General features: G+C 44.5%; 1 protein-coding gene across 2 annotated transcripts; it reads right to left on the reverse strand.

Annotated features, from left to right (window-relative positions):
* Positions 1-344: 344 nt before the first annotated feature.
* Positions 345-34,114, reverse strand: LOC135545433 (beta-synuclein-like). 2 transcript variants are annotated; one of them, XM_064973042.1, is made up of 6 exons: positions 34,012-34,114; positions 31,365-31,506; positions 24,793-24,822; positions 24,496-24,581; positions 10,922-11,005; positions 345-1,481 (listed from the first exon to the last, which is right to left on the reverse strand). In XM_064973042.1, exons 2-6 carry the CDS (start codon positions 31,483-31,485, stop codon positions 1,455-1,457), a joined length of 348 nt encoding a protein of 115 aa, XP_064829114.1. In that variant the 5' UTR covers positions 31,486-31,506; positions 34,012-34,114; the 3' UTR covers positions 345-1,454. The 2 variants fall into 2 exon arrangements, with proteins under 2 accessions (XP_064829114.1, XP_064829113.1); XM_064973041.1 differs by having other exon boundaries at positions 345-1,487.
* Between the last annotated feature and the right edge of the window lie 37,975 nt (positions 34,115-72,089).

Raw genomic sequence — 72,089 nt, forward strand, 5'->3', positions numbered from 1 at the left:
AGACAGACAGACAGACAGACAGACAGACAGATAGACAGATAGATAGATAGATAGATAGATAGATAGATAGATAGATAGATAGATAGATAGATAGATAGATAGATAGATAGACAGATAGACAGATAGATAGATAGATAGATAGATAGATAGATAGATAGATAGATAGATAGATAGATAGATAGATAGATAGATAGATAGATAGATAGATAGATAGATAGACAGATAGACAGATAGACAGATAGATAGATAGATAGACAGACAGACAGACAGACAGATAGAGGGTGTGTGTGTAAAGAGGTCTGTAATTCCTGGTTTGAACATTCTAATAAACAACCCAGACTTGATTTCTTTTTTCTCAGGTGTTTATTTACAGGTGTGTTTGTTTGTCTGCGTTGACACATAAACCTTTATATTGATAAGTCCTTCACTTTAAAGCACATATTGATCTGACAACCATTATGATTTCAAGATGTAATATATTGACTTTAACTTGTTAAAATCTTCAGTACACACACACACACACACACACACACACACACACACACACACACACACACACACACACACACACACAACACACACACACACACACACACACACACACACACACACACACACACACACACACACACAAACACACACACACACACACACAAAACACACACACACACACACACACACACACACACACACACACACACACACACACACACATGTAGTTTATCCATTTCTAACAGAATGATTTCACAAGCAACTATAAAGATACAATGTATAAAACTCTTACTTAAAAATACATTAAATAAATAAAAACTTGCTCCAAAAGTAAATTCAAAAGAGAGAACCCACAAACAGGCATTGAACACACTTATAGAATGTTATTTGTGGTAGTCATTTCTGTATCTGAAATCGGATTAATCATTTTCTTACGTTCCCAACGTCGTTGTTGGAAGATGAGAAAAATACACCTATTATTATCTCACATTTATAAATACAGAAACACACAAAGAGTCACACGCATAGAAATAGAGTCCAGTATTGAATGGGGAGGCCTGTTCTATGGATTGTATTTCTATGGTCACTAGCCATAGGCCTGGTCCGGGGGTCTCGTTCCATTGGGAGGGAATCAAGGAAACGAGACCCGAGACAGCGGGCGGCTCTTCTACACCTCAAGGAACAACCATTACAACAACCATTACAAGAACCATTACCGACCCAACACATTACAGCAGTAACAGGACATATACAATATAGCATCGATTATCATAAAAGATTCGTCTTGAAGAAGGAGGAGGAATGTTTTGTCTCAGGTGGAATTCTTGTTTGTGGATTTTGTACTTTTTTTTTTGCAACAGGATTAGATTTGTATTGTTGTCATAGTTTCAGCATTTGTTCTTTTTATTTGAATACATGCCGGTATTGTGCTGCTGGTTGGATGGAGAATTGGATTGATGGTTTTATGCTTCTTGTTCGTAGTCCTGGTCCTGCTCCTTGGAGAGAAGAGAGGGACACAGAGCTCAGAGAGGGAGACAGTATTTAAATAGAGAGGAGAGACAGGGCACAGAGAGAGGGAGACAGTATTTAAATAGAGACGAGAGACAGAGCTCAGAGAGAGTGAGAAAGAATTTAAATGGAGACAGAGCTCAAAGAGAGGGAGACAGTATTTAAATAGAGAGAGAGAGAGATAAGAGATAGGGAGACAGTATTTAAATAGAGACAGACCTCAGAGAGAGGGAGACAGTATTTAAATAGACAGAGCTTATAGAGAGGTAGTGTCTGTGTCCCTATAGAGAGGTAGTGTCTGTGTCCCTATAGAGAGGTAGTGTCTGTGTCCCTATAGAGAGGTAGTGTCTGTGTCCCTATAGAGAGGTAGTGTCTGTGTCCCTATAGAGAAGCAGTGTCTGTGTCCCTTTAGTCTGTGTCCCTATAGAGGTAGTGTCTGTGTCCCTATAGAGAGGTAGTGTCTGTGTCCCTATAGAGAGGTAGTGTCTGTGTCCCTATAGAGAGGTAGTGTCTGTGTCCCTATAGAGAGGTAGTGTCTGTGTCCCTATAGAGAGGTAGTGTCTGTGTCCCTATAGAGAGTTAGTGTCTGTGTCCCTATAGAGAGGTATTGTCTGTGTCCCTATAGAGAGGTATTGTCTGTGTCCCTATAGAGAGGTAGTGTCTGTGTCCCTATAGAGAGTTAGTGTCTGTGTCCCTATAGAGAGGTATTGTCTGTGTCCCTATAGAGAGGTAGTGTCTGTGTCCCTATAGAGAGGTAGTGTCTGTGTCCCTATAGAGAGGTAGTGTCTGTGTCCATATAGAGAGGTAGTGTCTGTGTCCCTATAGAGAGGTAGTGTCTGTGTCCCTATAGAGAGGTAGTGTCTGTGTCCCTATAGAGGGGTAGTGTCTCTGTCCCTATAGAGAGGTAGTGTCTGTGTCCCTATAGAGAAGTAGTGTCTGTGTCCCTATAGGGAGGCAGTGTCTGTGTCCCTATAGAGAGGTAGTGTCCGTGTCTCTATTCCCTTTATAGGGAGCAACCCACAGGAGGCTGGTGACACCTTAATTGTGGAGGACGGGCTCATGGTAATAACCGGAGTGGAGTCTGTGGAGTGGTCAAGAATATATCGAACACGTGGTTTCCATGGTTTCCAGGTGTTCGATGCCATTCCATCTGCTCCGTTCCAGACTCCTGTTTCGCACACAGAGTGATCCAACCAGACCAATCACATCAAGTCCACAATGATGACAATCAGGCACTAAGGACACGATGTTCTCTTTTTAACCTGACAGGGAAAAATGGCCATTCCACTACAGTATAACAAGTACAATGTTAGCGACTTGAACACAACACCAAGCTAAGATCTACAGATCTCTTGACAGTGCTCTGGAGCCCGGTTAGCTCTGGAGCCCGGTTAGCTCTGGAGCCCGGTTAGCTCTGGAGCCCGGTTAGCTCTGGAGCCCGGTTAGCTCTGGAGCCCGGTTAGCTCTGGAGCCCGGTTAGCTCTGGAGCCCGGTTAGCTCTGGTCGAGTTAGTTAGAATATGTTCAGCTTGACTCCTGTGGCAATACTCCACTCCATCCACCAGAGGGCAGCACTAGCTAATGTAAACTATAACAGCTGCTCCAAGGACACAGGAGAGACCGACATACTTTTTATTTATTTAACTAGACAAGTCAGTTAAAGAACAAATTCTTAATTACAATGACGGCCTACTGGGGAACAGTGAGTTAATTGCCTTGTTCAGGGGGCAGAACGACAGATTTTTAAAAACATTTTGTCAGCTCAGGGATTTGATCCTGCAACCTTTCAGGTTACTGTCCCAACACTCTATCACTAGGATACCTACAGCCCCATAGAGCAGCATCCTCTCATTAGCATACCAGCGCTAATATCTCCATGTCAACAGAATGTCATGTCTGGTACTCACATAATGATGCCTTAAGGGCATTTATCTACGGAAAAGAACGTGTGGATATGGATGGGACAGAGAGGGAGAGAGAGAAGGGAGAGGGGGGGGCGAGTGAGAGAGAGAGGGGGGGGAGCGAGAGAGCGAGAGGGAGAGAGAGAGAGGGGGGGGGGAGCGAGTGAGAGAGAGAGAGAGAGAGAGACACAGAGACGTGCAGATGTGGAGACGGAGGTTACGAGAGCGATGGGGGGGATCGTAGGGAGTGAGAAAGAGAGCTGCATGGAGGAGGGAGAGACAAGGATGGGAAAGAAAGAATGAGCTAGAAATGGAGGAGAGAGTGTGTTGCTTCTTCATGACATGAGGTTATACCTTCTAATACCACAGGAGTCACTTGCGTTAAACAGTAGAGAGTTTAAATGTAATCTTCTTTTCTATAATCGATTTCTATGATCAGAAGGACATCACAAGTTAATAAACCACTGAATTGGTTCTGAACCGTTCGTTTAAGATTACTCCACTGAGAGTATTTGATTCGGCATTGGTTCCCTGCTGATTCTCAGGTTTCAGATGATTCGATTCGGTACAGTGTGTTTTGCCCTTGAGAGCTGACTTCCCAAAATAACCACCAGTCTCAGCCTATGACACACACACACACACACACACACACACACACACACACACCATACAAAATATTGGAGGTGTTATGTCCACCTGTCTATCGGGCATTTGAATTGACAGATTCCCCGTTTCTACTGGTTAGATTCCCCAGTTCTACTGGTTAGATTCCCCAGTTCTACTGGTTAGATTCCCCAGTTCTACTGGTTTGATTCCCCAGTTCTACTGGTTTGATTCCCCAGTTCTACTGGTTAGATTCCCCAGTTCTACTGGTTTGATTCCCCAGTTCTACTGGTTCGACTCCCCAGTTCTACTGGTTCGACTCCCCAGTTCTACTGGTTAGATTCCCCAGTTCTACTGGTTCGACTCCCCAGTTCTACTGGTTAGATTCCCCAGTTCTACTGGTTTGATTCCCCAGTTCTACTGGTTCGACTCCCCAGTTCTACTGGTTAGATTCCCCAGTTCTACTGGTTAGGATCCCCATTTCTACTGGTTAGACTCCCCAGTTCTACTGGTTATTCCCCAGTTCTACTGGTTAGATTCCCCAGTTCTACTGGTTAGATTCCCCTCTACTGGTTAGTTTCCGCAGTTCTACTGGTTAGACTCCCCAGTTCTACTGGTTAGATTCCCCAGTTCTACTGGTTAGATTCCCCAGTTCTACTGGTTAGATTCCCCAGTTCTACTGGTTAGATTCCCCAGTTCTACTGGTTAGATTCCCCAGTTCTACTGGTTAGATTCCAGTAGACCTGGAAGTGCGTGTGTGTGCGTGTGTAGTGTTGGGATTCGTTACTTGAAAAAGTAGTTCATTCCATATGATTTGATACATGTAACAAAAGTAGTTTATTCCATATGATTTGATACATGTAACAAAAGTAGTTTATTCCATATGACTCGATATATATAACAAGATGGCCCCGACAGACATGGCAGCTTTGCTTCTTGCTCCAAAGCAAATTTGCAGCATTTATTTATTTTTGTTGTGTTTTTTTCATACAGCGTAAATATCTTTGGGATATCAGAGTGGCGATAACTCACCAGCATTACGACCAGAAATAAGACTTTACCGAATTGGATCCTTTGTTCGCACGCCCCAGGGCAAGTTAACTTATCCCAGAGGCTTCTCCAAGACGCCACCGGCAGAGAAGAGGTGTTCGGAGTGGACTTCTAGTCCGACTCAGGAGGCGGGAACACCATCCATCGTATCCGAGTATATTTCTTGCTAATGTTCAGTCTCTGGACAATAATGTAGACGAGCTCAGGGCGAGGATCTCCTTCTAGAGAGACATCAGGGACTGTAACATACTCTGTTTAACAGAATCATGGCTCTCTCTGGATATACTGTCCCCATCCATACAGCCAGCTGGTTCCTCAGTCAGGGAAATTGCAAGATTATGTTATAATGCTTGTATTGCATTATAATGGTTGTTTTATTCGACAGAATATAGTATTCTGTTAACTATTGTGTGTGTGTTCTACTGAGGATGGGCCTCTATGAGGTAACACTGACAGAGGAGATTTACAATGTCTTTGGGTGATAAAACCTAAAGAGCATTCCAGAGAACATGAGTTAATGTTTCTGCTCGATACCGTGGCAGGAAGAGACGTTTCCAGTTTTTGGTCGGAGGGCCAGACACTGGTCTATACAATGAAAACTGTTGACACAGCATATACTGCCTTCTATGTATTATAGATATCTTTCAAATAGATCTTAACCTTGTGACTATGTATCTGTTGTTCGTCACATCGGTTGGAAGGGGAGTATCTTGGCTATAAAACATCTTTGGACTTTTGTTTTATCACTCTCAACGGTTCATAAAAAAACGGTTAATCGTTGACAATTCATTGCTATTGCAAAGCTCTTATTATTAAAGATGTAGTTTAAGTATAACTCTGACTTGTGTGATACGTTTGTCTCTCCTAATTTGATAATACAGAAATAAATCACCACAGTGTATGTTTCCTGATTTAACTACTCATGGTGTGATTGTGATAACGTACAGAAACTCAAGTCCTTTTCTTCATCCTGACCAGGAATATCTCACAATCAAATGCAGACCGTATTACCTCCCAAGATAATTATCTTTGGTTATAGTCACAACTGGGTCCTGGACTTCCTGATGGGCCGCCCCCCAGGTGGTGAAGGTAGGAAACAACACCTCCACTACACTGATCCTCAACACAGGGGCCCAACAAGGGTTCGTGCTCAGCCCCTCCTGTACTCCCTTTTCAGCCATGACTGCGTGACCTCCATCTCAATCATTAAGTTATCAGATGACACAACAGTAGCAGACCTGATTACCAACAATGACGAGACGGCCTACAGGGAGCCTACAGGGAGGAGGTGAGGGCCCTGGCGCCATAACCACTCACTCAACGTCAACAAAACGAAAGAGCTGATCGTGGACTTCAGGAAACAGCAGAGAGAGCAACCCCCTATCCACATCGACAGTGGAGAAGGCGGAAAGCTTAAATTTCCTCGGCGTACACATCACTAACACCAGATTGTGTGGTGAAGAAGGCGCAACAGCTGCAACCTCAGGAGGATCATTAACTTTTACAGATGCAAAATTGAGAGCATCCTGTCGGGCTGTATCACCGCCTGGTACGGAAATTGTACCACCCGCAACCACAGGGATCTCCAGAGGGTAGTGAGGTCTGCACAATGCATCAGCAGGGGTAAACTACCAGCCCTCCAGGACACATACACCACCTGATGTCACAGGAAGGCCAAAAAGATCATCAAGGACAACAACCACCCGAGCCACTGCCTGTTCACCCCTCTATCATCCAGAAGGCGAGGTCAGTACAGGTGCATCAAAGCAGGGACCGAGAGACTGAAAAACAGCTTCTATCTCAAGGCCATCAGACTGTTAAACAGCCATCACTAACACAGAGAGGCTGCTTCCCTATATACATGGACTTGAAATCACTTGCCACTTTAATAATTGAACACTTTTATAATGTTTACATATTTTGCATTACTCATGTCATATGTATATACTGTATTCTATTCTATACTAATGTAATTTAGTCTATGCTGTTCCGACATTGCTCCTCCAAATATTTATATATTCTTAATTCCACTTCAGATTTGTGTGTATTGTTGTGAAATTGTTAGATATTACTGCATTGTTAAATACTACTGTACTGATGGAGCTAGGAACTGTACACCTGCAGTAACATCTGATAAATATGTATATGTGACCAATAACATTTTATTTTATTTGAATGTTAACCATCGAAATCAACAATTTCCTGTCTGCTCCTTTGGCTTGAAGCACAAACGTGGTCCCAATTGATAATACCGAACACTGCAACCGTTGTACACTAATCATGATTCATGAAATTGAAAGCCTGTCTTTTTAAAATGTGTTCTGATAATGCATATCTACACAAATAGATAACATTATTAAGAGTAGACACGGCTATTTGATGCAGATTGTCTATTGTCCAAAATGTCATTATCACGTTGACCGGTCAGTCCTGCTGGCTATCCCGGCGATGGGAAACTTTTTAAACCACTGGAATAGAGATGGATAGAGAGCACACTTCCCACTACACACTCAATCCCTAACGGTCTTTGCTATCACAGAAGAGATCAGAGGTACATCCTCATTCCATTTATATGAACTTATCTGTCATGACATTCTCTAAACAGCTAATCTCCGTTCGCTCGATAACCGAATGAGGAAACAAGTGGAGACTGGATCACGGAAACACCTCGCTCGGAAAGGAAACGTTTTCTGTAAGTAGCGGGCACGTTACTAGAAAAAGTAGCAGTAATAATATGACAATATTAAAGACAGTAACTTGCTAAATTAAAGACAGTAACTTGTTAAATTAAAGACAGTAACTTGTTATATTAAAGACAGTAACTCGTTATATTAAAGACAGTAACTTGTTATATTAAAGACAGTAACTTGTTATATTAAAGACAGTAAAACGTTATATTAAAGACAGTAACTTGTTATATTAAAGACAGTAACTCGTTATATTAAAGACAGTAACTCGTTATATTAAAGACAGTAACTCGTTATATTAAAGACAGTAACTCGTTATATTAAAGACAGTAACTTGTTATATTAAAGAAAGTAACTTGTTATATTAATAAAGACAGTAACTCGTTATATTAAAGACAGTAACTTGTTATATTAAAGACAGTAACTTGTTATATTAAAGACAGTAAAATGTTATATTAAAGACAGTAACTCGTTATATTAAAGACAGTAACTTGTTATATTAAAGACAGTAAAACGTTATATTAAAGACAGTAACTTGTTATATTAATAAAGACAGTAACTTGTTATATTAAAGACAGTAACTTGTTATATTAAAGACAGTAACTTGTTATATTAAAGACAGTAAAACGTTATATTAAAGACAGTAACTCGTTATATTAAAGACAGTAACTTGTTATATTAAAGACAGTAAAACGTTATATTAAAGACAGTAACTTGTTATATTAAAGACAGTAACTCGTTATATTAAAGACAGTAACTCGTTATATTAAAGACAGTAACTTGTTATATTAAAGACAGTAAAACGTTATATTAAAGACAGTAACTCGTTATATTAAAGACAGTAACTGGTTATAAACCTCTTACATCTATGGGGGCGCTATTTCATTATTGGATAAAAAAACGTGCCCGTTTTAAGCGCAATATTTTGTCACAAAAAGATGCTCGACTATGCATATAATTGACAACTTTGGAAAGAGAACACTCTGACGTTTCCAAAACTGCAAAGATATTGTCTGTGACAGGAAATTAGCAGGATTTTTGAGGCTCTGTTTTTCATTGTCTCCTTATATGGCTGTGAATGCGCAAGGAATGAGCCTGCCCGATCTATCGTTTCCCCAAGGTGTCTGCAGCATTGTGACGTATTTGTAGGCATATCATTGGAAGATTTACCATAAGAGACTACATTTGCCAGGTGTCCGCCCGGTGTCCTGCGTCGAAATTGGTGCGTCATCTTCAACTGCACGTCTTTTTCCAAGCGATTCAGAGGAGAAAGTAGACCTCTACGAACGATATATCAATGAAGAGATATGTGAAAAACACCTTGAGGATTGATTCTAAACAGCGTTTGCCGTGTTTCAGTCGATATTATGGAGTTAATTTTGAAAACTGTTCGCCGTTTTGATGACTGAATTTTCGTTTTTTTTTTGGTACCCAAACGTGATGTACAAAACGGAGCGATTTCTCCTACACAAAGAATCTTTCAGGAAAAACTGAACATTTGCTATGTAACTGAGAGCCTCCTCATTGAAAACATCCGAAGTTCTTAAAGGTAAATGATTTTACTTGAATCCTTTTCTGGTTTTTGTGCAAATGATGCCCGCTAAATGCTACGCTAAATGCTACGCTAGCTATCAATACTCTTACACAAATGCTTGTTTTGCTATGGTTCAAAAGCATATTTTGAAAATCTGAGATGACAGTGTTGTTAAGAAAAGGCTAAGCTTGAGAGCTAGCACATTCATTTCATTTCATTTGCGATTTTCATAAATTGTTAACGTTACGTTATGCTAATGAGCTTGTTTTTTCATAGCCAAACGTGAACAAAACGGAGCGATTTGTCCTACACAAATAATATTTTTTGAAAAACTGAACATTTGCTATCTAACTGAGAGTCTCCTCATTGAAAACATCTGAAGTTCTTCAAAGGTAAATGATTTTATTTGAATGATTTTCTTGTTTTTGTGAAAATGTTGCTGGCTGAATTCTAGGCTTATAGCTATGCTAGCTATCAATACTCTTACACAAATGCTTGTTTAGCTAAGGTTGAAAATCTGAGATGACAGTGTTGTTAACAAAAGTCTAAGCTTGAGAGCAAATATATTTATTTCATTTCATTTGCGATTTTCATGAATAGTTAACGCTGCGTTATGCTAATGAGCTTGAGGCTATAAATAGGATCCCGGATCCGGGATTGCTCGACGCAAGAAGTTAAAGACAGTAACTCGTTATATTAAAGACAGTAACCTGTGTGTCTGTGTGTGTGTCTGCGTGTGTGAGCATTTGAGCTCAACCCAACCCGAACCGACAGGGCCAAGACAGATGGTCATAGGGCTGTGTAGGGCCTGTTTTCTCATCAATAACTAGGGCCGTGTAGGGCCTGTTTTCTCGTCAATAACTAGGGCCGTGTAGGGCCTGTTTTCGCATCAATAACTAGGGCCGTGTAGGGCCTGTTTTCTCGTCAATAACTAGGGCCGCGTAGGGCCTGTTTTCGCATCAATAACTAGGGCCGTGTAGGGCCTGTTTTCTCATCAATAACTTGGGCCGTGTAGGGCCTGTTTTCTCGTCAATAACTAGGGCCGTGTAGGGCCTGTTTTCTCGTCAATAACTAGGGCCGTGTAGGGTCTGTTTTCTCATCAATAACTATGGTACGGGTAGGGCTCGACTATCACTAAATTGATCACTAACATTTAAAAGCTGAGTCATTTCCTCTGCTGCGTAGTACAGTACTATCTGACCAAGATCACAACATGATGTCAGAAGTCCTTTAATTTTAGTCCAAAATAAGTCAGGAGTGATGACTTCGCAGAAAATAACGTTGCTTGAGATTAGAGGGGACGAAAAGTAGTTAACAGCTAAGCGATCTCTTATGTCTGGTCATTGAGCAGAGCAGCCAAAGTGGAGCATAGGCAATCGGGCCTGGGTAGGGTGTGTGTGTGTGTGTGTGTGTGTGTGTGTGTGTGTGTGTGTGTGTGTGTGTGTGTGTGTGTGTGTGTGTGTGTGTGTGTGTGTGTGTGTGTGTGTGTGTGTGTGTGTGTGTGTGCACGAGTGTGTGCGAGTGTGTGTGTGTGTGTGTGTGTGTGTGTGTGTGTGTGTGTGTGTGTGTGTGTGTGTGTGTGTGTGTGTGTGTGTGTGTGTGCGCGTGCTTGTGCGCGTGTGCGTGTGTGTGTGTTATCCCTCTTACCTGCTGGTTCTCGTCATATGTCTCTCCTTCCAGATGATCTCTTTGTGTTTCTCCTTCCATGGCCTCCTGCCCATAGTCCTCAGGCTGTGGACACACATACAATTATAAAACAAAACGAAAAACATGTCCTATTTCACCAGAACACTATTTTTTTTGGACCCCAACCCTGGAACAGATCTAATGGAAACACGTATAGTAGCATAGGGGCTAACCCCCCAGTATCCTACACTAATAGATGTACCCAGAGGACAGGTCACCCCCCAGTATCCTACACTAAGAGATGTACCCAGAGGACAGGTCACCCCCCAGTATCCTACACTAATAGATGTACCCAGAGGACAGGTCACCCCCCAGTATCCTACACTAATAGATGTACCCAGAGGACAGGTCACCCCCAGTATCCTACACTAATAGATGTACCCAGAGGACAGGTCACCCCCCAGTATCCTACACTAATAGATGTACCCAGAGGACAGGTCACCCCCCAGTATCCTACACTAATAGATGTACCCAGAGGACAGGTCACCCCCAGTATCATACACTAATAGATGTACCCAGAGGACAGGTCACCCCCAGTATCCTACACTAAGAGATGTACCCAGAGGACAGGTCACCCCCCAGTATCCTACACTAAGAGATGTACCCAGAGGACAGGTCACCCCCCAGTATCCTACACTAATAGATGTACCCAGAGGACAGGTCACCCCCCAGTATCCTACACTAATAGATGTACCCAGAGGACAGGTCACCCCCCAGTATCCTACACTAATAGATGTACCCAGAGGACAGGTCACCCTCCAGTATCCTACACTAATAGATGTACCCAGAGGACAGGTCACCCCCCAGTATCCTACACTAAGAGATGTACCCAGAGGACAGGTCACCCCCCAGTATCCTACACTAAGAGATGTACCCAGAGGACAGGTCACCCCCCAGTATCCTACACTAAGAGATGAACCCAGAGGACAGGTCACCCCCCAGTATCCTACACTAAGAGATGTACCCAGAGGACAGGTCACCCCCCAGTATCCTACACTAAGAGATGAACCCAGAGGACAGGTCACCCCCCAGTATCCTACACTAATAGATGTACCCAGAGGGCAGGTCACCCCCCAGTATCCTACACTAAGAGATGTACCCAGAGGACAGGTCACCCCCCAGTATCCTACACTAAGAGATGTACCCAGAGGACAGGTCACCCCCCAGTATCCTACACTAAGAGATGAACCCAGAGGACAGGTCACCCCCCAGTATCCTACACTAATAGATGTACCCAGAGGACAGGTCACCCCCCAGTATCCTACACTAATAGATGTACCCAGAGGGCAGGTCACCCCCCAGTATCCTACACTAATAGATGTACCCAGAGGACAGGTCACCCCCCAGTATCCTCCACTAAGAGATGTACCCAGAGGACAGGTCACCCCCCAGTATCCTACACTAAGAGATGTACCCAGAGGACAGGTCACCCCCCAGTATCATACACTAAGAGATGTACCCAGTATCCTACACTAATAGATGTAACCAGAGGACAGGTCACCCCCCAGTATCATACATTAACATGAAATCTATCTCAGTCTATCATAACTTTGAATATCTTTTAAGAAATGTATATATAAGTATATAAAGTATTCGGCACCCTTGAACTTTGCGACCTTTTGTTGCCACATTTCAGGTTTCAAACATAAAGATATAAAACTGTATTTTTTTTGTGAAGAATCAACAACAAGTGGGACACAATCATGAAGTGGGACGACATTTATTGGATATTTCAAACTTTTTTAACAAATCAAAAACTGAAAAATTGGGCGTGCAAAATTATTCAGCCCCCTTAAGTTAATACTTTGTAGCACCACCTTTTGCTGCGATTACAGCTGTAAGTCGCTTGGGGTATGTCTCTATCAGTTTTGCACATTGACAGACTGAAATTTTTCCCCATTCCGCCTTGCAAAACAGCTCGAGCTCAGTGAGGTTGGATGGAGAGCATTTGTGAACAGCAGTTTTCAGTTCTTTCCACAGATTCTCGATTGGATTCAGGTCTGGACTTTGACTTGACCATTCTAACACCTGGATATGTTTATTTTTGAACCATTCCATTGTAGACTTTGCTTTATGTTTTGGATCATTGTCTTGTTGGAAGACAAATCTCCGTCCCAGTCTCAGGTCTTTTGCAGACTCCATCAGGTTTTCTTCCAGAATGGTCCTGTATTTGGCTCCATCCATCTTCCCATCAATTTTAACCATCTTCCCTGTCCCTGCTGAAGAAAAGCAGGCCCAAACCATGATGCTGCCACCACCATGTTTGACAGTGGGTATGGTGTGTTCAGGGTGATGAGCTGTGTTGCTTTTACGCCAAACATAACGTTTTGCATTGTTGCCAAAAAGTTCAATTTTGGTTTCATCTGACCAGAGCACCTTCCACATGTTTGGTGTGTCTCCCAGGTGGCTTGTGGCAAACTTTAAACAACTCTTTTTATGGATATCTTTAAGAAATGGCTTTCTTCTTGCCACTCTTCCATAAAGGCCAGATTTGTGCAATATACGACTGATTGTTGTCCTATGGACAGAGTCTCCCACCTCAGCTGTAGATCTCTGCAGTTCATCCAGAGTGATCATGGGCCTCTTGGCTGCATCTCTGATCAGTCTTCTCCTTGTATGAGCTGAAAGTTTAGAGGGACGGCAAGGTCTTGGTAGATTTGCAGTGGTCTGATACTCCTTCCATTTCAATATTATCGCCTGCACAGTGCTACTTGGGATGTTTAAAGCTTGGGAAATCTTTTTGTATCCAAATCCGGCTTTAAACTTTTTCACAACAGTATCTCGGACCTGCCTGGTGTGTTCCTTGTTCTTCATGATGCTCTCTGCGCTTTTAACGGACCTCTGAGACGATCACAGTGCAGGTGCATTTTTTACGGAGACTTGATTACACACAGGTGGATTGTATTTATCATCATTAGTCATTTAGGTCAACATTGGATCATTCAGAGATCCTCACTGAACTTCTGGAGAGAGTTTGCTGCACTGAAAGTAAAGGGGCTGAATAATTTTGCACGCCCAATTTTTCAGTTTTTGATTTGTTAAAAAAGTTTGAAATATCCAATAAATGTCGTTCCACTTCATGATTGTGTCCCACTTGTTGTTGATTCTTCACAAAAAAATACAGTTTTATATCTTTATGTTTGAAGCCTGAAATGTGGCAAAAGGTCGCAAAGTTCAAGGGGGCCGAATACTTTCGCAAGGCACTGTATATATATATATATATTATAATTAGTTTAATATCTGTGTCCATATTGTCACTGAGTTTCTAGTAGCGTTTCAAAATGTATGTTTTATTGTCAGGTGCACAAGTACAGTCGTGGCCAAAAGTTTTGAGAATGACACAAATATTAATTTCCACGAAGTTTGCTGCTTCAGTGTCTTTGTGCAGGGTAGCCTTAGAGTTATTGGGAACAGGAATGAAGGTGGTTACCTTGAGACATGTGGGGATTACAGACTGGGACAAGGAAAGGTTGAAAATGACCGTGATGCCTGCCAGCTGTTCTGCACATGTCTGAGATCGCCCCTGGAATAATGTCCGGCCCTGCGGGTCATGAGTGTTGACCTGATTAAAACCCTTACTCACGTCGGGCCTCGGAGACACAGTCCCCTGGGTCAGCACGGGGCCTTGTGCATGGCTTGTGTTGTTTCTGTCAAATTGTGCATAAAATGCATTGAGTTTGGCTGGTAGAGAGGCATTGTTGGGCAGATCACGGTTGTGTCTTATGTAATCCATAATGGACTGTAGCCTCATGCCAGACGCGTTGAGTGTCGCAGCTTGTGTAATAGGACTCCATATTTTTCCTATATTGTCCTTTTGCTTGTTTGACCTCTGCAGAGGTCATAGAGGGACTTCTTGTACATGTTGGTGTCCTCAGACGTAGTCTTGTGATTGGTTGAGATAACTCTGTATGCGGTAGCTCCGTTCTTTAGCTTCTTCAAAGTATTGGCTTCGTGGCGTGAATCGTCGGCAAAACATTTACAAAAAGTAAATACTGAGATAAAAGTGTTTTAAAAAAATCTATAATATATATATATAAAATTATATAAAATATATAAGGATACTGAAACCCTCATATCAAACACAATTGGTATTCATTCAGTAGATGGTTTAAACTTTGGATTATGTTTTTTTGCTTTGTCAAATTTCATTATTTAATTATCAAATTATTTGTCACATGCGCCGAATATAACAGGTATTAGTGAAATGCTGACTTGGAAGTTCTTAACCAACAATGCAGTTTTAATAAAAACAAGTGTTTGGTAAAGAATATATAAGTACAAAATAATACTAATGAAAGAGCAGCAGTAAAATAACAGTAGTGAGGCTATATACAGGGTATTACGGTACAGAGTCAATGTGGAGGTTATATACAGGTTATTACGGTACAGAGTCAATGTGGAGGCTATATACAGGGGGTACCGGTACAGAGTCAATGTGGAGGCTATATACAGGTTATTACAGTACAGAGTCAATGTGGAGGCTATATACAGGGGGTACCGGTACAGAGTCAATGTGGAGGCTATATACAGGTTATTACAGTACAGAGTCAATGTGGAGGCTATATACAGGTTATTACAGTACAGAGTCAATGTGGAGGCTATATACAGGGGGTACCGGTACAGAGTCAATGTGGAGGCTATATACAGGGGGTACCAGTACAGAGTCAATGTGGAGGCTATATACAGGGGGTACCGGTACAGAGTCAATGTGGAGGCTATATACAGGGGGTACCAGTACAGAGTCAATGTGGAGGCTATATACAGGGGGTACCGGTACAGAGTCAATGTGGAGACTATATACAAGGGGTACCGGTACAGAGTCAATGTGGAGGCTATATACAGGAGGTACCGGTACAGAGTCAATGTGGAGACTATATACAGGGGGTACCGGTACAGAGTCAATGTGGAGGCTATATACAGGAGGTACCGGTACAGAGTCAATGTGGAGACTATATACAGGGGGTACCGGTACAGAGTCAATGTGGAGGCTATATACAGGGGTACCGGTACAGAGTCAATGTGGAGACTATATACAGGGTATTACGGTACAGAGTCAATGTGGAGGCTATATACAGGGTATTACGGTACAGAGTCAATGTGGAGGCTATATACAGGGTATTACGGTACAGAGTCAATGTGGAGGCTATATACAGGGTGTTACGGTACTGAGTCAATGTGGAGACTATATACAGGTTATTACGGTACAGAGTCAATGTGGAGGCTATATACAGGGGGTACCAGTACAGAGTCAATGTGGAGGCTATATACAGGGGGTACCAGTACAGAGTCAATATGGAGGCTATATACAGGGGGTACCGGTACAGAGTCAATGTGGAGGCTATATACAGGTTATTACAGTACAGAGTCAATGTGGAGGCTATATACAGGGGGTACCGGTACAGAGTCAATGTGGAGGCTATATACAGGTTATTACAGTACAGAGTCAATGTGGAGGCTATATACAGGGGGTACCGGTACAGAGTCAATGTGGAGGCTATATACAGGTTATTACAGTACAGAGTCAATGTGGAGGCTATATACAGGTTATTACAGTACAGAGTCAATGTGGAGACTATATACAGGGTGTACCGGTACAGAGTCAATGTGGAGACTATACACAGGGTACCGGTACAGAGTCAATGTGGAGGCTATATACAGGGTGTTACGGTACAGAGTCAATGTGGAGGCTATATACAGGGGGTACCGGTACAGAGTCAATGTGGAGGCTATATACAGGGGGTAACGGTACAGAGTCAATGTGGAGGCTATATACAGGGGGTACCGGTACAGAGTCAATGTGGAGGCTATATACAGGGGGTACCAGTACAGAGTCAATGTGGAGGCTATATACAGGGGGTACCAGTACAGAGTCAATGTGGAGGCTATATACAGGGGGTACCGGTACAGAGTCAATTTGGAGGCTATATACAGGGGGTACCGGTACAGAGTCAATGTGGAGGCTATATACAGGGGGTACCGGTACAGAGTCAATGTGGAGGCTATATACAGGGGGTACCGGTACAGAGTCAATGTGGAGGCTATATACAGGGGGTACCAGTACAGAGTCAATGTGGAGGCTATATACAGGGGGTACCGGTACAGAGTCAATGTGGAGGCTATATACAGGGGGTACCGGTACAGAGTCAATGTGGAGGCTATATACAGTGGGTACCAGTACAGAGTCAATGTGGAGGCTATATACAGGGGGTACCGGTACAGAGTCAACGTGGACTATATACTGGTGCCATGCAGTGATAGTCTATAGTGATACAGGGCCTGGTGATAGTCTATAGTGATATAGGGGCTGATGCTAGTCTATAGTGATACAGGGCCTGGTGATAGTCTATAGTGATATAGGGGCTGGTGATAGTCTATAGTGATATAGGGCCTGGTGATAGTCTATAGTGATATAGGGGCTGGTGATAGTCTATAGTGATATAGGGCCTGGTGATAGTCTATAGTGATATAGGGGCTGGTGATAGTCTATAGTGATATAGGGCCTGGTGATAGTCTATAGTGATATAGGGGCTGGTGATAGTCTATAGTGATATAGGGGCTGGTGATAGTCTATAGTGATATAGGGGCTGGTGATAGTCTATAGTGATATAGGGGCTGGTGATAGTCTATAGTGATATAGGGGCTGGTGATAGTCTATAGTGATATAGGGGCTGGTGATAGTCTATAGTGATATAGGGGCTGGTGATAGTCTATAGTGATATAGGGGCTGGTGATAGTCTATAGTGATATAGGGGCTGGTGATAGTCTATAGTGATATAGGGGCTGGTGATAGTCTATAGTGATATAGGGGCTGGTGATAGTCTATAGTGATATAGGGGCTGGTGATAGTCTATAGTGATATAGGGGCTGGTGATAGTCTATAGTGATATAGGGGCTGGTGATAGTCTATAGTGATATAGGGGCTGGTGATAGTCTATAGTGATATAGGGGCTGGTGATAGTCTATAGTGATATAGGGGTTGGTGATAGTCTATAGTGATATAGGGGCTGGTAATAGTCTATAGTGATATAGGGGCTGGTGATAGTCTATAGTGATATAGAGGTTGGTGATAGTCGATAGTGATATAGGGGCTGGTGATAGTCTATAGTGATATAGGGGCTGGTGATAGTCTATAGTGATATAGGGGCTGGTGATAGTCTATAGTGATATAGGGGCTGGTGATAGTCTATAGTGATATAGAGGTTGGTGATAGTCTATAGTGATATAGGGGCTGGTGATAGTCTATAGTGATATAGGGGCCGGTGATAATCTATATACTAGTAATGCAGGGTTTTTCAGATAACAGTATGACATAAACAAGGCTTGATGTGACAGGTTGTTGTTGTATCACAACAGTGATATAGAGTATGATTGGTCAAGATGAAGCATCCTATGGAGAGAGATACTGTAGCTCAAATAAAGTGGATTCACCATGTGAATGTTTTCTGGGGGTTTTAGTGTGACAGCCAGTCACCATGTCAAAGAAGAAAAGCAATCAACCCCCACCATCTCTGAAGAAAAAGCCACAACCTCTTCCCCCCACACACCCACACCTGCCCCACTGCCACCTGTGTGTTTTAATTGATAGTGCAACCCATAGAGAGTAATGACATTGGACAAGGTTGCCTGGGAGCAAAGCAGCTGGGGAGGAGAGGAGAGGGGATGGGGGCAAAGAGGGGAGGAGAGGAGATGGGAGGGGGGATGAGAGGAGGGGGATGAGAGGAAAGGATAGGAGAAGAGAGGAGAGGAGAGGAGAGGAGAGGAGAGGAGAGGAGAGGAGAGGAGAGGAGAGGAGAGGAGAGGAGAGGAGAGGAGAGGAGAGGAGAGGAGAGGAAAGGATAGGAGAGGAGAGGAGAGGAAGGGGAATGAGAGGAGAGGAGGGGGAGAGGAGAGGAGAGAGGTGAGGAGAGTAGAGGGAATGAGAGGAGAGGAGGGGAGAGGAGGGGAGAGGAGAGGAGGGGGAATGAGAGGAGAGGAGAGTAGAGGGAATGAGAGGAGAGGAGGGGGAATGAGAGGAGAGGAGGGGGAATGAGAGGAGAGGAGGGGGAATGAGAGGAGAGGAGGGGAGAATGAGAGGAGAGGAGGGGGAATGAGAGGAGAGGAGGGGGAATGAGAGGAGAGGAGAGGAGAGGAGGGGAGAGGAGGGGAGAGGGAGGGGGAATGAGAGGAGAGGGAGGGGGAGAGGAGAGGAGAGGTGAGGGGGATGGGGCAAAGAGGGGGAGAGGGGGTGGGAGGGGGGATGAGAGGAGGGGATGAGAGGAAAGGATAGGAGAAGAGAGGAGAGGAGAGGTGGTGGAGAGGAGAGGAGGGAGAATGAGAGGAGAGGAGAGGAGAGGTGAGGAGAGTAGAGTAGAGGGAATGAGAGGAGAGGAGAGGAGAGGGGAGGGGAGAGGAGGGAGAGGAGAGGGAGGGGGAATGAGAGGAGAGGGAGAGGAGAGGGAATGAGAGGAGAAGAGGGGGAGAGGATAGGAGGGAGAATGAGAGGAGAGGAGAGGAGAGGTGAGGAGAGGTGAGGAGAGTAGAGGGAATGAGAGGAGAGGAGAGGAGGGGAGAGGAGAGGAGGGGGAATGAGAGGAGAGGAGAGGAGAGGAGAGGGAATGAGAGGAGAAGAGGGGGAGAGGATAGGAGGGGGAATGAGAATGAGAGGAGGGGGAGAGGAGAGGAGGGAGAATGAGAGGAGAGGAGAGGAGAGGGTGAGGAGAGGGTGAGGAGAGTAGAGGGAATGAGAGGAGAGGAGAGGAGGGGAGAGGAGAGGAGGGGGAATGAGAGGAGAGGAGAGGGAGAGGGAATGAGAGGAGAAGAGGGGGAGAGGATAGGAGGGGGAATGAGAATGAGAGGAGGGGGAGAGGGAGAGGAGGGAGAATGAGAGGAGAGGAGAGGTGAGGGAGGGTGAGGAGAGTAGAGGGAATGAGAGGAGAGGAGAGGAGGGGGAGAGGAGGAGGGAGGGGGAATGAGAGTAGAGGAGAGGAGAGGGAATGAGAGGAGAGGAGGGGGAGAGGAGAGGAGGGGGAATGAGAGGAGAGGAGGGGGAATGAGAGGAGAGGAGAGGAGAGGAGAGGAGAGGAGAGGAGAGGAGAGGAGAGGAGAGGAGAGGAGAGGAGAGGAGAGGAGGGGGAGAGGAGAGGAGAGGAGAGGTGAGGAGAGGTGAGGAGAGTAGAGGGAATGAGAGGAGAGGAGGGGGAGAGGAGGGAGAGGAGAGGAGGGGGAATGAGAGGAGAGGAGAGTAGAGGGAATGAGAGGAGAGGAGGGGGAATGAGAGGAGAGGGAGGGGGAATGAGAGGAGAGGAGGGGGAATGAGAGGAGAGGAGAGGAGAGGAGGGGAGAGGAGGGGAGAGGAGGGGGAATGAGAGGAGAGGAGGGGGAGAGGAGAGGAGAGGTGAGGGGATGGGGCAAAGAGGGGGGAGAGGGGGTGGGAGGGGGGATGAGAGGAGGGGATGAGAGGAAAGGATAGGAGAAGAGAGGAGAGGAGAGGAGAGGAGGGGGAGAGGAGAGGAGGGAGAATGAGAGGAGAGGAGAGGAGAGGTGAGGAGAGTAGAGTAGAGGGAATGAGAGGAGAGGAGAGGAGGGGAGGGGAGAGGAGGGGAGAGGAGAGGAGGGGGAATGAGAGGAGAGGAGAGGGAATGAGAGGAGAAGAGGGGGAGAGGAGAGGGAGGGGGAATGAGAATGAGAGGAGGGGGAGAGGAGAGGAGGGGGAATGAGAATGAGAGGAGAGGAGAGGAGAGGTGAGGAGAGGTGAGGAGAGTAGAGGGAATGAGAGGAGAGGAGAGGAGGGGAGAGGAGAGGAGGGGGAATGAGAGGAGAGGAGAGGAGAGGGAATGAGAGGAGAAGAGGGGGAGAGGATAGGAGGGGGAATGAGAATGAGAGGAGGGGGAGAGGAGAGGAGGGAGAATGAGAGGAGAGGAGAGGAGAGGTGAGGAGAGGTGAGGAGAGTAGAGGGAATGAGAGGAGAGGAGAGGAGGGGAGAGGAGAGGAGGGGGAATGAGAGGAGAGGAGAGGAGAGGGAATGAGAGGAGAGGAGGGGGAGAGGAGAGGAGGGGGAATGAGAGGAGAGGAGGGGGAATGAGAGGAGAGAGGAGAGGAGAGGAGAGGAGAGGAGAGGAGAGGAGAGGTTGATAGTCCTAGAGAAGGGCTTATTACACTTCACCTGTCCTGGTTGACTGGCTGACTGACTGGCTGGCTGACTGACTGGCTGGCTGACTATGCTAACTGGCTGGCTGACTGGCTGGCTGACTAGCTGGCTGACTGGCTGACTATGCTAACTGGCTGGCTGATTGGCAGACTATGCGAACTGGCTGGCTGACTGGCTGACTATGCTAACTAGCTGACTGACTGGCTGACTATGCTAACTAGCTGACTGGCTGGCTGACTGGCTGGCTGACTGGCTAACTGACTTGCTGACAGACCAGGGTAGCATTACCAAAGACCAGGGTAACATTACCAAAGACCAGGGTAACATTACCAAAGACCTGGGTAACATTACCAAAGACCAGGTTAACATTACCAAAGACCAGGGTAACATTACCAAAGAACAGGGTAACATTACCAAAGACCAGGGTAACGTTATCATAGACCAGGGTAACATTACCAAAGACCAGGGTAACATTACCAAAGACCAGGGTAACATTACCAAAGACCAGGGTAGCATTACCAAAGACCAGGGTAACATTACCAAAGACCAGGGTAACATTACCAAAGACCAGGGTAACATTACCAAAGACCAGGGTAACATTATCATAGACCAGGGTAGCATTACCAAAGACCAGGGTAGCATTACCAAAGACCAGGGTAACATTACCAAAGACCAGGGTAACATTACCAAAGACCAGGGTAACGTTATCATAGACCAGGGTAACATTACCAAAGACCGGGGTAACACAGACATGGGAGTGGGACATGCGGTGGATAGAGACCCAGATATCTCTCGCTTCAACTGACCAATTTTGATGGAGACATTTTTTATTATGCTAATTAGATTTGAGCGGAGGGCACGGACATCAACTCGAGTGGGTTAACCATGTTGCGAGGCTATACAGTATTTGTTTATATTTACAAATATTGGAATAAAACAAACTTATATTCTGGTTTCTTATGGGGTATGAGAGTTTAATTAAGCTCATGAGGCATTACATTCTTCAAGAATCAATGGGTACATGTAATGCATTTCTAAATGGATGTAGTAACTACGGTTTGCCCCTTTAACAGGCAGTGACCTTCATACAGCAGAACTTCACATAACTACAGAGCAGAACTTCACAGAACTACACAGCAGAACTACACAGAACTACATAGCATAACTACACAGCAGAACTACACAGCAGAACTACACAGCAGAACTACACAGCATAACTACACAGCAGAACTACACAGCAGAACTACACATAACTACACAGCAGAACTACACAGAACGACACAGCAGAACTACACAGAACGACACAGCAGAACTACACAGCAGAACTACACAGAACTACACAGCATAACTACACAGCAGAACTACACAGCAGAACTACACATAACTACACAGCAGAACTACACATAACTACACAGCAGAACTACACAGCAGAACTACACAGAACGACACAGCATAACTACACAGAACTACACGACATAACTACACAGAACTACACAGCATAACTACACAGCAGAACTACACAGAACTACACAGCATAACTACACAGAACTACACAGCATAACTACACAGAACTACACAGCATAACTACACAGAACTACACGGCATAACTACACAGAACTACACAGCATAACTACACAGCAGAACTACACAGAACTACACAGCATAACTACACAGCAGAACTACACATAACTACACAGCAGAACTACACAGCACTACACAGCATAACTACACAGCAGAACTACACATAACTACACAGCAGAACTACACAGAACTACACAGAACTACACAGAACGACACAGCAGAACTACACAGAACGACACAGCAGAACTACACAGAACTGCACAGCAGAACTACACATAACTACACAGCAGAACTACACAGAACTACACAGAACTACACAGAACGACACAGCAGAACTACACAGGACGACACAGCAGAACTACACAGAACTGCACAGCAGAACTACACAGCAGAACTACACATAACTACACAGCAGAACTACACAGCAGAACTACACATAACTACACAGCAGAACTACACAGAACTACACAGAACTACACATAACTACACAGCAGAACTACACAGAACTACACAGCAGAACTACACAGAACTACACAGAACTACACAAAACTACAACAGCCAGTTTATTAGGTACACCCCATCTCGTACCAAGTTGGACCCCCCTTTGCCTCCGGAACAGCCTGAATTCTTCGTTACATGGAAACATTGCTCAGCTTTGGTGTCAAGGGACCTAACGTGTGCCTGGAAAGCGTTCCCCACCACCACCACACCCCCACCACCACCAACCTGTCCCGTTGACACCAGTCAGGATGGGGGCCAAATTCTGACTCTGCCATCAGCGTGACGTAACAGGAACAGGGATTCATCAGACCAGGTAATGTTTTTACCTGATGGGAGTGGAAATCGGTGTGGTTGTCTGCTGCAATAGCCCATCCGTGACAAGGATCGACTCGTTGTGCGTTCCCTTGTTGCCGTTCTGCACGGCACCGTTGTACTGCACCGTTGTTGGCCCGTTTGTGGCCTGCCTGTCACGCTGCACCATTCTCCTTCGAACTCTCATCAATGACTTGTTTTCCGCCCACTGGACTGCCGCTGAATGGATGTTTTTGTTTTGGTTTGTTGCATCTTTCACGATAACCCATTGACGCCGTCATGCGTGAAAAAGCCCAGGACGCCGGGATGTTTCTGAAACCGGCGCGCCTGGCACCGACGCTCAAAGTGGCTCAGGTCACTCGTTTTGCCCCGTTCTAACGTTCGATCGAACGGTATCTGAACGTCTCGATGCCCGTCTGGCCTGCTTTATACAGCAAGCCACGGCCACATTGAATCACAGTCTTTAGGAGCGAAACATTTTCGTGAACGGGGTGATGTTCCTAATTAACTGGCCACTGAGTTTATGTTACCATTTCAATGGTGGTTAGATTATGGCCACTGCTCTGTCAATGTCCCACAAAATCATTCCCTTGTCCCACATTTGTGCTTTCTAGATGTGGTCAACCTAATTCCACCAGCGGACACATTGCTACTACAACATGTTAATTATTTTCACGTGCAAATAACATCATTTCAACCTCACATGTGAACTTGCAATTCCACATGTGAAAGTGAGATTTTCACATGTCGAATGTCTTCGTACATGTGAAACTGCTTATTTGATTATCACTTTTTTCTATGTGTGTGTGTGTGTGTGTGTGTGTGTGCTTGTGCATGTGCGTGCTTGTGCGTGTGTGTGTGTGTGTGTGTGTGTGTGCCTGTACGTGTGCCTGTGCGTGTGTGTGTGTGTGTGTGTGTGTGTGTGTGTGTGTGTGTGTGTGTGTGTGTGTGTGTGTGTGTGTGTGTGTGTGTGTGTGTTTGTGTGTGTGTGTGTGTGTGTGTGTGTTAGTCGTACGTTCATGTCAGATGGGAACTCGTCCTTCTTCCCCAGGCCGGTGGCTGCAGCGATATTCCCCATGGCTCCACCAGCAAGGTCCTTCGCTGCATCATCACACACACACACACACACACACACGTTAACACACACACACACGTTAACACACACATTATTAACACACACACATTAACACACACACATTAACACACACACATCATCACACACACACGTTAACACACACACGTTAACACACACACATTAACACACACACATTATTATTAACACACACACGTTAACACACTCACATTAACGTACCTGAACCAACACCATCTTTGGCCTTGGTGCCTGAAAAGGTAGAACAACACATCTGTTACCAGATTACACTGCTACATTACCCCACCATTATCACGCATCATGTATTACCATGTTAAAATGTTACATTATCTCTCCATTATCACACATCATGTGTTACCACATAAAAATGCTACATTATCTCTCCATTAGCACGCATCATGTGTTACCACATAAAAATGCTACATTGCCCCACCATTATCACACATCATGTGTTACCATGTTAAAATGCTACATTATCCCTCCATTATCACACATCATGTGTTACCACATAAAAATGCTACATAACCCCACCATTGTCACGCATCATGTGTTACCACGTTAAAATGCTACATTATCCCTCCATTATCACACACCATGTGTTACCACATTAAAATGCCACATTACCCCACCATTATCACGCATCATGTGTTACCACGTTAAAATGCTACATTATCCCTCCATTATCACACAGCATGTGTTACCACGTTAAAATGATACATTATCCCTCCATAATCACACATTGTGTGTAACCACATTAAAATACTACATTATCCCTCCATTATCGCACATCATGTGTTACCACATTAAAATGCTACATTACCCCACCATTATCACACATCATGTGTTACCACATTAAAATGCTACATTACCCCACCGTTATCACACATCATGTGTTACCACATTAAAATGCTACATTGCCCCACCATTATCACACATCATGTGTTACCACATTAAAATGCTACATTACCCCACCGTTATCACACATCATGTGTTACCACATTAAAATGCTACATTACCCCACCATTATCACACATCATGTGTTACCACATTAAAATGCTACATTACCCCACCGTTATCACACATCATGTGTTACCACATTAAAATGCTACATTACCCCACCATTATCATGCATCATGTGTTACCACGTTATAATGCTACATTATCCCTCAATTATCACACATCATGTGTTACCATGTTAAAATGCTACATTATCCCTCCATAATCACACATTATGTGTTACCACGTTAAAATGCTACATTATCATTCCATTATCACACATAATGTGTTACCACATTAAAATGCTACATTACCCCACCATTATCACACGCCATGTGTTACCACGTTAAAATGATACATTACCCCACCATTATCACGCATCACGTGTTACCACATTAAAATGCTACATTATCCATCCATTATCACACATCATGTGTTACCACATTAAAATGCTACATTACCCCACCATTATCACACATCATGTGTTACCACATTAGAATACTACATTGTCCCTCCATTATCACACATCATGTGTTACCACATTAAAATTCTACATTACCTCTCCATTATCACACATCATGTGTTACCACATTAAAATGCTACATTACCCCACCATTATCACACATCATGTGTTACCACGTTAAAATGCTACATTACCCCACCATTATCACGCATCACGTGTTACCACATTAAAATGCTACATTATCCATCCATTATCACACATCATGTGTTACCACATTAAAATGCTACATTACCCCACCATTATCACACATCATGTGTTACCACATTAAAATACTACATTGTCCCTCCATTATCACACATCATGTGTTACCACATTAAAATTCTACATTACCTCTCCATTATCACACATCATGTGTTACCACATTAAAATGCTACATTACCCCACCATTATCACACATCATGTGTTACCACGTTAAAATGCTACATTACCCCACCATTATCACGCATCACGTGTTACCACATTAAAATGCTACATTATCCATCCATTATCACACATCATGTGTTACCACATTAAAATGCTACATTACCCCACCATTATCACACATCATGTGTTACCACATTAAAATACTACATTGTCCCTCCATTATCACACATCATGTGTTACCACATTAAAATCTACATTACCCCTCCATTATCACACATCATGTGTTACCACATGAAAATGCTACATTATCCCTCCATTATCACACATCATGTGTTACCACATTAAACTTCTACATTACCCCACCATTATCACACATCATGTGTTACCACGTTAAAATGCTACATTACCCCACCATTATCACGCATCATGTGTTACCACATTAAAATGCTACATTATCCATCCATTATCACACATAATGTGTTACCACATTAAAATGCTACATTACCCCACCATTATCACACATCATGTGTTACCACGTTAAAATGCTACATTACCCCACCATTATCACGCATCATGTGTTACCACATTAAAATGCTACATTATCCATCCATTATCACACATCATGTGTTACCACATTAAAATTCTACATTACCCCACCATTATCACACATCATGTGTTACCACGTTAAAATGCTACATTACCCCACCATTGGTGGTGGTGGTGCTCGGGGGTGGTGGTGCTGGGGGGTGGTGCTGGTGGGGTGGTGGTGCTGGGGGGTGGTGGTGCTGGGGGGGTGGTGGTGCTGGGGGGGTGGTGGTGCTGGGGGGGTGGTGGTGCTGGGGGGTGGTGGTGCTGGGGGGTGGTGGTGCTGGGGGGTGGTGTGTGGTTCGATGTCCTGGTTTGTCTCTAAGACATTATATATCTTTACCAGTCTAATCCTGTCTAATCCAGTCTAATCCTGTCTAATCCAGTCTAATCCAGTCTAATCCTGTCTAATCCTGTCTAATCCTGTTTAGTTTGTGCACCAGAAGCAGGTCACGGTCTTATTATCTGATCCAGACTAACTGTGACATGGAGTCTAAGTATCTTACTGTTGTGAAACTGTAGCGCTGATGTCAACATCTGAACTAAAGCCAATTTGTTGTGACCATGCAGGACATAATAATTAGTTGTATTTCCTCGCGGTCAAAATGAGCAAAATAATTATGCTATCCATCGTTTTTTGGAACATGACAGAGTATTTAGGGTAGATCGTTTGACACACAAGAAAAAGACAATTAAATCTGTTTTATTTCCTGTCTCCATTGTAAACAATAAAGGTTCCAAAGGGTTCTACCAAGAACTGTTTTCATCAGAAGAACCCTTCTTGGAAGACAAAGGTTCTTTGTAAAGCAAAAAATGTTATACTTAGAATGTTATAAAAAAATGTTATACTTAGAACCTTTAACATCATAAGAACTGTTTTTGGAAGAAAGGGTTCTTGGATGATTATTTGGAAGGCAATAAGGGTTCTACATAGAACCATATATAATATTTCCCAGCATGCTCTACTGCAGGGACATTTTTAGAATTGTTGGTTTTACTGTAATATCTGTGTTTTTGCATGTACATTGATTGGTTGATTCCTTTGATGCTACACAAAGAGGAATCACATATAGTTTTATAAACTCATCTGTTAGTAATTGGATTTATTGCACCCATTACTGAGATGTTCGTTCTAGTTTAGATGATTGAAGTAGTCTCAGTATTCAATCTTTCCTACCCTGGCAGTTATTCTGCATGCAGGTTGCGGGTGATTTACTATTTCACTTGTTGGATATTCTAACTCTGGCTAGAATCCAATAGGAATTACACATCAATTTGCAAGCCAGCATAATGTGACTTGCAGGCCTGATGTGGCCTGTAAACCAGGAGTTTCCTAACACCACCGTGTTAGGGTGTAACTAGGCCCTGAAATAAAGGCCTTATGATATATTTAATTAATTGTCATAAAAAAAGTATTTTAAAGGCTAATAAGGCTGGTGGAACCATTCATAGAGTGTTCTAGAAAGAACCCTCCAAAGATAAAATGGTTATTTGAAGAACCCTACATAGAGGGTTTAAGATAGAACCCTACACAGAGGGCTTCAGATAGAACCATACACAGAGGGCTTCAGATAGAACCCTACACAGAGGACTTCAGATAGAACCCTACACAGAGGACTTCAGATAGAACCCTACACAGAGGGCTTCAGATAGAACCCTACACAGAGGACTTCAGATAGAACCCTACACAGAGGGCTTCAGATAGAACCCTACACAGAGGGCTTCAGATTAAACCCTTTGCAAAGGGTTCTACCCAGCACCAAAAAGGATTGCCCTATGGGGACAAACCCGAAGAACTCCGTATTGTTCCACTTAACACCATTTTTTCTAAGAGTGTAGATGACCATAGTCACCATGACTTCCTCAACGGGGATTAATACATTGATTCACTGATGTACCGTCTACAATCGGGCATGTTCAGTCAGGCACACACCTCAGCAAACCATCCGTCGTCATTGACAACATCTGAATCCCCTCGTATAAATGTAACATCAGTGACGGCATTATTGAAACACTATACAGACAAAAGTATGTGGACACCCCTTCAAATGAGTGGATTCGGCTATTTCAGCCACACCCGTTGCTGACAGGGAGTATAAAATCGAGCACACCGCAGCGCAATCTCCATAGACAAACATTGGCAGTAGAATGGCCGTACTGAAGAACTCAGTGACTTTCAACGTAGCTCCGTCATAGGATGCCATCTTTCCAACAAGTCAGTCCGTCAAATTTCTGCCCTGTTAGAGTTTCCTCAGTCAGCTGTAAGCTCTGTTATTGTGAAGTGGAAACATCTAGGAGAAACAACGGCTCAGCCACGAAGTGGTAGGCCACACAAGCTCACAGAACAGTACCGCCGAGGGCTGAAGCGCATAGCCCATAAAACCACCTGTCCTCAGTTGCAACACTCACTACTAAGTTCCAAAATGCCTCTGGGAGCAAGCTTCATGAAATGGGTTTCCATGGCCGAGTAGCTGCACACTAGCCTTACATCACCATGAGCAATGCCAAGCATTGGCTAGAGTGGTGTAAAGCTCACCGCCATTGGACTCTGGAGCAGTGGTAAGGCGTTCTCTGGATCGAAGAATCACGCTTCTGGCAGTCCAATAGACAAATCTGGGTCTGGTAGATGCCAGGAGAGCGCTACCTGTCCCGAATGCATAGTGCCAACTGTAAAGTTTGGTGGAGGAGGAATAATGGTCTGGGGCTGTTTTTCATAGTTTGGGCTAGAACCCGTAGTTTCAGCTCGAGGGAAATCTTAATGCTACAGCATACAATGACATTCTAGATGATTCTGTGCTCCCAACTTTGTGGCAACAGTTTGGGGAAGGCCTTCTCTGTTTCAGCATGACAATGCCCCAGTGCACAAAGCAAGGTCCATACAGAAATGGTTTGTCGAGATCTTCACTCGCCTGCACAGAGCCCTGGCCCTTTGAACACTGAGAGCCAGGCCTAATCGCACAACATCAGTGGTCGATCTCACTAATGTTTGTGGCTGAATGAAAACAAGACCCCACAGCAATGTTCCAACATCTAGTGAAAAGCCTTCCCAGAAAAATGGAGGCTGTTATCGCAACAAAGGGGGGACCAACTCCATATTTTGAAGTTAGATGTTTGACGAGCAGGTGTCCACATACCTTTGGTCATGGAGTGTATCTGTAAGCAGATATTCTTAATTTGCCAATATGCATATTTTCCCTGTAAATTATATCCATATCATAATTCCCTGCATGTAATGTAGACTGCCACTGCCAACCACCTACTTCCGTACATTCATGGTGCAAAATCCACAGTAACCTACAGAAGGAACCCATAGTGGCCTGCAGAATTAACCCACATTAACCTACAGAATGAACCCATAGTGGCCTACAGAAGGAACCCATAGTAGCCTGCATAATTAACCCACATTAACCTACAGAATGAACTCACAGAAGCTTACAGAATGAACTCACAGTAGCCTACAGAATGAATCCACAGAAGCTTACATAATGAACCCACAGTAGCCTACAGAATTAACCCGTAGAAGCATGTAGAATGAACCCAGAGTAGCCAACATAATGAACTCACAGTAGCCAACAGCATGAACCCATAGTAACCTATAGAATGAACCCATAGTAACCTATAGAATGAACCCATAGTAACCTATAGAATGAATCCATAGTAACCTATAGAATGAACCCATAGTAACCTATAGAATGAACCCATAGTAACCTATAGAATGAACCCATAGTAACCTATAGAATGAACCCATAGTAACCTATAGAATGAACCCATAGTAACCTATAGAATGAACCCATAGTAACCTATAGAATGAACCTTTAGTTGCCTGCAGAATGAACACATGGTTGCCTACTGAATGAACCAATAGTAGCCAACAGCATGAACCCACATTAGCCTACAAAATGAACCCAAAGTAGTCTGCAGTAGCCTACAGAATGAACCAATAGCACAGAGAAAATGCCTTGTTGGCATTGATGGGTTAATTATGGTTCACTACAACACACTTCAAAGAGAAGCCATAACATCCTACTAAAGATGGCAAAAAAAGAACCACCCATTTTTCAACCAATCAAGGAAAAATACATTATCTTTGGACCTATAGCGTCGCTTTACGAGGCATTCTATATGTCAGCGTTCTCAACGCTCATTGGTTGCTGCATCCATCAAGCAATCTCTGTTGAACACGACTCGCTCGCTTGGCAGCCACTCGTGATATGCATGCATTACATTGAAGCCATGGATATCACAGGGACCGGATGATCCAATTCAGATTGCTTTCGGTCTAACGTTTCTAAAGGTCGGATCTTACCGATAAACATGGCTCCTTCCTTGGTCTTTTCCGCCGCCAGCGCAGCTCCCTCCTTGGTCTTCTCCGCGGCGATAGCCATGCCGTCTTTAGCTTTGGACAACCCTTTCATGAACACATCCATCTCGACCCTGGTCCTGGATCTCTGGAGAGATGCACAGATCCATGAATCACGTCCCGTGTAGTCTATTGTATCTGCCTACAGTCCTACACCGTAGTAATGTAGTAGGTCGAGTACTAGTCACATGCTAACGGCTACCCATATCGACTTCAAATGTAGACACTGTCCATGGTCCTGAAACAGAGCATTTTTAATGAATTATTTGGTATGGTCCTGGAGAGAAGGAAATGAGATCCATTACAGCACTGATTGTCAGAAGTTTATCATGCGTTATTATACACAAATATGTGGTACAATTATGTGGTGTTATTAATTGCATGGTAATTAATAATGATTGTTTTGACAGATTGATTGCTCTGCATAGAGACGAATCCTCATTACTATGTATGTATTATAGGTCCCGTAGTTATTTTACCCTACATGGTGATGGATAGCAATTCCCGACTAAAAAAATAACTGTCCGTGGTGCTGAAAGAGTGTGTTTCAATTGTGTATTCTGCACTATTTTTATTCGGTATGACTCAGTTATGGGGCGGCAGGGAAGCCTATTGGTTAGAGCGTTGGACTAGTAACCGGAAGGTTGCAAGTTCAAACCCCCGAGCTGACAAGGTACAAATCTGTCGTTCTGCCCCTGAACAGGCAGTTAACCCACTGTTCCTAGGCCGTCAGTTAACCCACTGTTCCTAGGCCGTCAGTTAAATAAAGGTAAAATAAATAAATAAAATGAGCAGTGGTTGATTCATTGACAGAAGTCAAGATGTTAATTGTTTAACTAAAGTATAAACACAACATGCAACAATTTCCCCAAATTTTACTGAGGTACAGTTCATGTAAGGAAATCAGTCAATTGAAATAAATTCATGAAGGCCTTAATCTATGTATTTTACATGACCTGGGCAGGGTTGCAGCCATGGGTGGGCGTGCCAGGAGATAAGCCAACCCACTTTGGAGTCAGTCCCAGCCAATCAAAATGAGTTTTTCCACTACAAAAGGGCTTTATTACAGACAGAAATTCTCCTCAGTTTCATCCTTTGTCTGGGTGACTGGTGTCAGAGTATCCCCCAGGTGGAGAAGCCGGATGTGGAGATACCAGTGGCGTGGTTTCATGTGGTCCGCGGTTGTGAGACAGGTTGAACTCAATGACAAAATCTCTAGGATGTGGTTGAAGGCGACTTAAGGTTAAATTTTCTGGCAACAGCTCTGGTGGATGTTCCTGCATTCAGCATGCCAATTGCACGCTCCCTCAAATCTCGAGACATCTGTGGCATTGTGTTGTGTGACAAAACGGCACATTTTAGAGTGGCCTTTTACTGTCCCCAGCACAAGGTGCACCTGTGTAATGATCATTATGTTTAATCATCTTCTTGATATTCCACACCTGTCAGGTGGATGGATTCTGGGTTCTTTTACTTCAGCTCATCAAACGTGGAACCAACACTTTGCATGTCACGTTTATATTTTTTGTTCAGTATAGCTTTCACTGTTTCCCCTTTTCTCTTCAGTTGTTTTCTTTCTAATACCCTCGCTGTCACTTTGTGTCTTGGCTGTCATTTAAAGCGATGACGGAAGAATGGGGACGGATAGAAGCAACGCCCTCCCTCCCGTTTCACCACAGGCTGCGATAGCCAAACCCTCCGCCATAGACCAGCAATTATAGTAAATGCATTATTCACTCAAACCGTTTAACACGTTTTTTTTCTTCTCTCCTTCTCCCTACCCTTTTTCTCAAATGGCATGAAATATTCAGAGAGAGAGAGAGAGAGAGAGAGAGAGAGAGAGAGAGAGAGAGAGAGAGAGACAACATTTTTCAATTAAATGGTTAAATGTGCACGCGCTCATGAATTATTACTGTGGTAATATTACTCTCAATGGCGACGCGATCTGAGGACAAGCCAGGAAGTTGCCTTTGAAATAGCCCGTATGTGATGTACTTGTATCCTATTTAAACAAGCGCATTACCTGTAATATAGCGTCGCCCTACTACTATATGTGGGGGAAGGGGAGGGGGGGACTTTATGCGCGATATTTTCTCATCACGGTCACCTAGGAGAATATATATTCTGTCAATAAATATGTGTCTACAGGGTAGAATTCGACATTTAAAAAACATTTCGATTAAAAAAAATCAAATACAGGATTTAAATTAAATCAATAATTTCGATATGTTAATATTATAATACTCATTAGGCTACGATACCTTATAGAGAACGGTCATTCAAGGAAATTGTGTCGAGTACAATTTTCTCATTAAACGCAACAATTGCTCTTTCTGCCTTTCATTAAACGGATTGAATTCAACGTGTTGGTTATCTCTTAATTTACATATTTTTACACTTCTCAGTTACATAATACACACACATATTTGTAGCCTTGTAGTCTTATTTTTCTCTCTATCCCTATAACAACGTCCTATAACAACGTCCTGTTAAAATGTCGATATGTTTTCCATACAACCTCTAACCCGTTGTTTCCTTCTATCGACGCCAGACAAAAATATCACAGAAAACAACATTAAAAAAATCCTCTTACCTTTTACAAATATGACTTGTTTCCTCAAGGTTCCACTGCCCAGCTGATTCAAATATCGCCTGAACGGGAGCTGCTATCATAGACTGATCGCTGGGTAGGAGGGTTTTCCTCGGGATACTCTGTCTGTCGACCAATAGGGAGCGGCCGACCACGTAGCCCCCTTTTCATTGATCATTCCAACAGCACCAGCTCGGCTTTCTGTCTAACAGTTAACAGCTACGTGTCCTGGATGCTCGGACTGACGGGCATAATGGGAAAATAAGCTTAGCTTTAATTCAAGAGAGCTCACCGTCTAGACCTACCCTATTTTCTGCTCCATTTTAGTCTCTTGTTTACTACCACCATTGTAAAGGACTTATAAAGCCTGTATCTCCGCCATTTCCCCCTTCCCAGTCCATTGCCATAGGCTACACTATGTACACTATGTAATGATGCTGATGGAAGAACGAGTATACAACAGCTCGCTGAATCATTTGAATAGTAATTCGCTCTGATACGTTTTACCAAATGAAGGACCGAGTAAAAACAATGCAGAACACACGAACTCATCGGTATCATCATCATCATCACCACTACTGTCTTCATCATCATCATCAGCATCATCATCCATCATCATCATCACCATCACCACCATCATCATCATCACCACTACTGTCTTCATCATCATCACCACCATCATCATCACCATCATCATCATCATCATCACCAATACTGTCTTCATCATCATCATCATCATCATCATCATCATCATCATCATCATCATCATCACCACTACTGTCTTCATCATCATCATCACCACTACTGTCTTCATCATCATCATCATCACCACCACCATCATCATTGTCATCATCATCATCACCACTACTGTCTTCATCATCATCATCATCACCACCATCATCATCATCACCATCACCACCACCATCATCATCATCATCACCACTACTGTCTTCATCATCATCATCATCACCACTACTGTCTTCATCATCATCATCATCACGTCATCATCATCATCATCATCATCATCATCATCATCATCATCATCATCATCATCATCATCACCACCATCATCATCATCATCAATATCACCACCATCATCATCATAATCACCATCATCATCATCATCACCACCATCATCATCATCATAATCACCATCATCATCATCACCACCATCATCATCATCGAGGGATGTGACACCATTCTATTGGAGGGATGAGACACTGTTCTATTGGAGGGATGTGACACCATTCTATTGGAGGGATGAGACACCATTCTATTGGAGGGATGAGACACCATTCTATTGGAGGGATGAGACACCATTCTATTGGAGGGATGAGACACCATTCTATTGGAGGGATGAGACACCGTTCTTCTATTGGAGGGATGAGACACTATTCTTCTATTGGAGGGATGAGACACCATTCTTCTATTGGAGGGATGAGACACCATTCTTCTATTGGAGGGATGAGACACCATTCTTCTGTTGGAGGGATGAGACACCATTCTTCTATTGGAGGGATGAGACACTATTCTTCTATTGGAGGGATGAGACACCATTCTTCTATTGGAGGGATGAGACACCATTCTATTGGAGGGATGTGACACCATTCTATTGGAGGGATGAGACACCATTCTATTGGAGGGATGAGACACTGTTCTTCTATTGGAGGGATGTGACACCATTCTTCTATTGGAGGGATGAGACACCATTCTTCTATTGGAGGGATGAGACATCATTCTATTGGAGGGATGTGACACCGTTCTTCTATTGGAGGGATGAGACACCATTCTTCTATTGGAGGGATGAGACATCATTCTATTGGAGGGATGTGACACCATTCTTCTATTGGAGGGATGTGACACCATTCTTCTATTGGAGGGATGAGACACCATTCTTCTATTGGAGGGATGAGACACCATTCTATTGGAGGGATGAGACACCATTCTATTGGAGGGATGAGACACCATTCTATTGGAGGGATGAGACACCATTCTATTGGAGGGATGAGACACCGTTCTATTGGAGGGATGTGACACCATTCTTCTATTGGAGGGATGTGACACCATTCTTCTATTGGAGGGATGAGACACCATTCTTCTATTGGAGGGATGAGACACCATTCTTCTATTGGAGGGATGAGACACCATTCTATTGGGGGGATGAGACACTATTCTTCTATTGGAGGGATGAGACACCATTCTTCTATTGGAGGGATGAGACACCATTCTATTGGAGGGATGAGGCACCGTTCTTCTATCGGAGGGATGAGACACCATTCTATTGGAGGGATGAGACACTGTTCTGTTGGAGGGATGAGACACCATTCTTCTATAGGAGGGATGAGACACCATGCTATAGGAGGGATGAGACACCATTCTATTGGAGGGATGAGACACTATTCTTCTATCGGAGGGATGAGACATCATTCTTCTATTGGAGGGATGAGACACCATTCTTCTATTGGAGGGATGAGACACCATTCTTCTATTGGAGGGATGAGACACCGTTCTTCTATTGGAGGGATGAGACAACATTCTTTTATTGGAGGGATGAGACACCATTCTATTGGAGGGATGAGACACCGTTCTATTGGAGGGATGTGACACCATTCTTCTAATGGAGGGATGTGACACCATTCTATTGCAGGGATGAGACACCGTTCTATTGGAGGGATGTGACACCATTCTTCTATTGGAGGGAAGTGACACCATTCTTCTATTGGAGGGATGAGACACCATTCTTCTATTGGAGGGATGAGACACCATTCTTCTATTGGAGGGATGTGACACCATTCTTCTATTGGAGGGATGAGACACCATTCTTCTATTGGAGGGATGAGACATCATTCTATTGGAGGGATGTGACACCGTTCTTCTATTGGAGGGATGAGACACCATTCTTCTATTGGAGGGATGAGACATCATTCTATTGGAGGGATGTGACACCATTCTTCTATTGGAGGGATGTGACACCATTCTTCTATTGGAGGGATGAGACACCATTCTTCTATTGGAGGGATGAGACACCATTCTATTGGAGGGATGAGACACCATTCTATTGGAGGGATGAGACACCATTCTATTGGAGGGATGAGACACCGTTCTATTGGAGGGATGTGACACCATTCTTCTATTGGAGGGATGTGACACCATTCTTCTATTGGAGGGATGAGACACCATTCTTCTATTGGAGGGATGAGACACCATTCTTCTATTGGAGGGATGAGACACCATTCTATTGGGGGATGAGACACTATTCTTCTATTGGAGGGATGAGACACCATTCTTCTATTGGAGGGATGAGACACCATTCTATTGGAGGGATGAGGCACCGTTCTTCTATCGGAGGGATGAGACACCATTCTATTGGAGGGATGAGACACTGTTCTGTTGGAGGGATGAGACACCATTCTTCTATAGGAGGGATGAGACACCATGCTATAGGAGGGATGAGACACCATTCTATTGGAGGGATGAGACACTATTCTTCTATCGGAGGGATGAGACATCATTCTTCTATTGGAGGGATGAGACACCATTCTTCTATTGGAGGGATGAGACACCATTCTTCTATTGGAGGGATGAGACACCGTTCTTCTATTGGAGGGATGAGACAACATTCTTTTATTGGAGGGATGAGACACCATTCTATTGGAGGGATGAGACACCGTTCTATTGGAGGGATGTGACACCATTCTTCTAATGGAGGGATGTGACACCATTCTATTGCAGGGATGAGACACCGTTCTATTGGAGGGATGTGACACCATTCTTCTATTGGAGGGAAGTGACACCATTCTTCTATTGGAGGGATGAGACACCATTCTTCTATTGGAGGGATGAGACACCATTCTTCTATTGGAGGGATGTGACACCATTCTTCTATTGGAGGGATGAGACACCATTCTTCTATTGGAGGGATGAGACATCATTCTATTGGAGGGATGTGACACCGTTCTTCTATTGGAGGGATGAGACACCATTCTTCTATTGGAGGGATGAGACACCGTTCTTCTATTGGAGGGATGAGACACCATTCATCTATTGGAGGGATGAGACACCATTCTTCTATTGGAGGGATGAGACACCATTCTTCTATTGGAGGGATGAGACACCATTCTATTGGAGGGATGAGACACTATTCTTCTATTGGAGGGATGAGACACCATTCTTCTATTGGAGGGATGAGACACCATTCTTCTATTGGAGGGATGAGACACCATTCTTCTATTGGAGGGATGAGACACCGTTCTTCTATTGGAGGGATGAGACACCATTCTTCTATTGGAGGGATGAGACACCATTCTTCTATTGGAGGGATGAGACACCATTCTATTGGAGGGATTAGACACTATTCTTCTATTGGAGGGATGAGACACAATTCTATTGGAGGGATGAGACACCATTCTTCTATTGGAGGGATGAGACACCGTTATTCTATTGGAGGGATGAGACACCGTTCTTCTATCGGAGGGATGAGACACCGTTCTTTTGGAGGGATGAGACACCGTTCTTCTATTGGAGGGATGAGACACCATTCTGTTGGAGGGATGAGACACCATTCTTCTATAGGAGGGACGAGACACCATTCTTCTATTGGAGGGATGAGACACCATTCTTCTATAGGAGGGAAGAGACACCGTTCTGTTGGAGGGATGAGACACCGTTCTTCTATTGGAGGGATGAGACACCATTCTGTTGGAGGGATGAGACACCATTCTTCTATTGGAGGGATGAGACACCATTCTTCTATTGGAGGGATGAGACACCATTCTATTGGAGGGATGAGACACCATTCTTCTATTGGAGGGATGAGACACCATTCTTCTATTGGAGGGATGAGACACCATTCTATTGGAAGGATGAGACACCGTTCTTCTATTGGAGGGATGAGACACCGTTATTCTATTGGAGGGATGAGACACCGTTCTTCTATCGGAGGGATGAGACACCATTCTTCTATAGGAGGGATGAGACACCATTCTTCTATTGGAGGGATGAGACACCATTCTTCTATAGGAGGGATGAGACACCGTTCTGTTGGAGGGATGAGACACCGTTCTTCTATTGGAGGGATGAGACACCATTCTGTTGGAGGGATGAGACACCATTCTTCTATTGGAGGGATGAGACACCATTCTTCTATCGGAGGGATGAGACACCATTCTATTGGAGGGATGACACACCGTTCTGTTGGAGGGATGAGACACCATTCTTCTATAGGAGGTATGAGACACCATTCTATAGGAGGGATGAGACACCATTCTATTGGAGGCATAAGACACTATTCTTCTATCGGAGGGATGAGACACCATTCTTCTATTGGAGGGATGAGACACCATTCTGTTGGAGGGATGAGACACCATTCTTCTATTGGAGGGATGAGACACCATTCTTCTATTGGAGGGATGAGACACCATTCTATTGGAGGGATGAGACACCATTCTTCTATTGGAGGGATGAGACACCATTCTTCTATTGGAGGGATGAGACACCATTCTATTGGAAGGATGAGACACCGTTCTTCTTTTGGAGGGATGAGACACCGTTATTCTATTGGAGGGATGAGACACCGTTCTTCTATCGGAGGGATGAGACACCATTCTTCTATAGGAGGGATGAGACACCATTCTTCTATTGGAGGGATGAGACACCATTCTTCTATAGGAGGGATGAGACACCGTTCTGTTGGAGGGATGAGACACCGTTCTTCTATTGGAGGGATGAGACACCATTCTGTTGGAGGGATGAGACACCATTCTTCTATTGGAGGGATGAGACACCATTCTTCTATCGGAGGGATGAGACACCATTCTATTAGAGGGATGACACACCGTTCTGTTGGAGGGATGAGACACCATTCTTCAAAAGGAGGGATGAGACACCATTCTATAGGAGGGATGAGACACCATTCTATTGGAGGCATGAGACACTATTCTTCTATTGGAGGGATGAGACACCATTCTTCTATTGGAGGGATGAGACACCATTCTTCTATTGGAGGGATGAGACACCATTCTTCTATTGGAGGGATGAGACACCGTTCTTCTATTGGAGGGATGAGAAACCATTCTTCTATTGGAGGGATGAGACACCATTCTTCTATTGGAGGGATGAGACACCATTCTTCTATTGGAGGGATGAGACACCATTCTTCTATTGGAGGGATGAGACACCATTCTTCTATTGGAGGGATGAGACACCATTCTATTGGAGGGATGAGACACCATTATTCTATTGGAGGGATGAGACACTATTCTTCTATTGGAGGGATGAGACACCATTCTTCTATTGGAGGGATGAGACACCGTTCTTCTATTGGAGGGATGAGACACCATTCTTCTATTGGAGGGATGAGACACCATTCTTCTATTGGAGGGATGAGACACCATTCTATTGGAGGGATGTGACACCATTCTTCTATTGGAGGGATGTGACACCATTCTTCTATTGGAGGGATGAGACACCATTCTTCTATTGGAGGGATGAGACACCATTCTATTGGAGGGATGAGACACCATTCTATTGGAGGGATGAGACACCATTCTATTGGAGGGATGAGACACCATTCTATTGGAGGGATGAGACACCGTTCTATTGGAGGGATGTGACACCATTCTTCTATTGGAGGGATGTGACACCATTCTTCTATTGGAGGGATGAGACACCATTCTTCTATTGGAGGGATGAGACACCATTCTTCTATTGGAGGGATGAGACACCATTCTATTGGGGGGATGAGACACTATTCTTCTATTGGAGGGATGAGACACCATTCTTCTATTGGAGGGATGAGACACCATTCTATTGGAGGGATGAGACACCGTTCTTCTATCGGAGGGATGAGACACCATTCTATTGGAGGGATGAGACACTGTTCTGTTGGAGGGATGAGACACCATTCTTCTATAGGAGGGATGAGACACCATGCTATAGGAGGGATGAGACACCATTCTATTGGAGGGATGAGACACTATTCTTCTATCGGAGGGATGAGACATCATTCTTCTATTGGAGGGATGAGACACCATTCTTCTATTGGAGGGATGAGACACCATTCTTCTATTGGAGGGATGAGACACCGTTCTTCTATTGGAGGGATGAGACAACATTCTTCTATTGGAGGGATGAGACACCATTCTATTGGAGGGATGAGACACCGTTCTATTGGAGGGATGTGACACCATTCTTCTAATGGAGGGATGTGACACCATTCTATTGCAGGGATGAGACACCGTTCTATTGGAGGGATGTGACACCATTCTTCTATTGGAGGGAAGTGACACCATTCTTCTATTGGAGGGATGAGACACCATTCTTCTATTGGAGGGATGAGACACCATTCTTCTATTGGAGGGATGAGACACCATTCTATTGGAGGGATGAGACACTATTCTTCTATTGGAGGGATGACACACCATTATTCTATTGGAGGGATGAGACACTATTCTTCTATTGGAGGGATGAGACACCATTCTTCTATTGGAGGGATGAGACACCGTTCTTCTATTGGAGGGATGAGACACCATTCATCTATTGGAGGGATGAGACACCATTCTTCTATTGGAGGGATGAGACACCATTCTTCTATTGGAGGGATGAGACACCATTCTATTGGAGGGATGAGACACTATTCTTCTATTGGAGGGATGAGACACCATTCTTCTATTGGAGGGATGAGACACCATTCTTCTATTGGAGGGATGAGACACCATTCTTCTATTGGAGGGATGAGACACCATTCTTCTATTGGAGGGATGAGACACCGTTCTTCTATTGGAGGGATGAGAAACCATTCTTCTATTGGAGGGATGAGACACCATTCTTCTATTGGAGGGATGAGACACCATTCTTCTATTGGAGGGATGAGACACCATTCTTCTATTGGAGGGATGAGACACCATTCTTCTATTGGAGGGATGAGACACCATTCTATTGGAGGGATGAGACACCATTATTCTATTGGAGGGATGAGACACTATTCTTCTATTGGAGGGATGAGACACCATTCTTCTATTGGAGGGATGAGACACCGTTCTTCTATTGGAGGGATGAGACACCATTCTTCTATTGGAGGGATGAGACACCATTCTTCTATTGGAGGGATGAGACATCATTCTATTGGAGGGATGTGACACCATTCTTCTATTGGAGGGATGTGACACCATTCTTCTATTGGAGGGATGAGACACCATTCTTCTATTGGAGGGATGAGACACCATTCTATTGGAGGGATGAGACACCATTCTATTGGAGGGATGAGACACCATTCTATTGGAGGGATGAGACACCATTCTATTGGAGGGATGAGACACCGTTCTATTGGAGGGATGTGACACCATTCTTCTATTGGAGGGATGTGACACCATTCTTCTATTGGAGGGATGAGACACCATTCTTCTATTGGAGGGATGAGACACCATTCTTCTATTGGAGGGATGAGACACCATTCTATTGGGGGGATGAGACACTATTCTTCTATTGGAGGGATGAGACACCATTCTTCTATTGGAGGGATGAGACACCATTCTATTGGAGGGATGAGACACCGTTCTTCTATCGGAGGGATGAGACACCATTCTATTGGAGGGATGAGACACTGTTCTGTTGGAGGGATGAGACACCATTCTTCTATAGGAGGGATGAGACACCATGCTATAGGAGGGATGAGACACCATTCTATTGGAGGGATGAGACACTATTCTTCTATCGGAGGGATGAGACATCATTCTTCTATTGGAGGGATGAGACACCATTCTTCTATTGGAGGGATGAGACACCATTCTTCTATTGGAGGGATGAGACACCGTTCTTCTATTGGAGGGATGAGACAACATTCTTCTATTGGAGGGATGAGACACCATTCTATTGGAGGGATGAGACACCGTTCTATTGGAGGGATGTGACACCATTCTTCTAATGGAGGGATGTGACACCATTCTATTGCAGGGATGAGACACCGTTCTATTGGAGGGATGTGACACCATTCTTCTATTGGAGGGAAGTGACACCATTCTTCTATTGGAGGGATGAGACACCATTCTTCTATTGGAGGGATGAGACACCATTCTTCTATTGGAGGGATGAGACACCATTCTATTGGAGGGATGAGACACTATTCTTCTATTGGAGGGATGACACACCATTATTCTATTGGAGGGATGAGACACTATTCTTCTATTGGAGGGATGAGACACCATTCTTCTATTGGAGGGATGAGACACCGTTCTTCTATTGGAGGGATGAGACACCATTCATCTATTGGAGGGATGAGACACCATTCTTCTATTGGAGGGATGAGACACCATTCTTCTATTGGAGGGATGAGACACCATTCTATTGGAGGGATGAGACACTATTCTTCTATTGGAGGGATGAGACACCATTCTTCTATTGGAGGGATGAGACACCATTCTTCTATTGGAGGGATGAGACACCATTCTTCTATTGGAGGGATGAGACACCGTTCTTCTATTGGAGGGATGAGACACCATTCTTCTATTGGAGGGATGAGACACCATTCTTCTATTGGAGGGATGAGACACCATTCTATTGGAGGGATTAGACACTATTCTTCTATTGGAGGGATGAGACACCATTCTTCTATTGGAGGGATGAGACACCGTTATTCTATTGGAGGGATGAGACACCGTTCTTCTATCGGAGGGATGAGACACCGTTCTGTTGGAGGGATGAGACACCGTTCTTCTATTGGAGGGATGAGACACCATTCTGTTGGAGGGATGAGACACCATTCTTCTATAGGAGGGACGAGACACCATTCTTCTATTGGAGGGATGAGACACCATTCTTCTATAGGAGGGATGAGACACCGTTCTGTTGGAGGGATGATACACCGTTCTTCTATTGGAGGGATGAGACACCATTCTGTTGGAGGGATGAGACACCATTCTTCTATTGGAGGGATGAGACACCATTCTTCTATTGGAGGGATGAGACACCATTCTATTGGAGGGATGAGACACCATTCTTCTATTGGAGGGATGAGACACCATTCTTCTATTGGAGGGATGAGACACCATTCTATTGGAAGGATGAGACACCGTTCTTCTATTGGAGGGATGAGACACCGTTATTCTATTGGAGGGATGAGACACCGTTCTTCTATCGGAGGGATGAGACACCATTCTTCTATAGGAGGGATGAGACACCATTCTTCTATTGGAGGGATGAGACACCATTCTTCTATAGGAGGGATGAGACACCGTTCTGTTGGAGGGATGAGACACCGTTCTTCTATTGGAGGGATGAGACACCATTCTGTTGGAGGGATGAGACACCATTCTTCTATTGGAGGGATGAGACACCATTCTTCTATCGGAGGGATGAGACACCATTCTATTGGAGGGATGAAACACCGTTCTGTTGGAGGGATGAGACACCATTCTTCTATAGGAGGGATGAGACACCATTCTATAGGAGGGATGAGACACCATTCTATTGGAGGCATGAGACACTATTCTTCTATCGGAGGGATGAGACACCATTCTTCTATTGGAGGGATGAGACACCATTCTGTTGGAGGGATGAGACACCATTCTTCTATTGGAGGGATGAGACACCATTCTTCTATTGGAGGGATGAGACACCATTCTATTGGAGGGATGAGACACCATTCTTCTATTGGAGGGATGAGACACCATTCTTCTATTGGAGGGATGAGACACCATTCTATTGGAAGGATGAGACACCGTTCTTCTATTGGAGGGATGAGACACCGTTATTCTATTGGAGGGATGAGACACCGTTCTTCTATCGGAGGGATGAGACACCATTCTTCTATAGGAGGGATGAGACACCATTCTTCTATTGGAGGGATGAGACACCATTCTTCTATAGGAGGGATGAGACACCGTTCTGTTGGAGGGATGAGACACCGTTCTTCTATTGGAGGGATGAGACACCATTCTGTTGGAGGGATGAGACACCATTCTTCTATTGGAGGGATGAGACACCATTCTTCTATCGGAGGGATGAGACACCATTCTATTAGAGGGATGACACACCGTTCTGTTGGAGGGATGAGACACCATTCTTCTATAGGAGGGATGAGACACCATTCTATAGGAGGGATGAGACACCATTCTATTGGAGGCATGAGACACTATTCTTCTATTGGAGGGATGAGACACCATTCTTCTATTGGAGGGATGAGACACCATTCTTCTATTGGAGGGATGAGACACCATTCTTCTATTGGAGGGATGAGACACCGTTCTTCTATTGGAGGGATGAGAAACCATTCTTCTATTGGAGGGATGAGACACCATTCTTCTATTGGAGGGATGAGACACCATTCTTCTATTGGAGGGATGAGACACCATTCTTCTATTGGATGGATGAGACACCATTCTTCTATTGGAGGGATGAGACACCATTCTTCTATTGGAGGGATGAGACACCATTCTATTGGAGGGATGAGACACCATTATTCTATTGGAGGGATGAGACACTATTCTTCTATTGGAGGGATGAGACACCATTCTTCTATTGGAGGGATGAGACACCATTCTTCTATTGGAGGGATGAGACACCATTCTTCTATTGGAGGGATGAGACACCATTCTTCTATAGGAGGGATGAGACACCGTTCTGTTGGAGGGATGAGACACCGTTCTTCTATTGGAGGGATGAGACACCATTCTGTTGGAGGGATGAGACACCATTCTTCTATTGGAGGGATGAGACACCATTCTTCTATTGGAGGGATGAGACACCATTCTTCTATTGGAGGGATGAGACACTATTCTTCTATTGGAGGGATGAGACACCATTCTATTGGAGGGATGAGACACCATTATTCTATTGGAGGGATGAGACACTATTCTTCTATTGGAGGGATGAGACACCATTCTTCTATTGGAGGGATGAGACACCATTCTTCTATTGGAGGGATGAGACACTATTCTTCTATTGGAGGGATGAGACACCATTCTTCTATTGGAGGGATGAGACACCATTCTTCTATTGGAGGGATGAGACACCATTCTTCTATTGGAGTGATGAGACACCATTCTATTGGAGGGATGAGACACCATTCTTCTATCGGAGGGATGAGACACCATTCTTCTATTGGAGGGATGAGACACCATTCTATTGGAGGGATGCGACACCGTTCTTCTATTGGAGGGATGAGACACCGTTATTCTATTGGAGGGATGAGACACCGTTCTTCTATCGGAGGGATGAGACACCATTCTTCTATAGGAGGGACGAGACACCATTCTTCTATTGGAGGGATGAGACACCATTCTTCTATAGGAGGGATGAGACACCGTTCTGTTGGAGGGATGAGACACTATTCTTCTATTGGAGAGATGAGACACCATTCTTCTATTGGAGGGATGAGACACTATTCTTCTATCGGAGGGATGAGACACCATTCTTCTATTGGAGGGTTGAGACACCATTCTTCTATTGGAGGGATGAGACACCATTCTTCTATTGGAGGGATGAGACATTATTCTTCTATTGGAGGGATGAGACACCATTCTTCTATTGGAGGGATGAGACACCATTCTTCTATTGAAGGGATGAGACACTATTCTTCTATTGGAGGGATGAGACACCATTCTTCTATTGGAGGGATGAGACACCATTCTTCTATTGGAGGGATGAGACACTATTCTTCTATTGGAGGGATGAGACACCATTCTTCTATTGGAGGGATGAGACACCATTCTTCTATTGGAGGGATGAGACACTATTCTTCTATTGGAGGGATGAGACACCATTCTTCTATTGGAGGGATGAGACACCATTCTTCTATTGGAGGGATGAGACACCATTCTTCTATTGGAGGGATGAGACACCATTCTTCTATAGGAGGGATGAGACACCGTTCTGTTGGAGGGATGAGACACCGTTCTTCTATTGGAGGGATGAGACACCATTCTGTTGGAGGGATGAGACACCATTCTTCTATTGGAGGGATGAGACACCATTCTTCTATTGGAGGGATGAGACACCATTCTTCTATTGGAGGGATGAGACACCGTTCTTCTATTGGAGGGATGAGACACCATTCTTCTATTGGAGGGATGAGACACCATTCTTCTATTGGAGGGATGAGACACCATTCTATTGGAGGGATTAGACACTATTCTTCTATTGGAGGGATGAGACACCATTCTTCTATTGGAGGGATGAGACACCGTTATTCTATTGGAGGGATGAGACACCGTTCTTCTATCGGAGGGATGAGACACCGTTCTGTTGGAGGGATGAGACACCGTTCTTCTATTGGAGGGATGAGACACCATTCTGTTGGAGGGATGAGACACCATTCTTCTATAGGAGGGACGAGACACCATTCTTCTATTGGAGGGATGAGACACCATTCTTCTATAGGAGGGATGAGACACCGTTCTGTTGGAGGGATGATACACCGTTCTTCTATTGGAGGGATGAGACACCATTCTGTTGGAGGGATGAGACACCATTCTTCTATTGGAGGGATGAGACACCATTCTTCTATTGGAGGGATGAGACACCATTCTATTGGAGGGATGAGACACCATTCTTCTATTGGAGGGATGAGACACCATTCTTCTATTGGAGGGATGAGACACCATTCTATTGGAAGGATGAGACACCGTTCTTCTATTGGAGGGATGAGACACCGTTATTCTATTGGAGGGATGAGACACCGTTCTTCTATCGGAGGGATGAGACACCATTCTTCTATAGGAGGGATGAGACACCATTCTTCTATTGGAGGGATGAGACACCATTCTTCTATAGGAGGGATGAGACACCGTTCTGTTGGAGGGATGAGACACCGTTCTTCTATTGGAGGGATGAGACACCATTCTGTTGGAGGGATGAGACACCATTCTTCTATTGGAGGGATGAGACACCATTCTTCTATCGGAGGGATGAGACACCATTCTATTGGAGGGATGACACACCGTTCTGTTGGAGGGATGAGACACCATTCTTCTATAGGAGGGATGAGACACCATTCTATAGGAGGGATGAGACACCATTCTATTGGAGGCATGAGACACTATTCTTCTATCGGAGGGATGAGACACCATTCTTCTATTGGAGGGATGAGACACCATTCTGTTGGAGGGATGAGACACCATTCTTCTATTGGAGGGATGAGACACCATTCTTCTATTGGAGGGATGAGACACCATTCTATTGGAGGGATGAGACACCATTCTTCTATTGGAGGGATGAGACACCATTCTTCTATTGGAGGGATGAGACACCATTCTATTGGAAGGATGAGACACCGTTCTTCTATTGGAGGGATGAGACACCGTTATTCTATTGGAGGGATGAGACACCGTTCTTCTATCGGAGGGATGAGACACCATTCTTCTATAGGAGGGATGAGACACCATTCTTCTATTGGAGGGATGAGACACCATTCTTCTATAGGAGGGATGAGACACCGTTCTGTTGGAGGGATGAGACACCGTTCTTCTATTGGAGGGATGAGACACCATTCTGTTGGAGGGATGAGACACCATTCTTCTATTGGAGGGATGAGACACCATTCTTCTATCGGAGGGATGAGACACCATTCTATTAGAGGGATGACACACCGTTCTGTTGGAGGGATGAGACACCATTCTTCTATAGGAGGGATGAGACACCATTCTATAGGAGGGATGAGACACCATTCTATTGGAGGCATGAGACACTATTCTTCTATTGGAGGGATGAGACACCATTCTTCTATTGGAGGGATGAGACACCATTCTATAGGAGGGATGAGACACCATTCTATTGGAGGCATGAGACACTATTCTTCTATTGGAGGGATGAGACACCATTCTTCTATTGGAGGGATGAGACACCATTCTTCTATTGGAGGGATGAGACACCATTCTTCTATTGGAGGGATGAGACACCGTTCTTCTATTGGAGGGATGAGAAACCATTCTTCTATTGGAGGGATGAGACACCATTCTTCTATTGGAGGGATGAGACACCATTCTTCTATTGGAGGGATGAGACACCATTCTGTTGGAGGGATGAGACACCATTCTTCTATTGGAGGGATGAGACACCATTCTTCTATTGGAGGGATGAGACACCATTCTATTGGAGGGATGAGACACCATTCTTCTATTGGAGGGATGAGACACCATTCTTCTATTGGAGGGATGAGACACCATTCTATTGGAAGGATGAGACACCGTTCTTCTATTGGAGGGATGAGACACCGTTATTCTATTGGAGGGATGAGACACCGTTCTTCTATCGGAGGGATGAGACACCATTCTTCTATAGGAGGGATGAGACACCATTCTTCTATTGGAGGGATGAGACACCATTCTTCTATAGGAGGGATGAGACACCGTTCTGTTGGAGGGATGAGACACCGTTCTTCTATTGGAGGGATGAGACACCATTCTGTTGGAGGGATGAGACACCATTCTTCTATTGGAGGGATGAGACACCATTCTTCTATCGGAGGGATGAGACACCATTCTATTAGAGGGATGACACACCGTTCTGTTGGAGGGATGAGACACCATTCTTCTATAGGAGGGATGAGACACCATTCTATAGGAGGGATGAGACACCATTCTATTGGAGGCATGAGACACTATTCTTCTATTGGAGGGATGAGACACCATTCTTCTATTGGAGGGATGAGACACCATTCTTCTATTGGAGGGATGAGACACCATTCTTCTATTGGAGGGATGAGACACCGTTCTTCTATTGGAGGGATGAGAAACCATTCTTCTATTGGAGGGATGAGACACCATTCTTCTATTGGAGGGATGAGACACCATTCTTCTATTGGAGGGATGAGACACCATTCTTCTATTGGAGGGATGAGACACTATTCTTCTATTGGAGGGATGAGACACCATTCTATTGGAGGGATGAGACACCATTATTCTATTGGAGGGATGAGACACTATTCTTCTATTGGAGGGATGAGACACCATTCTTCTATTGGAGGGATGAGACACCGTTCTATTGGAGGGATGAGACACTATTCTTCTATTGGAGGGATGAGACACCATTCTTCTATTGGAGGGATGAGACACCATTCTTCTATTGGAGGGATGAGACACCATTCTTCTATTGGAGTGATGAGACACCATTCTATTGGAGGGATGAGACACCATTCTTCTATCGGAGGGATGAGACACCATTCTTCTATTGGAGGGATGAGACACCATTCTATTGGAGGGATGCGACACCGTTCTTCTATTGGAGGGATGAGACACCGTTATTCTATTGGAGGGATGAGACACCGTTCTTCTATCGGAGGGATGAGACACCATTCTTCTATAGGAGGGACAAGACACCATTCTTCTATTGGAGGGATGAGACACCATTCTTCTATAGGAGGGATGAGACACCGTTCTGTTGGAGGGATGAGACACTATTCTTCTATTGGAGAGATGAGACACCATTCTTCTATTGGAGGGATGAGACACTATTCTTCTATCGGAGGGATGAGACACCATTCTTCTATTGGAGGGTTGAGACACCATTCTTCTATTGGAGGGATGAGACACCATTCTTCTATTGGAGGGATGAGACATTATTCTTCTATTGGAGGGATGAGACACCATTCTTCTATTGGAGGGATGAGACACCATTCTTCTATTGAAGGGATGAGACACTATTCTTCTATTGGAGGGATGAGACACCATTCTTCTATTGGAGGGATGAGACACCATTCTTCTATTGGAGGGATGAGACACTATTCTTCTATTGGAGGGATGAGACACCATTCTTCTATTGGAGGGATGAGACACCATTCTTCTATTGGAGGGATGAGACACTATTCTTCTATTGGAGGGATGAGACACCATTCTTCTATTGGAGGGATGAGACACCATTCTTCTATTGGAGGGATGAGACACCATTCTTCTATTGGAGGGATGAGACACCATTCTTCTATAGGAGGGATGAGACACCGTTCTGTTGGAGGGATGAGACACCGTTCTTCTATTGGAGGGATGAGACACCATTCTGTTGGAGGGATGAGACACCATTCTTCTATTGGAGGGATGAGACACCATTCTTCTATCGTAGGGATGAGACACCATTCTATTGGAGGGATGAGACACTGTTCTGTTGGAGGGATGAGACACTATTCTTCTATCGGAGGGATGAGACACTATTCTTCTATTGGAGAGATGAGACACCATTCTTCTATTGGAGGGATGAGACACCATTCTTCTATTGGAGGGATGAGACACCATTCTTCTATTGGAGGGATGAGACACCATTCTTCTATTGGAGGGATGAGACACTATTCTTCTATTGGAGGGATGAGACACTATTCTTCTATTGGAGGGATGAGACACCATTCTTCTATTGGAGGGATGAGACACCATTCTTCTATTGGAGGGATGAGACACCATTCTTCTATTGGAGGGATGAGACACCATTCTTCTATTGGAGGGATGAGACACCATTCTTCTATTGGAGGGATGAGACACCATTCTTCTATTGGAGGGATGAGACACCATTCTTCTATTGGAGGGATGAGACACCATTCTTCTATTGGAGGGATGAGACACCATTCTTTGGAGGGATGAGACACCATATTTCTATTGGAGGGATGAGACACCATTCTTCTATTGGAGGGATGAGACACCATTCTTCTATTGGAGGGATGAGACACCATTCTTCTATTGGAGGGATGAGACACCATTCTTCTATTGGAGGGATGAGACACCATTCTTCTATTGGAGGGATGAGACACCATTCTTTGGAGGGATGAGACACCATTGGAGGGATGAGACACCATTCTTCTATTGGAGGGATGAGACACCATTCTTCTATTGGAGGGATGAGACACCATTCTTCTATTGGAGGGATGAGACACCATTCTTCTATTGGAGGGATGAGACACCATTCTTCTATTGGAGGGATGAGACACCATTCTTCTATTGGAGGGATGAGACACCATTCTTCTATTGGAGTGATGAGACACCATTCTTCTATTGGAGGGATGAGACACCATTCTTCTATTGGAGGGATGAGACACTATTCTTCTATTGGAGGGATGAGACACCATTCTTCTATTGGAGGGATGAGACACCATTCTTCTATTGGAGGGATGAGACACCATTCTTCTATTGGAGGGATGAGACACCATTCTTCTATTGGAGGGATGAGACACCATTCTTCTATTGGAGGGATGAGACACCATTCTTCTATCGGAGGGATGAGACACCATTCTTCTATTGGAGGGATGAGACACCATTCTATTGGAGGGATGAGACACCATTCTTCTATTGGAGGGATGAGACACCGTTCTATTGGAGGGATGAGACACCATTCTTCTATTGGAGGGATGAGACACCGTTCTTCTATCGGAGGGATGAGACACCATTCTTCTATAGGAGGGACGAGACACCATTCTTCTATTGGAGGGATTAGACACCATTCTTCTATAGGAGGGATGAGACACCGTTCTGTTGGAGGGATGAGACACCGTTCTTCTATTGGAGGGATGAGACACCATTCTGTTGGAGGGATGAGACACCATTCTTCTATTGGAGGGATGAGACACCATTCTTCTATTGGAGGGATGAGACACCATTCTATTGGAGGGATGAGACACCGTTCTTCTATTGGAGGGATGAGACACCATTCTTCTATTGGAGGGATGAGACACCATTCTTCTAGTGGAGGGATGAGACACCATTCTATTGGAGGGATGAGACACCATTCTTCTATTGGAGGGATGAGACACCATTCTTCTATTGGAGGGATGAGACACCATTCTATTGGAGGGATGAGACACCATTATTCTATTGGAGGGATGAGACACTATTCTTCTATTGGAGGGATGAGACACCATTCTTCTATTGGAGGGATGAGACACCATTCTTCTATTGGAGGGATGAGACACCATTCTTCTATTGGAGGGATGAGACACCATTCTTCTATTGGAGGGATGAGACACCATTCTATTGGAGGGATGAGACATTCTATTCTTCTATTGGAGGGATGAGACACCATTCTTCTATTGGAGGGATTAGACACCATTCTTCTATTGGAGGGATGAGACACCGTTCTTCTATTGGAGGGATGAGACACCATTCTTCTATTGGAGTGATGAGACACCATTCTTCTATTGGAGGGATGAGACACCATTCTATTGGAGGGATGAGACACTATTCTTCTATTGGAGGGATGAGACACCATTCTATTGGAGGGATGCGACACCGTTCTTCTATTGGAGGGATGAGACACCGTTATTCTATTGGAGGGATGAGACACCGTTCTTCTATCGGAGGGATGAGACACCATTCTTCTATAGGAGGGACGAGACACCATTCTTCTATTGGAGGGATTAGACACCATTCTTCTATAGGAGGGATGAGACACCGTTCTGTTGGAGGGATGAGACACCGTTCTTCTATTGGAGGGATGAGACACCATTCTGTTGGAGGGATGAGACACCATTCTTCTATTGGAGGGATGAGACACCATTCTTCTATTGGAGGGATGAGACACCATTCTATTGGAGGGATGAGACACCATTCTTCTATTGGAGGGATGAGACACCATTCTTCTATTGGAGGGATGAGACACCATTCTATTGGAAGGATGAGACACCGTTCTTCTATTGGAGGGATGAGACACCGTTATTCTATTGGAGGGATGAGACACCGTTCTTCTATCGGAGGGATGAGCCACCATTCTTCTATAGGATGGACACCATTCTTCTATGAGACACCATTCTTCTATTGGAGGGATGAGACACCGTTCTGTTGGAGGGATGAGACACCGTTCTTCTATTGTTCTTCTATTGGAGGGATGAGACACCATTCTGTTGGAGGGATGAGACACCATTCTTCTATTGGAGGGATGAGACACCATTCTTCTATCGGAGGGATGAGACACCATTCTATTGGAGGGATGACACACCGTTCTGTTGGAGGGATGAGACACCATTCTTCTATAGGAGGGATGAGACACCATTCTATAGGAGGGATGAGACACCATTCTATTGGAGGCATGAGACACTATTCTTCTATCGGAGGGATGAGACACCATTCTTCTATTGGAGGGATGAGACACCATTCTTCTATTGGAGGGATGAGACACCATTCTTCTATTGGAGGGATGAGACACCATTCTTCTATTGGAGGGATGAGACACCATTCTATTGGATGAGACACCGTTGGAGGGATGAGACACCATTCTTCTATTGGAGGGATGAGACACCATTCCATTGGAGGGATGAGACACCATTCTTCTATTGGAGGGATGAGACACCATTCTTCTATTGGAGGGATGAGACACCATTCTATTGGAGGGATGAGACACCATTCTTCTATTGGAGGGATGAGACACCATTCTTCTATTGGAGGGATGAGACACCATTCTTCTATTGGAGGGATGAGACACCATTCTTCTATTGGAGGGATGAGACACCATTCTATTGGAGGGATGACCATTCTTCTATTGGAGGGATGAGACACCATTCTTCTATTGGAGGGATGGATGAGACACCATTCTTCTATTGGAGGGATGAGACACCATTCTTCTATTGGAGGGATGAGACACCATTCTTCTATTGGAGGGATGAGACACCATTCTTCTATGGAGGGATGAGACACCATTCTTCTATTGGAGGGATGAGACACCATTCTTCTATTGGAGGGATGAGACACCATTCACCATTCTATTGGAGGGATGAGACACCATTCTTCTATTGGAGGGATGAGACACCATTCTTCTATTGGAGGGATGAGACACCATTCTTCTATTGGAGGGATGAGACACCATTGGGAGGGATGAGACACCATTCTTCTATTGGAGGGATGAGACACCATTCTTCTATTGGAGGGATGAGACACCATTCTTTGGAGGGATGAGACACCATTCTATTGGAGGGATGAGACACCATTCTTCTATTGGAGGGATGAGACACCATTCTTCTATTGGAGGGATGAGACACATTCTATTGGAGGGATGAGACACCATTGGAGGGATGAGACACCATTCTTCTATTGGAGGGATGAGACACCATTCTTCTATTGGAGGGATGAGACACCATTCTTCTATTGGAGGGATGAGACACCATTCTTCTATTGGAGGGATGAGACACCATTCTTCTATTGGAGGGATGAGACACATTCTTCTATTGGAGGGATGAGACACCATTCTATTGGAGGGATGAGACACCATTCTTCTATTGGAGGGATGAGACACCATTCTTCTATTGGAGGGATGAGACACCATTCTTCTATTGGAGGGATGAGACACCATTCTTCTATTGGAGACACCATTCTTCTATTGAGGGATGAGACACCATTCTTCTATTGGAGGGATGAGACACCATTCTTCTATTGGAGGGATGAGACATTGGAGGGATGAGACACTATTCTTCTATTGGAGGGATGAGACACCATTCTTCTATTGGAGGGATGAGACACCATTCTTCTATTGGAGGGATGAGACACCATTCTTCTATTGGAGGGATGAGACACCATTCTATTGGAGGGATGAGACACCATTCTTCTATTGGAGGGATGAGACACCATTCTATTGGAGGGATGAGACACCATTCTATTGGAGGGATGAGACACCATTCTATTGGAGGGATGAGACACTATTCTTCTATTGGAGGGATGAGACACCATTCTTCTATTGGAGGGATGAGACACCATTCTTCTATTGGAGGGATGAGACACCATTCTTCTATTGGAGGGATGAGACACCATTCTTCTATCGGAGGGATGAGACACCGTTCTGTTGGAGGGATGAGACACCGTTCTTCTATTGGAGGGATGAGACACCATTCTGTTGGAGGGATGAGACACCATTCTTCTATTGGAGGGATGAGACACCATTCTTCTATTGGAGGGATGAGACACCATTCTTCTATAGGAGGGATGAGACACCATTCTGTATCGGAGGGATGAGACACCATTCTTCTAGGGATGAGGGATGAGACACCATTCTTCTATTGGAGGGATGAGACACCATTCTTCTGATTCTTCTATAGAGGGATGAGACACCATTCTTCTATTGGAGGGATGAGACACCATTCTTCTATTGGAGGGATGAGACACCATTCTTCTATTGGAGGGATGAGACACCATTCTTCTATTGGAGGGATGAGACACCATTCTATTGGAAGGATGAGACACCATTCTTCTATTGGAGGGATGAGGGATGAGACACCGTTCTTCTATTGAGACACCATTCTTCTATAGGAGGGATGAGACACCATTCTTCTATTGGAGGGATGAGACACCATTCTTCTATAGGAGGGATGAGACACCGTTCTGTTGGAGGGATGAGACACCGTTCTTCTATTGGAGGGATGAGACACCATTCTGTTGGAGGGATGAGACACCATTCTTCTATTGGAGGGATGAGACACCATTCTTCTATTGGAGGGATGAGACACCATTCTATTGGAGGGATGACACACCGTTCTGTTGGAGGGATGAGACACCATTCTTCTATTGGAGGGATGAGACACCATTCTTTGGAGGCATGAGACACTTGGAGGGATGAGACACCATTCTTCTATTGGAGGGATGAGACACCATTCTGAGGGATGAGACACCATTCTTCTATTGGAGGGATGAGACACCATTCTTCTATTGGAGGGATGAGACACCATTCTTCTATTGGAGGGATGAGACACCATTCTTCTATTGGAGGGATGAGACACCATTCTTCTATTGGAGGATGAGACACCGTTCTTCTATTGGAGGGATGAGACACCGTTCTTCTATTGGAGGGATGAGACACCGTTCTTTGGAGGATGAGACTATCGGAGGGATGAGACACCATTCTTCTATAGGAGGACACCATTCTTCTATTGGAGGGATGAGACACCATTCTTCTATTGGAGGGATGAGACACCATTCTTCTATTGGAGGGATGAGACACCATTCTGTTGGAGGGATGAGACACTTCTATTGTGAGACACCATTCTTCTATTGGAGGGATGAGACACCATTCTGTTGGAGGGATGAGACACCATTCTTCTATTGGAGGGATGAGACACCATTCTTCTATTGGAGGGATGAGACACCATTCTATTGGAGGGATGAGACACCATTCTTCTATTGGAGGGATGAGACACCATTCTTCTATTGGAGGGATGAGACACCATTCTTCTATTGGAGGGATGAGACACCATTCTTCTATTGGAAGGATGAGACACCGTTCTTCTATTGGAGGGATGAGACACCATTCTTCTATTGGAGGGATGAGACACCATTCTTCTATTGGAGGGATGAGACACCATTCTTCTATCGGAGGGAGGGATGAGACACCATTCTTCTATTGGAGGGATGAGACACCATTCTTCTATTGGAGGGATGAGACACCATTCTTCTATTGGAGGGATGAGACACCATTCTTCTATTGGAGGGATGAGACACCATTCTTCTATTGGAGGGATGAGACACCATTCTTCTATTGGAGGGATGAGACACCATTCTTCTATTGGAGGGATGAGACACCATTCTTCTATTGGAGGGATGAGACACCATTCTATTGGAGGGATGAGACACCATTCTTCTTGGAGGGATGAGACACCATTCTTCTATTGGAGGGATGAGACACCATTCTATAGGAGGGATGAGACACCATTCTATTGGAGGCATGAGACACTATTCTTCTATCGGAGGGATGAGACACCATTCTTCTATTGGAGGGATGAGACACCATTCTTCTATTGGAGGGATGATTCTTCTATTGGAGGGATGAGACACCATTCTTCTATTGGAGGGATGAGACACCATTCTTCTTGGATTGGAGGGATGAGACACCATTCTTCTATTGGAGGGATGAGACACCATTCTTCTATTGGAGGGATGAGACACCATTCTTCTATTGGAGGGATGAGACACCATTCTTCTATTGGAGGGATGAGACACCGTTATTCGAGGAGGGATGAGACACCATTCTTCTATCGGAGGGATGAGACACCATTCTTCTATTGGAGGGATGAGACACCATTCTTCTATTGGAGGGATGAGACACCATTCTTCTATGAGACACCGGAGGGATGAGACACCATTCTTCTATTGGAGGGATGAGACACCATTCTTCTATTGGAGGGATGAGACACCATTCTTCTATTGGAGGGATGAGACACCATTCTTCTATCGGAGGGATGAGACACCATTCTATTGGAGGGATGACACACCGTTCTGTTGGAGGGATGAGACACCATTCTTCTATAGGAGGGATGAGACACCATTCTATAGGATGGGATGAGACACCATTCTATTGGAGGGATGAGACACTATTCTTCTATTGGAGGGATGAGACACCTTCTATTGGAGGGATGAGACACCATTCTTCTATTGGAGGGATGAGACACCATTCTTCTATTGGAGGGATGAGACACCATTCTTCTATTGGAGGGATGAGACACCATTCTTCTATTGGAGGGATGAGACACCATTCTTCTATTCACCATTCTATTGGAGGGATGAGACACCATTCTTCTATTGGAGATGAGACACCATTCTTCTATTGGAGGGATGAGACACCATTCTTTCTATTGGAGGGATGAGACACCATTCTTCTATTGGAGGGAGACACCATTCTTCTATTGGAGGGATGAGACACCATTCTTCTATTGGAGGGATGAGACACCATTCTATTCTATTGAGGGATGAGACACCATTCTTCTATTGGAGGGATGAGACACCATTCTTCTATTGGAGGGATGAGACACCATTCTTCTATTGGAGGGATGAGACACTATTCTTCTATTGGAGGGATTCTTCTATTGGAGATGAGACACCATTCTTCTATTGGAGGGATGAGACACCATTCTTCTATTGGAGGGATGAGACACTATTGGAGGGATGAGACACCATTCTTCTATTGGAGGGATGAGACACCATTCTTCTATTGGAGGGATGAGACACCATTCTTCTATTGGAGGGATGAGACACCATTCTTCTATTGGAGGGATGAGACACCATTCTTCTATTGGAGGGATGAGACACCATTCTTTGGAGGGATGAGACACCATTCTCGGAGGGATGAGACACCATTCTTCTATTGGAGGGATGAGACACCATTCTATTGGAGGGATGAGACACCGACACCATTTGGAGGGATGCTTCTATTGGAGGGATGAGACACCGTTATTCTATTGGAGGGATGAGACACCGTTCTTCTATCGGAGGGATGAGACACCATTCTTCTATAGGAGGGACGAGACACCATTCTTCTATTGGAGGGATGAGACACCATTCTTCTATAGGAGGGATGAGACACCTGTTGGAGGGATGAGACACCGTTATTCTATTGGAGGGATGAGACACCATTCTATTGGAGGGATGAGACACCATTCTGTTGGAGGGATGAGACACCATTCTTCTATTGGAGGGATGAGACACCATTCTTCTATTGGAGGGATGAGACACCATTCTATTGGAGGGATGAGACACCATTCTTCTATTGGAGGGATGAGACACCATTCTTCTATTGGAGGGATGAGACACCATTCTATTGGAAGGATGAGACACCTTCTATTGGAGGGATTCTTCTATTGGAGGGATGAGACACCGTTATTCGATTGGAGGGATGAGACACCGTTCTTCTATCGGAGGGATGAGACACCATTCTTCTATAGGAGGGATGAGACACCATTCTTCTATTGGAGGGATGAGACACCATTCTTCTACAGGAGGGATGAGACACCGTTCTTCTACAGGAGGGATGAGACACCGTTCTTCTATTGGAGGGATGAGACACCATTCTGTTGGAGGGATGAGACACCATTCTTCTATTGGAGGGATGAGACACCATTCTTCTACCGGAGGGATGAGACACCATTCTATTGGAGGGATGACACAACGTTCTGTTGGAGGGATGAGACACCATTCTTCTATAGGAGGGATGAGACACCATTCTATAGGAGGGATGAGACACCATTCTATTGGAGGCATGAGACACTATTCTTCTATCGGAGGGATGAGACACCATTCTTCTATTGGAGGGATGAGACACCATTCTTCTATTGGAGGGATGAGACACCATTCTTCTATTGGAGGGATGAGACACCATTCTTCTATTGGAGGGATGAGACACTATTCTTCTATTGGAGGGATGAGACACCATTCTTCTATTGGAGGGATGAGACACCATTCTTCTATTGGAGGGATGAGACACCATTCTTCTATTGGAGGGATGAGACACCATTCTTCTATAGGAGGGATGAGACACCATTCTTCTATGGAGGGATGAGACACCGTTCTTCTATTGGAGGGATGAGACACCATTCTTCTATTGGAGGGATGAGACACCATTCTTCTATTGGAGGGATGAGACACCATTCTTCTATTGGAGGGATGAGACACCATTCTTCTATTGGAGGGATGAGACACTGTTCTATTGGAGGGATGAGACACCGTTCTATTGGAGGGATGAGACATTCTTCTATAGGAGGGATGAGACACCATTCTATAGGAGGGATGAGACACCATTCTATTGGAGGGATGAGACACTATTCTTCTATCGGAGGGATGAGACACTATTCTTCTATTGGAGAGATGAGACACCATTCTTCTATTGGAGGGATGAGACACCATTCTTCTATTGGAGGGATGAGACACCATTCTTCTATTGGAGGGATGAGACACCATTCTATTGGAGGGATGAGACACTATTCTTCTATTGGAGGGATGAGACACCATTCTTCTATCGGAGGGATGAGACACCATTCTATTGGAGGGATGACACAACGTTCTGTTGGAGGGATGAGACACCATTCTTCTATAGGAGGGATGAGACACCATTCTATAGGAGGGATGAGACACCATTCTATTGGAGGCATGAGACACTATTCTTCTATCGGAGGGATGAGACACCATTCTTCTATTGGAGGGATGAGACACCATTCTTCTATTGGAGGGATGAGACACCATTCTTCTATTGGAGGGATGAGACACCGTTCTTCTATTGGAGGGATGAGAAACCATTCTTCTATTGGAGGGATGAGACACCATTCTTCTATTGGAGGGATGAGACACCATTCTTCTATTGGAGGGATGAGACACCATTCTTCTATTGGAGAGATGAGACACTATTCTTCTATTGGAGAGATGAGACACCATTCTTCTATTGGAGGGATGAGACACTATTCTTCTATGAGACACCATTCTTCTATTGGAGGGATGAGACACCATTCTTCTATTGGAGGGATGGTTCTGTTGAGACACCATTCTTCTATTGGAGGGATGAGACACCATTCTTCTATTGGAGGGATGAGACACCATTCTATTGGAGGGATGACACACCTTCTGTTGGAGGGATGAGACACCATTCTTCTATAGGAGGGATGAGACACCATTCTATAGGAGGGATGAGACACCATTCTATTGGAGGCATGAGACACTATTCTTCTATTGGAGGGATGAGACACCATTCTTCTATTGGAGGGATGAGACACCATTCTTCTATTGGAGGGATGAGACACCATTCTTCTATTGGAGGGATGAGACACCATTCTTCTATTGGAGGGATGAGAAACCATTCTTCTATTGGAGGGATGAGACACCATTCTTCTATTGGAGGGATGAGACACCATTCTTCTATTGGAGGGATGAGACACCATTCTTCTATTGGAGGGATGAGACACCATTCTTCTATTGGAGGGATGAGACACCATTCTATTGGAGGGATGAGACACCATTCTTCTATTGGAGGGATGAGACACCTTCTATTGGAGGGATGAGACACCATTCTTCTATTGGAGGGATGAGACACCGTTCTATTCACTATTCTTCTATTGGAGGGATGAGACACCATTCTTCTATTGGAGGGATGAGACACTTCTATTGTTCTTCTATTGGAGGGATGAGACACCATTCTTCTATTGGAGGGATGAGACACCATTCTTCTATTGGAGGGATGAGACACCATTCTATTGGAGGGATGTGACACCGTTCTTCTATTGGAGGGATGAGACACCGTTATTCTATTGGAGGGATGAGACACCATTCTTCTATTCTGAGACACCATTCTTCTATTGGAGGGATGAGACACCATTCTTCTATTGGAGGGATGAGACACCATTCTGTTGGAGGGATGAGACACCATTCTTCTATTGGAGGGATGAGACACCATTCTTCTATTGGAGGGATGAGACACCATTCTATTGGAGGGATGAGACACCATTCTTCTATTGGAGGGATGAGACACCATTCTTCTATTGGAGGGATGAGACACCATTCTTCTATTGGAGGGATGAGACACCATTCTTCTATTGGAGGGATGAGACACCGTTATTCGATTGGAGGGATGAGACACCGTTCTTCTATTGGAGGGATGAGACACCATTCTTCTATAGGAGGGATGAGACACCATTCTTCTATTGGAGGGATGAGACACCATTCTTCTATTGGAGGGATGAGACACCGTTCTTCTGGAGGGATGAGACACCATTCTTCTATTGGAGGGATGAGACACCATTCTTCTATTGGAGGGATGAGACACCATTCTTCTATTGGAGGGATGAGACACCATTCTTCTATTGGAGGGATGAGACACCATTCTTCTATTGGAGGGATGAGACACCGTTCTTCTAGGGATGAGACACCATTCTTCTATAGGAGGGATGAGACACCATTCTTCTATAGGAGGGATGAGACACCATTCTATTGAGGGATGAGACACCATTCTTCTATCGGAGGGATGAGACACACCATTCTTTGGAGGGATGAGACACCATTCTTCTATTGGAGGGATGAGACACCATTCTATTGGAGGGATGAGACAACATTCTTCTATTGGAGGGATGAGACACCATTCTTCTATCTGAGACACCATTCTTCTATTGGAGGGATGAGACACCATTCTTCTATTGGAGGGATGAGACACTTTCTTCTATTGGAGGGATGAGACACCATTCTTCTATTGGAGGGATGAGACACCATTCTTCTATTGGAGGGATGAGACACCATTCTTCTATTGGAGGACACCATTCTTCTATTGATGAGACACCATTCTTCTGATTGGAGGGATGAGACACCATTCTTCTATTGGAGGGATGAGACACCATTCTTCTATTGGAGGGATGAGACACCATTCTTCTATTGGAGGGAGATGAGACACTATTCTTCTATTGGAGGGATGAGACACCATTCTTCTATTGGAGGGATGAGACACCATTCTTCTATTGGAGGGATGAGACACCATTCTTCTATTGGAGGGATGAGACACCATTCTTCTATTGGAGGGATGAGACACCATTCTTCTATTGGAGGGATGAGACACCATTCTTCTATTGGAGGGATGAGACACCATTCTTCTATTGGAGGGATGAGACACCATTCTTCTACTTCTATTGGAGGGATGAGACACCATTCTATTGGAGGGATGAGACACCATTCTTCTATTGGAGGGATGAGACACCATTCTTCTATTGGAGGGATGAGACACCATTCTTCTATTGGAGGGATGAGACACCATTCTTCTATTGGAGGGATGATGAGACACTTCTTCTGTTGGAGGGATGAGACACCATTCTTCTATAGGAGGGATGAGACACCATTCTATAGGAGGGATGAGACACCATTCTATTGGAGGGATGAGACACCATTCTTCTATCGGAGGGATGAGACACTTCTATTCTTCTATTGGAGAGATGAGACACCATTCTTCTATTGGAGGGATGAGACACCATTCTTCTATTGGAGGGATGAGACACCATTCTTCTATTGGAGGGATGAGACACCATTCTATTGGAGGGATGAGAGACACTATTCTTCTATTGGAGGGATGAGACACCATTCTTCTATTGGAGGGATGAGACACCATTCTTCTATTGGAGGGATGAGACACCGTTCTTCTATTGGAGGGATGAGACACCATTCTTCTATTGGAGGGATGAGACACCATTCTTCTATTCTTTCTATTGGAGGGATGAGACACCATTCTGTTGGAGGGATGAGACACCATTCTTCTATTGGAGGGATGAGACACCATTCTTCTATCGTAGGGATGAGACACCATTCTATTGGAGGGATGAGACACTGTTCTGTTGGAGGGATGAGACACCATTCTTCTATAGGAGGGATGAGACACCATTCTATAGGAGGGATGAGACACCATTCTATTGGAGGGATGAGACACTATTCTTCTATCGGAGGGATGAGACACTATTCTTCTATTGGAGAGATGAGACACCATTCTTCTATTGGAGGGATGAGACACCATTCTTCTATTGGAGGGATGAGACACCATTCTTCTATTGGAGGGATGAGACACCATTCTATTGGAGGGATGAGACACTATTCTTCTATTGGAGGGATGAGACACCATTCTTCTATCGGAGGGATGAGACACCATTCTATTGGAGGGATGACACAACGTTCTGTTGGAGGGATGAGACACCATTCTTCTATAGGAGGGATGAGACACCATTCTATAGGAGGGATGAGACACCATTCTATTGGAGGCATGAGACACTATTCTTCTATCGGAGGGATGAGACACCATTCTTCTATTGGAGGGATGAGACACCATTCTTCTATTGGAGGGATGAGACACCATTCTTCTATTGGAGGGATGAGACACCGTTCTTCTATTGGAGGGATGAGAAACCATTCTTCTATTGGAGGGATGAGACACCATTCTTCTATTGGAGGGATGAGACACCATTCTTCTATTGGAGGGATGAGACACCATTCTTCTATTGGAGAGATGAGACACTATTCTTCTATTGGAGAGATGAGACACCATTCTTCTATTGGAGGGATGAGACACTATTCTTCTATCGGAGGGATGAGACACCATTCTTCTATTGGAGGGTTGAGACACCATTCTTCTATTGGAGGGATGAGACACCATTCTTCTATCGGAGGGATGAGACACCATTCTATTAGAGGGATGACACACCGTTCTGTTGGAGGGATGAGACACCATTCTTCTATAGGAGGGATGAGACACCATTCTATAGGAGGGATGAGACACCATTCTATTGGAGGCATGAGACACTATTCTTCTATTGGAGGGATGAGACACCATTCTTCTATTGGAGGGATGAGACACCATTCTTCTATTGGAGGGATGAGACACCATTCTTCTATTGGAGGGATGAGACACCGTTCTTCTATTGGAGGGATGAGAAACCATTCTTCTATTGGAGGGATGAGACACCATTCTTCTATTGGAGGGATGAGACACCATTCTTCTATTGGAGGGATGAGACACCATTCTTCTATTGGAGGGATGAGACACTATTCTTCTATTGGAGGGATGAGACACCATTCTATTGGAGGGATGAGACACCATTATTCTATTGGAGGGATGAGACACTATTCTTCTATTGGAGGGATGAGACACCATTCTTCTATTGGAGGGATGAGACACCGTTCTATTGGAGGGATGAGACACTATTCTTCTATTGGAGGGATGAGACACCATTCTTCTATTGGAGGGATGAGACACCATTCTTCTATTGGAGGGATGAGACACCATTCTTCTATTGGAGTGATGAGACACCATTCTATTGGAGGGATGAGACACCATTCTTCTATCGGAGGGATGAGACACCATTCTTCTATTGGAGGGATGAGACACCATTCTATTGGAGGGATGTGACACCGTTCTTCTATTGGAGGGATGAGACACCGTTATTCTATTGGAGGGATGAGACACCGTTCTTCTATCGGAGGGATGAGACACCATTCTTCTATAGGAGGGATGAGACACCGTTCTGTTGGAGGGATGAGACACCGTTCTTCTATTGGAGGGATGAGACACCATTCTGTTGGAGGGATGAGACACCATTCTTCTATTGGAGGGATGAGACACCATTCTTCTATTGGAGGGATGAGACACCATTCTATTGGAGGGATGAGACACCATTCTTCTATTGGAGGGATGAGACACCATTCTTCTATTGGAGGGATGAGACACCATTCTATTGGAAGGATGAGACACCGTTCTTCTATTGGAGGGATGAGACACCGTTATTCGATTGGAGGGATGAGACACCGTTCTTCTATCGGAGGGATGAGACACCATTCTTCTATAGGAGGGATGAGACACCATTCTTCTATTGGAGGGATGAGACACCATTCTTCTACAGGAGGGATGAGACACCGTTCTTCTACAGGAGGGATGAGACACCGTTCTTCTATTGGAGGGATGAGACACCATTCTGTTGGAGGGATGAGACACCATTCTTCTATTGGAGGGATGAGACACCATTCTTTGGAGGGATGACACCGGAGGGATGAGACACCATTCTATTGGAGGGATGACACAATTCTGTTGGAGGGATGAGACACCATTCTTCTATAGGAGGGATGAGACACCATTCTATAGGAGGGATGAGACACCATTCTATTGGAGGCATGAGACACTATTCTTCTATCGGAGGGATGAGACACCATTCTTCTATTGGAGGGATGAGACACCATTCTTCTATTGGAGGGATGAGACACCATTCTTCTATTGGAGGGATGAGACACCATTCTTCTATTGGAGGGATGAGAAACCATTCTTCTATTGGAGGGATGAGACACCATTCTTCTATTGGATTGGAGGGATGAGACACCATTCTTCTATTGGAGGGATGAGACACCATTCTTCTATTGGAGGGATGAGACACTATTCTTCTATTGGATCGGAGGGATGAGACACCATTCTTCTATTGGAGGGATGAGACACCATTCTTCTATTGGAGGGATGAGACACCATTCTTCTATTGGAGGGATGAGACATTATTCTTCTATTGGAGGGATGAGACACCATTCTTCTATTGGAGGGATGAGACACCATTCTTCTATTGAAGGGATGAGACACTATTCTTCTATTGGAGGGATGAGACACCATTCTTCTATTGGAGGGATGAGACACCATTCTTCTATTGGAGGGATGAGACACTATTCTTCTATTGGAGGGATGAGACACCATTCTTCTATTGGAGGGATGAGACACCATTCTTCTATTGGAGGGATGAGACACCATTCTTCTATTGGAGGGATGAGACACCATTCTTCTATTGGAGGGATGAGACACCATTCTTCTATTGGAGGGATGAGACACCATTCTTCTATTGGAGGGATGAGACACCATTCTTCTATAGGAGGGATGAGACACCGTTCTGTTGGAGGGATGAGACACCGGATTGGAGGGATGAGACACCATTCTGTTGGAGGGATGAGACACCATTCTTCTATTGGAGGGATGAGACACCATTCTTCTATCGTAGGGATGAGACACCATTCTATTGGAGGGATGAGACACTGTTCTGTTGGAGGGATGAGACACCATTCTTCTATAGGAGGGATGAGACACCATTCTATAGGAGGGATGAGACACCATTCTATTGGAGGGATGAGACACTATTCTTCTATCGGAGGGATGAGACACTATTCTTCTATTGGAGAGATGAGACACCATTCTTCTATTGGAGGGATGAGACACCATTCTTCTATTGGAGGGATGAGACACCATTCTTCTATTGGAGGGATGAGACACCATTCTATTGGAGGGATGAGACACTATTCTTCTATCGGAGGGATGAGACATCATTCTTCTATTGGAGGGTTGAGACACCATTCTTCTATTGGAGGGATGAGACACCGTTCTTCTATTGGAGGGATGAGACACCATTCTTCTATTGGAGGGATGAGACACCGTTCTTCTATTGGAGGGATGAGACAACATTCTTCTATTGGAAGGATGAGACACCATTCTTCTATTGGAGGGATGAGACACTATTCTTCTATTGGAGGGATGAGACACCATTCTTCTATTGGAGGGATGAGACACTATTCTTCTATTGGAGGGATGAGACACTATTCTTCTATTGGAGGGATGAGACACCATTCTTCTATTGGAGGGATGAGACACTATTCTTCTATTGGAGGGATGAGACACCATTCTTCTATTGGAGGGATGAGACACCGTTCTTCTATTGGAGGGATGAGACACCATTCTTCTATTGGAGGGATGAGACACCATTCTTCTATTGGAGGGATGAGACACCATTCTTCTATTGGAGGGATGAGACACCATTCTATTGGAGGGATGAGACACCATTCTTCTATTGGAGGGATGAGACACCATTCTTCTATTGGAGGGATGAGACACCATTCTATTGGAGGGATGAGACACCATTATTCTATTGGAGGGATGAGACACTATTCTTCTATTGGAGGGATGAGACACCATTCTTCTATTGGAGGGATGAGACACCGTTCTTCTATTGGAGGGATGAGACACCATTCTTCTATTGGAGGGATGAGACACCATTCTTCTATTGGAGGGATGAGACACCATTCTATTGGAGGGATGAGACACTATTCTTCTATTGGAGGGATGAGACACCATTCTTCTATTGGAGGGATGAGACACCATTCTTCTATTGGAGGGATGAGACACCGTTCTTCTATTGGAGGGATGAGACACCATTCTTCTATTGGAGGGATGAGACACCATTCTTCTATTGGAGGGATGAGACACCATTCTATTGGAGGGATGAGACACTATTCTTCTATTGGAGTGATGAGACACCATTCTATTGGAGGGATGAGACACCATTCTTCTATCGGAGGGATGAGACACCATTCTTCTATTGGAGGGATGAGACACCATTCTATTGGAGGGATGCGACACCGTTCTTCTATTGGAGGGATGAGACACCGTTATTCTATTGGAGGGATGAGACACCGTTCTTCTATCGGAGGGATGAGACACCATTCTTCTATAGGAGGGACGAGACACCATTCTTCTATTGGAGGGATTAGACACCATTCTTCTATAGGAGGGATGAGACACCGTTCTGTTGGAGGGATGAGACACCGTTCTTCTATTGGAGGGATGAGACACCATTCTGTTGGAGGGATGAGACACCATTCTTCTATTGGAGGGATGAGACACCATTCTTCTATTGGAGGGATGAGACACCATTCTATTGGAGGGATGAGACACACGTTCTTCTATTGGAGGGATGAGACACCATTCTTCTATTGGAGGGATGAGACACCATTCTTCTATTGGAGGGATGAGACACCATTCTATTGGAGGGATGAGACACCATTCTTCTATTGGAGGGATGAGACACCATTCTTCTATTGGAGGGATGAGACACCATTCTATTGGAGGGATGAGACACCATTATTCTATTGGAGGGATGAGACACTATTCTTCTATTGGAGGGATGAGACACCATTCTTCTATTGGAGGGATGAGACACCGTTCTTCTATTGGAGGGATGAGACACCATTCTTCTATTGGAGGGATGAGACACCATTCTTCTATTGGAGGGATGAGACACCATTCTATTGGAGGGATGAGACACTATTCTTCTATTGGAGGGATGAGACACCATTCTTCTATTGGAGGGATGAGACACCATTCTTCTATTGGAGGGATGAGACACCGTTCTTCTATTGGAGGGATGAGACACCATTCTTCTATTGGAGGGATGAGACACCATTCTTCTATTGGAGGGATGAGACACCATTCTATTGGAGGGATGAGACACTATTCTTCTATTGGAGGGATGAGACACCATTCTATTGGAGGGATGAGACACCATTCTTCTATTGGAGGGATGAGACACCATTCTTCTATTGGAGTGATGAGACACCATTCTATTGGAGGGATGAGACACCATTCTTCTATCGGAGGGATGAGACACCATTCTTCTATTGGAGGGATGAGACACCATTCTATTGGAGGGATGCGACACCGTTCTTCTATTGGAGGGATGAGACACCGTTATTCTATTGGAGGGATGAGACACCGTTCTTCTATCGGAGGGATGAGACACCATTCTTCTATAGGAGGGACGAGACACCATTCTTCTATTGGAGGGATTAGACACCATTCTTCTATAGGAGGGATGAGACACCGTTCTGTTGGAGGGATGAGACACCGTTCTTCTATTGGAGGGATGAGACACCATTCTGTTGGAGGGATGAGACACCATTCTTCTATTGGAGGGATGAGACACCATTCTTCTATTGGAGGGATGAGACACCATTCTATTGGAGGGATGAGACACCATTCTTCTATTGGAGGGATGAGACACCATTCTTCTATTGGAGGGATGAGACACCATTCTATTGGAAGGATGAGACACCGTTCTTCTATTGGAGGGATGAGACACCGTTATTCTATTGGAGGGATGAGACACCGTTCTTCTATCGGAGGGATGAGCCACCATTCTTCTATAGGAGGGATGAGACACCATTCTTCTATTGGAGGGATGAGACACCGTTCTGTTGGAGGGATGAGACACCGTTCTTCTATTGGAGGGATGAGACACCATTCTGTTGGAGGGATGAGACACCATTCTTCTATTGGAGGGATGAGACACCATTCTTCTATCGGAGGGATGAGACACCATTCTATTGGAGGGATGACACACCGTTCTGTTGGAGGGATGAGACACCATTCTTCTATAGGAGGGATGAGACACCATTCTATAGGAGGGATGAGACACCATTCTATTGGAGGCATGAGACACTATTCTTCTATCGGAGGGATGAGACACCATTCTTCTATTGGAGGGATGAGACACCATTCTTCTATTGGAGGGATGAGACACCGTTCTTCTATTGGAGGGATGAGAAACCATTCTTCTATTGGAGGGATGAGACACCATTCTTCTATTGGAGGGATGAGACACCATTCTTCTATTGGAGGGATGAGACACCATTCTTCTATTGGAGGGATGAGACACTATTCTTCTATTGGAGAGATGAGACACCATTCTTCTATTGGAGGGATGAGACACTATTCTTCTATCGGAGGGATGAGACACCATTATTCTATTGGAGGGTTGAGACACCATTCTTCTATTGGAGGGATGAGACACCATTCTTCTATTGGAGGGATGAGACATTATTATTCTATTGGAGGAATGAGACACCATTCTTCTATTGGAGGGATGAGACACCATTCTTCTATTGAAGGGATGAGACACTATTCTTCTATTGGAGGGATGAGACACCATTCTTCTATTGGAGGGATGAGACACCATTCTTCTATTGGAGGGATGAGACACTATTCTTCTATTGGAGGGATGAGACACCATTCTTCTATTGGAGGGATGAGACACCATTCTTCTATTGGAGGGATGAGACACTATTCTTCTATTGGAGGGATGAGACACCATTCTTCTATTGGAGGGATGAGACACCATTCTTCTATTGGAGGGATGAGACACCATTCTTCTATTGGAGGGATGAGACACCATTCTTCTATAGGAGGGATGAGACACCGTTCTGTTGGAGGGATGAGACACCGTTCTTCTATTGGAGGGATGAGACACCATTCTGTTGGAGGGATGAGACACCATTCTTCTATCGGAGGGATGAGACACCATTCTATTGGAGGGATGAGACACTGTTCTGTTGGAGGGATGAGACACCATTCTTCTATAGGAGGGATGAGACACCATTCTATAGGAGGGATGAGACACCATTCTATTGGAGGGATGAGACACTATTCTTCTATCGGAGGGATGAGACACTATTCTTCTATTGGAGAGATGAGACACCATTCTTCTATTGGAGGGATGAGACACCATTCTTCTATTGGAGGGATGAGACACCATTCTTCTATTGGAGGGATGAGACACCATTCTATTGGAGGGATGAGACACTATTCTTCTATCGGAGGGATGAGACATCATTCTTCTATTGGAGGGTTGAGACACCATTCTTCTATTGGAGGGATGAGACACCATTCTTCTATTGGAGGGATGAGACACCGTTCTTCTATTGGAGGGATGAGACAACATTCTTCTATTGGAGGGATGAGACACCATTCTTCTATTGGAGGGATGAGACACTATTCTTCTATTGGAGGGATGAGACACCATTCTTCTATTGGAGGGATGAGACACTATTCTTCTATTGGAGGGATGAGACACCATTCTTCTATTGGAGGGATGAGACACCGTTCTTCTATTGGAGGGATGAGACACAATTCTTCTATTGGAGGGATGAGACACCATTCTTCTATTGGAGGGATGAGACACCATTCTATTGGAGGGATGAGACACCATTCTTCTATTGGAGGGATGAGACACCATTCTTCTATTGGAGGGATGAGACACCATTCTATTGGAGGGATGAGACACCGTTCTTCTA

This window comes from Oncorhynchus masou, chromosome 9 (assembly GCF_036934945.1).
Source record: "Oncorhynchus masou masou isolate Uvic2021 chromosome 9, UVic_Omas_1.1, whole genome shotgun sequence".
Lineage (NCBI taxonomy): Eukaryota > Metazoa > Chordata > Actinopteri > Salmoniformes > Salmonidae > Oncorhynchus > Oncorhynchus masou.

What these genes read in the sequence shown, in the direction of transcription:
- LOC135545433 (XM_064973041.1), bottom strand. Translation starts at nt 31,485, where the DNA reads ATGGATGTGTTCATGAAAGGGTTGTCCAAAGCTAAAGACGGCATGGCT. An exon ending in GGAAGGAGCCATGTTTATCG is followed by an intron (nt 24,823 to 31,364) that starts GTAAGATCCGAC and finishes CTACCTTTTCAG; the next exon opens with GCACCAAGGCCAAAGATGGT. An exon ending in CAAAGATGGTGTTGGTTCAG is followed by an intron (nt 24,582 to 24,792) that starts GTACGTTAATGT and finishes GTGATGATGCAG; the next exon opens with CGAAGGACCTTGCTGGTGGA.